Source organism: Malus domestica, chromosome 15 (genome assembly GCF_042453785.1).
Source record: "Malus domestica chromosome 15, GDT2T_hap1".
Classification (NCBI taxonomy): domain Eukaryota; kingdom Viridiplantae; phylum Streptophyta; class Magnoliopsida; order Rosales; family Rosaceae; genus Malus; species Malus domestica.
In genome coordinates, this window is record NC_091675.1 from 48,298,998 (window position 1) to 48,368,411 (window position 69,414).

The 69,414-nt window shown below is 38.0% G+C and overlaps 6 protein-coding genes across 16 annotated transcripts; 4 read left to right on the forward strand and 2 right to left on the reverse strand.

Moving 5' to 3' along the window:
• Positions 1-3,323: 3,323 nt before the first annotated feature.
• Positions 3,324-16,558, reverse strand: LOC103401987 (probable ubiquitin-like-specific protease 2B). Of its 7 annotated transcripts, none has more exons than XM_070813177.1 (17): positions 16,161-16,558; positions 14,553-14,887; positions 14,361-14,448; positions 14,204-14,253; positions 13,528-13,722; positions 13,365-13,440; positions 12,585-12,690; positions 11,252-11,308; positions 10,529-10,660; positions 9,041-9,241; positions 8,895-8,950; positions 8,723-8,816; positions 7,984-8,074; positions 7,071-7,190; positions 5,783-6,208; positions 4,190-5,059; positions 3,324-4,144 (listed from the first exon to the last, which is right to left on the reverse strand). In XM_070813177.1, exons 1-17 carry the CDS (start codon positions 16,300-16,302, stop codon positions 3,833-3,835), a joined length of 3,351 nt encoding a protein of 1,116 aa, XP_070669278.1. In that variant the 5' UTR covers positions 16,303-16,558; the 3' UTR covers positions 3,324-3,832. The 7 variants fall into 7 exon arrangements, with proteins under 7 accessions (XP_070669278.1, XP_070669280.1, XP_070669277.1 ...); XM_070813179.1 differs by having other exon boundaries at positions 14,553-14,773; positions 16,161-16,521; XM_070813176.1 differs by having other exon boundaries at positions 11,252-11,311; positions 16,161-16,521.
• Positions 16,559-17,161: 603 nt separating this feature from the next.
• On the forward strand, positions 17,162-21,499 carry LOC103431995 (O-fucosyltransferase 31-like). Its single transcript, XM_070813642.1, has 10 exons — positions 17,162-17,488; positions 17,595-17,657; positions 17,769-17,853; positions 17,935-18,005; positions 18,128-18,216; positions 18,313-18,516; positions 19,756-20,020; positions 20,220-20,447; positions 20,801-20,998; positions 21,203-21,499. The coding sequence occupies exons 1-10, from the start codon at positions 17,342-17,344 to the stop codon at positions 21,410-21,412; spliced, it is 1,560 nt and encodes a 519-aa protein (XP_070669743.1). The 5' UTR covers positions 17,162-17,341; the 3' UTR covers positions 21,413-21,499.
• Positions 21,500-24,541: 3,042 nt separating this feature from the next.
• On the reverse strand, positions 24,542-30,704 carry LOC103402050 (mechanosensitive ion channel protein 3, chloroplastic-like). Of its 2 annotated transcripts, none has more exons than XM_070813180.1 (14): positions 30,353-30,704; positions 29,463-29,685; positions 29,293-29,352; positions 28,845-29,002; positions 28,522-28,645; positions 28,335-28,432; positions 28,115-28,228; positions 27,643-27,694; positions 27,119-27,268; positions 26,835-26,945; positions 26,451-26,618; positions 26,238-26,351; positions 25,915-25,971; positions 24,542-25,592 (listed from the first exon to the last, which is right to left on the reverse strand). In XM_070813180.1, exons 2-14 carry the CDS (start codon positions 29,538-29,540, stop codon positions 24,759-24,761), a joined length of 2,118 nt encoding a protein of 705 aa, XP_070669281.1. In that variant the 5' UTR covers positions 29,541-29,685; positions 30,353-30,704; the 3' UTR covers positions 24,542-24,758. The 2 variants fall into 2 exon arrangements, with proteins under 2 accessions (XP_070669281.1, XP_070669282.1); XM_070813181.1 differs by having other exon boundaries at positions 28,845-28,996; positions 30,353-30,693.
• An 8,251-nt stretch (positions 30,705-38,955) lies between these two features.
• LOC103401988 (kinesin-like protein KIN-4C) lies at positions 38,956-49,150 on the forward strand. Of its 2 annotated transcripts, none has more exons than XM_008340724.4 (28): positions 38,956-39,152; positions 39,293-39,487; positions 39,692-39,838; positions 39,931-40,083; positions 40,511-40,761; positions 41,010-41,188; positions 41,437-41,561; positions 41,950-41,986; positions 42,083-42,174; positions 42,262-42,378; positions 42,475-42,588; positions 42,663-42,746; positions 42,921-43,128; positions 43,892-44,004; positions 44,375-44,473; positions 44,550-44,663; positions 44,737-44,853; positions 44,943-45,023; positions 45,539-45,610; positions 45,686-45,779; positions 45,856-45,887; positions 46,266-46,351; positions 46,603-46,674; positions 46,778-47,005; positions 47,174-47,306; positions 47,540-47,626; positions 47,783-48,346; positions 48,514-49,150. In XM_008340724.4, the coding sequence occupies exons 2-28, from the start codon at positions 39,377-39,379 to the stop codon at positions 48,841-48,843; spliced, it is 3,840 nt and encodes a 1,279-aa protein (XP_008338946.2). In that variant the 5' UTR covers positions 38,956-39,152; positions 39,293-39,376; the 3' UTR covers positions 48,844-49,150. The 2 variants fall into 2 exon arrangements, with proteins under 2 accessions (XP_008338946.2, XP_017178863.2); XM_017323374.3 differs by having other exon boundaries at positions 45,686-45,767.
• A 3,521-nt stretch (positions 49,151-52,671) lies between these two features.
• Positions 52,672-57,265, forward strand: LOC103401993 (kinesin-like protein KIN-4C). 3 transcript variants are annotated; one of them, XM_008340732.4, is made up of 13 exons: positions 52,677-52,943; positions 53,204-53,320; positions 53,401-53,517; positions 53,607-53,687; positions 53,911-53,982; positions 54,098-54,191; positions 54,285-54,316; positions 54,577-54,650; positions 55,615-55,677; positions 55,780-55,924; positions 56,136-56,585; positions 56,729-56,743; positions 56,871-57,265. In XM_008340732.4, exons 1-13 carry the CDS (start codon positions 52,839-52,841, stop codon positions 56,991-56,993), a joined length of 1,488 nt encoding a protein of 495 aa, XP_008338954.2. In that variant the 5' UTR covers positions 52,677-52,838; the 3' UTR covers positions 56,994-57,265. The 3 variants fall into 3 exon arrangements, with proteins under 3 accessions (XP_008338956.2, XP_008338954.2, XP_070669739.1); XM_070813638.1 differs by having other exon boundaries at positions 54,098-54,186; positions 54,283-54,316; XM_008340734.4 differs by lacking the exon at positions 56,729-56,743 and having other exon boundaries at positions 52,672-52,943.
• A 7,636-nt stretch (positions 57,266-64,901) lies between these two features.
• On the forward strand, positions 64,902-66,372 carry LOC139191976 (uncharacterized). The gene is made up of 2 exons (XM_070813017.1): positions 64,902-66,177; positions 66,254-66,372. Exons 1-2 carry the CDS (start codon positions 64,902-64,904, stop codon positions 66,370-66,372), a joined length of 1,395 nt encoding a protein of 464 aa, XP_070669118.1.
• The last annotated feature ends 3,042 nt before the right edge of the window (positions 66,373-69,414 follow it).

The window sequence follows — 69,414 nt, forward strand, 5'->3', positions numbered from 1 at the left end:
CAGATTATGGTAAGTTTAGACCTTAAACTATGCTTGTGGATTGTGATTTGGTTGGGGTCGTGGGTTTTAGGGATTATTGTATGTTTGGAGTTTATATGTATGAGTATTTTATTGTGCAATATGCTGTTTGAGAGTGCTTTTCAGGTTGTATTTGGGATCTCAGGATATAAAAGAAACTTGTGGTCTCTGTGTGCTTGTCCGTGTGCATTTGTTTGACTGTTTGTTGGGTTAAAGGGGTTTAGCGAGGTTAGTGAGGTAGGGTTCTATGTGTGGCTGTATGTAGCTTTTTGGAAGGTATATTTTCATTGTGAAGTAGAGACAAAGCAACACCCTTAAAAAACAGAGCTACCACACTACAAAGAGCAATTATAATAATCACATGTGGATTAAACTATAACTAAGCCTGATTAAATTATGTTGCATTGGGGGTTTATGCTAGTCTTGTATATATGTTAGTGAAATTGTTTGGGTTAATATTTGAACATTAGGCTGCCAATGTGAGGAAGCCCAGAGATGGCAATTAAAAGAAGACGTGCCCGAAGCTTGGCACCTGGCCTAGAGATAAATTGGCGCCTCCCCATTAATGCATAGATCATGTGTCTATGATTTAAATGTCAAGTGATGAAGACCAACTCACAATCAGCTAAAAAACACTTTTTAGTGGCAATACAAGTAAAAATATGATGAGTCACTACCCTCAAAATGCTTTCGGGCAAGAGCAAGGTCACAGCAGTCGGGCTAATTGGTCTATAAAAGGAGGAAGAGGCCCTAGAGATAAGGACATTCAACCAATCAAACAAACAAACATACAAACTCTGCTCTCAAGCCAGATTTGCACCCAAAAGCTATATCAGCCCAGATCTCAGATCTTTTTTTAGCAACAAGCTATCTCTTGTTTTTTTTAGTTACAAGCTATCTCTTGTTTAGATCTCCTTAGAAAGCCTATCTTTCCCTAGTTTAAAAGCTCTGCTACCTCCCTTAGTGGCGTAGTATCGATTCCCACGTGTAAACCTATTTACCATCCATCCCTTTCCAGCATACAAACCTCTGTAAACTCAAAGAGAAGTGGCTACAAAAGGTTCAACCTTGACAAACAAAGTGAAATCTTGCCCGACTTCCTTGTGTTTGTACTTACATTTGTTGATCTATTACGTAATGCATTCTCCAGTATGTATTCAAGTCATATTCACCTGTTTTCCTACTTTAAAAGTCTCATTTGCATCTAGATCTGGTTAGTTTAATGGATATGTTATCATTAAAATCAATCAAGAACCAAGCAAACGGCTAAATGGCTTAATGGTGATATGGACTCCCTTCAAGACTATGAACTAAAAGTCCTTTGTCACAATGCAAGAAAAAGAACTTAATGTGGACTTAACCCATCCACAACAATCCTTTAATAACAAGAAGTCCGAGTAACTTGGGGCGCAAGTAATCGACTAAAATACACTTGTTCTACATCGACTATACTGAGATAGCAGTGGCACGCCTAGCACTTACTTAGTTTTGATTGCGAGCTTCAAGGCCTACACCTAAGGCCTAACAAATGCACCTTTCAGAACTAACTTTATCCTCTTCTTGTAGCAAAGCAACAAGCAGGAGCCCGACTACACGTCCAAAGTGCCAATCCCTTGGGGAGCTGTGCTGAGTTGCCGAGGATCCTTCCCCATGGAAATCTTTGCATACCAATAGAAATCACACTAATCCATCTCTAATTTCTAATTTTCTATGCTACATTTTTAATTCCTATGTTGCATTTGATTGTGTGCTTTTGTAGATGATGTTGATATCTTCACTTTTAAGGTAGTGCATGGTGATGAACTAAGACAATTTGATAAAGATGGTCTCAAGTGGGAATATAGAGGTGGTGCATACAAATGGTTTGACTTTTGGTTGGACTGTCAACAGGCGTCTATTATTGAATTCAATTCACCCGACCCGATAGTACCCATTTTTGGAACGTCCATGAACGTCCATGAACGTACGAGAGGAAGATGAACATGCTCCAAGTAGGCTTTTTTCTACTTCTTATATCTTATAGTTATAATAGCTCCGTGGATCCGCCATTCGAGCGATGGTAAGGTCTATGTTATAGAGTATATAACTTCAATCATAAGGATCAATTTCTAATCGCATAGCTTCATAATAATCTTGTAAAGCTTCTGCATAATTTCCTTCGGATTGAGCTGACATCTGTTACGGTCGTTATTCGATTAAAAAAATCTATGTTTCAAATAATAAAGTCAGGTAAAGCTAACATAGGTGTAGTAGTCTCCCGCTTCACTTCGTTCAGCACCTCAAAAGCCAGGACCTCCCCTACAGTATCGTTACAGCAGTAAAGTTTAACCACCAAGTTCAAGATGGATTGGTGTGGGTCCTCTACGCCTAGTCGGCTCAAAGAGTCTATGTTCTATACTAAAAGACTACTTCGTGGAATTACATCGATCTTTGATTTGAAGAATAAGGCCTACGAGCTCTCTGTTGATGTTGTGTGAGTTTCTACAGGACCTAAATTATCAACCATTGGGGTGAGAAGCATATTTTATTTGGTCAAGAAGTACGAATACGAAGGCAACTTCAGGTCAAGAGAAACTTTAACTTTGAGCAGCCATGAGGTAGATCGGCCGCTACTCCTCCGATACAAAAATAATTATGCATCATTCTCATGCCGGTGGCAGCTTCGAATAGATCAGCTAGGCGGTACTCTGCCTTGTATTGACGTTGCTTGGAATAGGGAAGAAGGAAGGGCTTACACCAACCACGATGGGATTGGAAAAGGTTGGGCAACGGGTGTCGTTAACCAAACTTCAATCTGGAATTTGATTAGAGGCGGTAGTTTACCCTATGGCGGATGTCAACGGTTCGAGTCCGCTTATCTCCAACTCACAAATTTAACCGATACAAAGATATATGATAGCACATGTCAATGCTAGAATAAAGAAGTGAGAGAAAGTGGATTATGCCCTTTTTATGTGGTAAACTTCAAGACAAAAAATTGGTTGAGTCATTAGACGATGCAGTAGTGTTACAAGCTGTATATTCCCATCCACCTACAAGTCGTATAATTATATTGGTAAGTGTTATTAGCACTCCAAAAATCTCATTCTATACTTCTCACAAGTGTATTTTTCTTTCTAAATATAGAAAGTTTGGAGTGTAAAATGAAAAATTTAGAGTGCTAATAACAATTTCCATTATATTATAATTTACTATTTTACTAAACTCATCATCAAGTTCAGAGGTTGGAATTGGATACTTTTTTGAGTTATGAGTAGTGTATTTTGAGGTTGTGAGATCGTAAATTAAAATTATAAGATTAACAATTTGAAGTTGAATTTTCTTATAAATTGACGGGTTTAAAAACTATAGCATTTACAAACCATACCCCAACATTGGTTCTAAGCTGTTGCGGTTCAATTGTGGTTTGGAATTTAGGCAAAACCGCAGCGTGCGGCTTAGTACGCAATTTACATCCAAAACCAAACTAATCCAACCCACGCCTAGCCCTAGTTCAAGCGGAGCTAGAGAAAAAGAGGGAAGAGAATCCTACTCCTATAGAGTATGCACACAACCTCAAAAATCCAAGTAGGCCATGACTTCTCCATGTTTTTTTCTTACCCTTCGCTTCAGCATTCAGCAAGATTTTATCAAATCTCTTTTTTTGGGAGGAATTAAATTCACTAACATTTTAGATTATGCATCCTAGTATCTAACTATTCTTCTCTAAATACATCCCACATACCTCATGTGGCCAGATCAATCAAGTCAAACGCCTAGTGAAATGCCAAAAAGAGCATTGGTGGCCTCACAACTTTCAATCTTCAACAAGGCTTCATGTAACACATTTATCCCCTTCAACTGGAGGTGTAAGCCGCAGCCTTTTTGCAGCACGTTGCTCTAGCGATTCGGGCATCAGAACATCATCAGGCGGCGGACTATCAGCCATTTGAACATCATCACATGAGACAGTCCTGTTGTCTACCATATCGGAGTCTTGATCCATTTGTATGTCAGGATTTTCTTGGCACGAGGGAATTGGAGCTGCTTCCTGCACCATATCATGGTCTTGAGAAGCACCATTTTTGTTGCCATCCTGCACCTTATCATGGTTTTGAGAGCCTCCAGTTTCGTCAACATCCTGCACCTTTTCATGGTCTTGAGAGCCTCCATTTTCGTCACCATCCTGCACCTTATCATGGTCTTGAGAGCCTCCATTTTCGTCACCATCCTGCACCTTATCATGGCCTTGAGAGCCTCCATTTTCATTGACATCCTGCACCAGATCATGGTCTTGAGAACCTCCATTTTCGTAGCCATCATGCTCCTTATCATGGTCTCGAGAACCTCCATTTTCTTTGCCATCCTGCTCCTTATCATGGTCATGAGAGCCTCTACTTTTGCTGCCATCCTGCACCTTATCATGGTCTTGAGAAGCTTCATTTACATTGCCATCATGCACCTTATCATGGTCTTGAAAACCCATATTTTCATCGGCATCCTGCACTACATCATGGTCTTGAGAACCTCCACTTTTTCCATCAATCTTACCATGGTCTTCAGAACCTCCATTTTTGTTGCCATCATGCCCCTTATCATGTTCTTGACAGCTTTCGTTGCCATCAGGGCCTTGAGAATCTCCACTTTCATTCCCGTCATACACCTTATCATGATCTTGAGAACCTTCCAATTCTATAATGGAAGCGCCCTGCATCTTGCCCGGAGCAGAAACAAGGAAATCTGTTAAACGTGTGACGTTTTCCACTGATTGAGAATGGTTTACATCCATTTTTTCTTTCTGGCTCAGACCCAAACCTTCCCCAACTGGATAATCCTCAATGACCTCTATATCTTCAGCGTGGTCAGAGACACACATAGATAGTTTAGGGGATGAATCGGTGTTTTCATTTTCCGTTTGTGCCAAGTCAAAGGAAGTCTCAACGCCATAAGCTCTTGATGTATACGGAATGTCACAAGTTTGAGATGTAATTCCAGTTATTTGCTGAAAACCAGTCTCTCCTGTAGGCAAAAAAGCAAACTGCTCTCCAGTTTTGGTGTCTTCCTGTTATGAAACAAATGGTTAAGTGCAAGTATTGCAGTCTCTTAAATGAAATCATGTAAAACAGGTATCCCTTTATAATATGTTTTTCTTTTGTCCTATACAGTTCTTTGCCCATAACAGAACCCAAAAAAAAGTGTACCGGCCTGTATCACAGGTCTACATAAATCAAGGATTTCTGAATAATGACAGAAATGATTCTCAAAGCATTTATTGGTTAAAAGAAAATTAAAATAATAGATATATGGAGCATTGATCCTTGAATTGAAAATATGTGAGTAATGGTTTTTGAACTTGTCACAACTTGGACAAATGATCCTTTTGGGTAACTCCATTAGAACTTCCATCCCTTAACTCCTTATAAAATGTTTTACCCAAAAGGACCATTGCTACACGTTGTAACATGTTTCGGGACCAATACTAACAGGTTTTTAGTTTGGGGACCAAGGCTCCAATTGGGTGTCAGACTAATACTCCAATTTCTCATAAAAAAAAAAGGAAGATCATTTTAAAGTAATTTTTAAGCAAGAGATAAAAAGAAAACCTATAACATGGCCCTTCCAATACCTCTCTCTCCCAAACACACACATGCACTAAAAAGCAACACCCAAAAGAACTTCAAAACAGCCTCAAAAGTCAACACTAGTCATGCTCATGCTTTTCAATCCCAACTATCTCATAGTAAAACATATACTGTTCCAAACAGAACAAGATGAGTAATGTTACCTCCAACAGTGGTACAGCTCCATTAAGACGGCAAAAAGATGACTTTTGGTCAAATGATTGATATTCTCCAAATAGTGAATTTGGGGTGGCTCCTGGCTCAAAAAGTTCCTGGATAACAAAGCCTGCATCTTTAACGCACTCAGAACTCCTTAGAGAAGTTGAGGATAACAGAGTAATTTCAATCCCCTGGCCTGCTTGAGAACTTGACATATTTTCTTGACAAGCTATAGCAGGACCACATCTTCCTGAAAAAGATTGCACACCAGTTTCATGCTTGTTACATTCTGGAAACTTAGCCTGGTCTTCATCACTGGAAGCCGCTGAAGAGACTCCCCGACAACGATCTTCAAGGAGCTCAAAAATTAACCTTTGAATAAGAGTACGCTTCAGAGATGCCTCGGACGGAAGAAACCAATTTGCATTAAGCTGGCAACAGAAATTGTGATTATATATAACAAAAACTTGAAACATAAAGCATGCAATTAAATTACAGGAGGATCATATTTAAAAGGCAACAAGAAATAATGGGAAAAGGGTACATGAGTTTTAAGCACAGAAACCCCATTTAAAGTTCCAACATTTGCATGTAATATCTGTTTCGGTCCCAATTCATTATTAGGCAACAGAACCCAAAAGACTTTCTATTTGAGAAAAAGAAAATCCTACAATCTTCGGACGTGATGCATGCTAGAATCTGTAAAGCAACATACTAACACAGATATGTTTGCAGAAGCATTCAAACACTTGGCATTAAGGACTTTCAAGAATTCAAATATACACCAAGTAATTGTTGATATGTTTGACTTTTCATCCACCAATTAATAGGAATACATGCAAATGAAGGCTTAAAGTATGCTATCTTAGTTGGGTTTTCATCCAGCAGTTAATAGAAAGTAAGTGCTCTCAGTCATTTGTCTTTTAAACCATGAGATTTGCATCCAATGGCTTTGAATGTGCTTTGTTTCCTCTTAAATTGCTTAGTGATTGGACACTCCTCCATATGTATGCAACAAATTAATAATACAAACGAACAAGAGAACAATATTTGATTTTCCCCTCAGAATGGCTTCCAACAAGCATTCACAAGCATCACCCTAATTTGTAAAAAAAAACAACGTACGTACACAACCCGGTGGTGGGCGGAACAATTTTAAATATTAAACATTAGGGTTGAATATCAGATATATAAAATTCACATGCCACATCAAGAATTTCAACAAAGTAAACGGTAAAATTTAAAAGACTTGGTTAAATTAAGCAAAAACAAAAGACAAAGTAGACCACTTACAAAGTTGGAAAACTTGGTTATTTTGAAAGGGCTGAAATGAACAGGAGCATCTGCCAAAAAGAGCTCCAAATAGTGGAGTAAAAACAGGCCACAATCGAATGAATTTTCCTGTTGCGGTAGCTAATAAGAACATGAACCAGTGTCAGAAGCTAAGAGTAACATCAGGAAAAACTATTCAAAACTTCTTTATCTAAAACCACACCTAAAAATGAGGAAGCAAATGATAAAACTTTAAAGTGACAAAAATTATCTCACGAACAAAGAGAGCATATATCTATTGCAGCAACACAAAGACAGAATGATCACAAATGAAGATGCACACGTGCATCTTAGCAATTCCATACATCTGATATTTATTTATAAAAAATTAGACCAAAAGGAGAAGAACATTTTAGTAGGTTTTATTGTTAAAAAAATTATCAATTTACCATACTGTATCTAGAACCTAACCTATAATGGTTTAGTGCATATATTTAATACCAGGCAATCAAAATAATTCGGCCCCATAAAAATAAAAGACAATCTTAATATCCACAAATTTCTTTATATATGTTTCTTTGAAAAAAAAAAAGGTGGTTTCAAGATAGTAATGCCCTTCACTTAGAAAACAACCTACATGGAACGACTACACCGCCACTTGGCATCCCGTGCCAATGAAACAAGGACATTGGACAAAAAACTTACACAAGTAGTAGCACTTTTTAATAAGACAAGAACGGTAGCATTTATATATGATAAATCAAATTATCTCTACTTCAGTGTCCTATGAAATCATTCTTCCATGTGGCCTACTAAACCACAAGGGTAGTAAGCATACACAACAATATGATCATAAAACTCAAATATACCCAACTAATTCAGGTTCTTTATTGTTTTCCCTCTCTAAAACTGTTTCACTAGACTGGAGCAATACCTCAAGTGGGACAAACCGCAGGTTGTGAAACTTTGATGAGATTTCTTCAGATGTCTCCTTTTTCCTTTCTTTCCACTCTTCCCACAGATAACTATCATTTCAAGATCAAATTTTGAAGTCACAATTTAGAAACACACAAAATCAAACCATCAAACAGAAACACACAAAATCCAATATTATCCCATTAAAAAACTAGACAACCCATATCTACTGACTTGACAATTGTCCATCCTCCCAAAAAAATAACAAACTTCAACCTAACTTAACGCTTGTATTATTGATCCCATGGTTATCTATATCACAATAACCACACTATTTCTAATGTCATTAAGTTTTCATATAATTAATAACAAGAGTCAAGAGATTATGTGGTTAGAATAGTATTAAAAGGATATTGTGCGTGTCCAAGGTCAAACATTTCAATTGATTTAAAATTGTCATTATTCTACCAATCAAAGGGAAGTTACAAGTGAAATGACACTCTTTCTTATAGTTAATATTTTGTCCAAAGTAGATCCTGTCACATAAATTTCATATTTTGTTCTTTTTCCTCCTTTGGTATATTGGAAGCATCTAACCCAAATTCTCCAATATCTCACCCACTTTTACAGCTTCAACCAAAATCCCAACTGGCTATTCACTTCTTAAAAGTCAAACTTTGCATGAGAATACATGAATAGTTAGAGAAATCCGAAAAGGAAGAACTTCAATAAAATTAACTTTAATAGCAAATAGATACCTTTGAATTAGATTTTTCAGACCCGTATGACTTCCTTTGATAGAATCCATGTGTAAAATACAAGGTACTTTAAGTAAATTTCCTGAGTCTCCACCTGAACATAGCAAAAGTACATAAATGACAGGACGAATAATAGTTGAGATGCGCATTGCACAATCAAAGAAAAAGTTACCATTATGTTTAGGCACTTCACCAAGATGGCATATGACTATTAGGCTCCAGTGTAGACTGACATTAAAAAGCACAAAAGCCACGTATCAGCACTCCAGAAAATTGAGCATATTACAAAAGTCAAAAAGTTCGGTCAAAGGGTCATACTTGAAGTTTATAGGAATGAAGATGTAATCCTTTTCAAATAAATCCACTTTCCTCGTCCATTTACGAACTCGTTCAAAAGCAGCTCTGCCATCAGAAACACTGGATGGATCTTTGTCCAGGTCAGCCAGCTTCCGAAAGAAAAAACTATTGAAAAAGTGGTACCTAAGCCGTTTCTCAGGTTGAATCTGATTCTTCAGATACCTGTCAATAGAGTACATTTTAGCAGGTGAATTATGAAACAAATTCAAAACCTACAATCACATTATAATTCTAATTGCTAATAAAGGCAATAGCAATTAGCATTAGCTTTGTCGGGCCTTAGCATTGTCTTTTGGTAATAGCAATTATAATTTATTACATTTTCAAATGCTGTTTCAAACTTCAAAGTATTAGTATTTCAATGAACTTAAATCATTACATTATGGACTCTAATTATCTTGTCTTTAAATTCATTAACGGTTCATAAAATGCAGAAACATCAAAATTAAGAGTTTCTCAACGCTTTCATCTACGATTCCCATGACCTATATACCAATTTACCTGAAATATATTATTTATTTATATAGTCAGGCAAAAAACGTATAGCAATTTAAAAGTTCCTATAAAGCAAACCCAAGGGTTTTGTTGAGGATGGCGAGGATATTGATGGTAGAGAAGATTGATCCAGTGTGGGACTAACCAGATGAAAGAATTACAAAGTAAAGATAAATTTCTGAAAGTAAGGACTCGTTTGATACCCATGTCGTTTTCTAGTTTTAGGATTCATATTTTCTTCATAGAGGAAGAAATCTATATGGAGGAATAAGGAATGAAGAAGGGTGGAGGAAGGGAGGAGAGAGAAATGAAGATCAAAGTAGCAATAATTATAAAAGAAAACATACTACAATCGTTTTCAGTTTTTTGTTTTTGATTTTCACTGTGTACTTTGTTCCACTTTTTTCCGACCATCCTTCCTCTACCCTTGCTCATCCCATTTTTCATTGTCTTTCACCTATATTCCTAACAAAAAAGTGAAAACTAAGTTGCTCAACCTGAAAATAAAACGGTTATCAAACTGGCCAAGTTGCTTAACTTGCTTTATTTGCTGACCCCTAACAACGAAATGATTATTAGTATGTGATTATAGGCATTTGTTTATATTAAGGTATGCAAGAGTCACTTGAACACAAATAAATACTAAATTAGCTTTATTTATTAGTAAAATCATGAATTTAATAGTAGTTATATTTTCCTTTTGAATGATTAAGAACTATGCAATTAAAAAATATATATAGCTATACAAAACCATTTACCTTAACAAACACACAAAGTTCTCATATCTCATGTGTGAGAATTTTGACATTAAACTCTTATTAATAAAACTAACAAAACCAAGTCCCAGAAATAGATGTCGTCCATAATGGAACTAAATATTCAGAACCCCAAACATGCAAGTTTTTAATATCAAGAATATAAATTATGCATGTGACCGTATCCACGCAAGCTTACTTGATATAGAAGTCAATAATTGTATCATTAATAAATGTCTCTGGCTGTAAGAGATCAACATCTCTCTTGCTGATGGAAACAGCATCTGAGTCCCCTTTTGGATATACAACATCTTCAAAAGGCTCATCAAAACTGTATAACATTTGAAATATGTTTAGAATACATTAGAAAACAACACCAAGAAAGAAATAGGAACTGAACTGTAAAAACCAAATCAATTCTACCATTTGGTATATTACTAAGCAACATAAACGCAAACAGTTTCCACCAGAGTCCAACTCCATAAATACTTATAGTTCCACAGGTGGTAACAAGAAAAGGGACCACATAAAGTGATTTTCAGTCTCTTTAAATTGATCCTTCATCTGTTTGTTGTATGAGGCAAAACTGAATGATGGTATAGCTAATGATGGATTTTGGGCCACGGATATGAGCTAAAGTTAAAACAGCATACATCCACATTACGTGATACCGAGAAACAAAGAGTTCAATACTTTATCCAATACTCACCATATAAGTGAGAAAAGAAAAGAAAAAGAAAGACTAGAAAGCATAAGAACGGTAAACAATTAAAGAACTCAAAAGGACAAAACAAAGAATCTGAAAACAAAGAAAGGAAAAGGAGGGTTAAGGAAACATCATTTAACTAGTAATTATACAGAAAGCAATCTAGTTTGTATATCCATAGTTACATAGAAAGGAACTAGGATCATTTTAACTCACTTCGGAAAATGATGCCTCTGTCCAAGTGAATCCTCCTCATCTGTTTCCGTGTGCATGCTACTTGTATCAAAATGGGAAAAAAAGATGAATTTAAGATTGTGCAGTATTACTGAAGTAAAATAAACTAATTTAATACATAATACACAGAAGAACTAGTACATATTTTACAATTGTGGCAAATAATTCACCAAGGAAAAAATACAATCTGAATCCAGACAATTTACCTTGCATTTCTAAGCTAGATATATGTGGACAGAGAGAGAGAATATGCACAAACAAAAATTTCACCACAAATGTACTGTTGAACCATTCTAATTTGCAAACCACTAACAAGACACGCAACACTTATCACCACAGAAGTACACCATCCTTTTGAAGAGGAAAAACAACTGGACACTATGCCCAGCCCACAGCAGTACAGCAGCATGGTTGAACAGATACCGTATAAATTAAATGCATACAAACTCAGCACTAATGTAATAAAACATAGTTATAAACCAAGAGCCTTAAGATTTAATGTTTACTGAGTTTCTTTCAGCATAAATTCTTATAATAAAACCACAAGCTAGATGGTTCACTTCACACTATTACTTAGAAGTTCTAAATTCAAGAGTGGACATCAGATGGCTCTCACAGCAATCCATTTTGCTACTGAACTATGTATCCCCTTAAATCTTCCATTGTAATCCCCAAAATTGCCATTTAGTTCATTTCATCTTAACACTAACCCTTTGAAAACACAAAAAAGAAATTTATGATCTTGATGAGATTGAATTTCATTGTACTGACAAAGCGTAAATCTTAAATCATATTACATTGACCATATCTTGGATATTGTTTTAGAAAAGCTGTCTCCAATTTAAGTATGTTGGTGGCTATACTTTTGTCAATGTTGGTACAAACTGAGAGTAAAGAGAAATATGGAACTTTAAATCTAGTTAAGACTATAAAAAGCATATTGAACGTATTAAGGTACAGTAATCAAACATCTGTGCGGAACTGAAAGCCTGAAACTAAGACGACTAAACACATAATATCCTCGTCTATCTCAAGTAAAAATCAGCACAATATCCTGTTCCTTTTACAAAATTATCAAATATTGCCTTTCTATACAAAAGAGAAAAAGGAAACATGTTACCAAAAAGAAACATGCTGTCATTTCCACAGTTCAATTCAAATACAATTAGTCTTAACCGTGTAAGTAGAAGAAAAAAGAAACGGTATTATCAGAGTATACGCCATCAAATTACGTAGCTACTTGGCATAAAGATTAGAACATCAAGAAATATGAATTATATTATTGTATTAGCCAATGCAACATAAACAAACTTACTCATGCAAAACCCATGAATTGATATATTTCGCATTCAAAGACATTATCCTTTCCTGTTGCTTGATCCAGTTGGGTTCAACAATTGCAATCTTCAACTCTTCAATGCCTAGGAGAAGTTTTGATAGCAGATAATGTCAAAAAAAAGAGAGAAGCCACACTCAGCTTAAGAGTTTCAAGTCCCATAAAGAAAATAAAACTATTAAGACACAACACTAACGAGTTTGGACAGAATTTAAACCACACTGTTCAAAAACAAGACTAAAAATCAAGAACTTTATTTTCTTTTCTGAATTACAAAGAAGCACATTTTCCCATATGACACATACTACTTGCTAAAAGTAATCTGAAGTACTTGAAGGTGCATCATTAATACTTGGATTACAAAGTACTAGTTCATCTTACTTATAACACTTAAGTCACAAATATTTTTAAAGTCACATATAGTATGATTACATAGTGTCCTCGCCATAAGACTATATAATGTATACACAACATGTAACCCTAAACCCTCTCTATCAGTGTCCTCACTTCATAGCTTAAACATCATCGAATGAGATCTGAGAGCTTGTATAGAACCAGAGTGAAAATTGACCAAACTTTTTCAGAAGGATCACATTAGTTTCAACAAGTGAACAGCAAGTTAAATAATCTACACGTAAAAAATCTGGTAGAATTTCATGAAAGAGAAGTCCCCCAAAAATACACTTGCAGCACTAATCCCACTAAATGAATGCAAAAACCAACAAAGAGAAAAAAGCTTGTTCGTAAAAGTGCACTGACCAGAAGTATTGGGTGCACTATCATCTTCAGTGGCATCCTTTGCTACAACACGAAGTTTTATCATGACAAATTCAACCTGAATGTAGTACAATAAACTGTACATATTCAATACAAAGTATAAATAGTAAATGGTGACATCCAATAGGAGAGTTTCAGGACTCACTTTTTGAAACCACTGACACTCTACATCAATGAGATCGTCAACTTCCCATTCAGAACTAAAGGTTCCAGGGCATTCAGATGTTGAACCACTGACTTTGAAGCAACTGGGAGAAAAGGTCAACCGAGGTTCTGTACAATAACTATCCCGATATATAACATAATCAGGATAAAGAACAACCGTCATATTTGTATTATCCTGCAAATTATGCAACAGTATAAAAGTCACAACTAAGAAAACCTTCTAATAGTGGATAAACAAAGTATTAAAAAATCTGCACCAAAAATAAAATTGGTATAGAACACTTATTTAGAAGGCAAGTAACATTGTGCACATGAAGAAGATATTTTTTTTCTTCTTTATTTTGTTGCATACACTTATTCAAAGCATAGATAGTGTCACCGAAACATGTTTTGATGGTGCATACTTCAGTCTTACTTCTGTGTTACCTCACAAAATTATTCTTTGTATTTGTGACATGAAAATAAAAAGTACCCATTACACTATTTAGAAAATCACACAGACAACCCCACTTTCTTTCTTGACAGTTATTTTGTTTAAACATCAACAAAAATAAAATACTTCTTTATTTTTCTGTTTTTACAACCCCAAATATGTAGTTTATGTAAGAAGCAATCTCACATGTATTGGACCGCTAATAAAAGAGAAAAGAGATTACCATTTCCAAATCACCAGAGCAATGATATGATTTATAAGAACCCAAAGAATCTGAAAGTGAACAACAAATGATGGTAAGAACACCTTGGTGCATGACAGAAATACCCAAGGAAGGCACAAACTAAGGATTAGCAATCCTCCAATTAACAAGGAAATACCGTCATCCTCTTCAATTTCAGAAGCAGGACTTGATGGAGAGTCACTTGTGCTTTCATCAGCATCTAAAATCATATCAGTTGGCTCATTCTGAGAAAAAAAAGAACACAACAACAAAATTTAGAAAGCATAATTTTGATTGTTAATCTCTCCTTTAAGGATATACTTCAGCAGATAAATGACAGTTGACATACACTGGACAGAGACACTGCAAGGGCAAAGTGTAACTGGCTTTCCCAAGACGATGATGACGTAGCATTTGAACCTCTTCTCTCTGGCTCAGAAACAAAACTTCTGGATCCATGACTATCTAATTTGGAATCAGATTGTTGTTCATGACTCAAACATTTGAATTGTGGTGCAGCATCCAATTCCATATACTCTTTCTTGGTAGCCAGGCTCTCTTCAATTGTTCCTATGGGGGAATGTGAAATAGCATTATCACAACAATGATCACGGTCAACTGAATCAACATTTACGCAAGGGATGCTGCTGATATCTTTTGTTTGAAGTTTGGCTCCCTGGGCAACTAGAAAAATATTTAGATGAATTAGCATAGTTTATACAAAGACACTGATGATATAGATCAACCATCTTTAGTTTTCAGCTGACAGAGAAAAAGAAAAATAAACGCTGACAACCACTTTGTTCGTTAAAGGGTGCTTTAGGGAGATACAAATGTGCAGTACAATCCAACTGATGACCAGTTGCAGACATTTTGTTCAAAAGGGGTTCATAGTCCCGTATTTTCTAAATACTCTTCCAATCTCAAACTGGGATTCCCCAGTTGAGATTGAGGGGGAGTGTTGACAGATGTCAGAAGATTAGTGGCTTGATTATTACATCAAGCAAAACTGGAAGAATCAACACATAAATCAGCATTTACAAAAAGGTGAGAAACCGTTGTAAACAAGGGACTGGAATGCAGATTTGACATACAGACAGACCTGACAACAATGTTACTTATTTACCACATTATGCAAATACACAACTGTAAGTAGCCTACTGCATGCAAACTGATTACTAAGCTAGTTTGGGGTTGCTGTGCTGTGAAATAGAACGCTGTTTTCAGAAGCAGGGGTAGAGCTGCTTCTGCTTTCTGCTGTTTTGGACCCATGATTTTGACAAAAAGCACTCTTTTTTCATTTACCAAACACAATTTTAGCCCCAGCTTTTTTAAAAAGCTGCTTTTAAAATAATTTCAGCAATGCCAAGCCAGCCCTAACTGTCAAACGTTACCATATATGATACTAGGATTATAGGGAGATCCATCTGTAATTACCTAGTTCTTTCAAACATATATCCAACTTCGCCAAACAATCTCCACCCCTTTCTACGATATGATCAACCTTAACTTACAGATTAAACAATGCGGTAACTCAGAAATCAACCACCATATTATCAAAATTTTCAACATTCATATGAAGATGATTTTAAGTATGAGATAGTAAATTGTATACATATCCCAACATTTTAGCACAAATAAACCTGTGAGAATAATTAACCAGAAACTCAAAAAAAAACTTCTTAATCCTACAAAACTATTAGCTTATCGACAAAGATCGAATCCAAACAGGCCAAATTTCCATCGTGGCTCAAACCTTACTAAGTAACAATTTCCAAACGATGAATTATCATAGCAGCAAGTTCCAAAGTTGTAATTCGAAGCATTAACATAAAAATTCCGACAAAATTATTGAACTTTCATTCATTTCACACCAGATTATTTTCCCACGGATTCTCGGGAACCAGACACAGAAATGTAGCTTACTAATTTCAGACATTACAGAAAGCAAACGTACCATTCTGGAGAAAATCGCACTTGAAAATCCGATTGGTATCGAGGCTAGGGTTTTTGAACCTCCCCAAATACTTCCCCTGGACCGATTCCGAGTGCTCGTCCTCCTCGCTGAAGTCGAAGACTTCGAGGCCGCTAGTCTTCATCGCGAAGGTAACGGGTTTGGAGTGGAAACTCGGGCGAGTCAAATTGACTCAGCGAGTGAGCATAGACGGGGTTGTGAAGCTGGGTCAAATCGGAGAGAGAAAGCAGAGTGTGTGAGAGCCGAAGACGAGGGGAGGGGGTTTTTTTCCACGATGAAGCGTGTTGCTTTAAATTTGTAGTTCACCCAATCAGGGACAATTTCCTTCTCTTTTCCTTTTTCTTTTTTGATTTTCGGGTTTGCTCAAGATTTTTTTATGAAAAATCATTTCTTATCAATAAAGAATAAGAAAGTCAATAAATACTTAATTATTAAATTAATCATTACCAACATCATTTAATTTGTAAAATTTATTTTAAAATTTTAGTTTCCTATCATTACCCAAAGTTAAAATAAATGAATATTTTTTACTCATCACTATCTACTATGTTAAATGAGTTTAATTTTTGAGATTTATACAGTGGATAGACATAAATCCCAAAAATAATTTATTCCATTTTGGTTGCATGCACTTTTAATTAAGTAGTTTGGTAGGCGATTGTGAACATTGGTGGTATGAACATAAGCTTAACGTTTTGCTTCGTATGAATTTATGAGATTATGAACTTTGATATGAAATTAGAAACAAAAGTAAAATATTTCACACGCACTTAATCCCAACAGGATCCTTTTGGTGAGAATTATGGAATCCGTAAATTTTATCCGCTTATCCGCTTATTTACATCGTGCGATCAATTTGTATCAAATACTGTATGTTTAATTTTAATTAAAAATATTTAAAATAATTTCTCACCGCATGATATTAAAATGAGCGGACAAAATTGATGGTGCCCGAGAACCTCACAAAGAGGATCCGGATTCCACTTAATCAAACCGTAAGCCTTAATACACCTTCCCTTATCAGTTTTCTCGCGTTAAAATTAGATCCGATTCACAGTCCTCGTTGACGACGGTGAGCTTCTCCACCGCCCTCCCTTCCCCCTCAACCAAAACCCGCAATCAATGGTGAAACTTTAGGTCTTCGATCAAAATCAAACCAACCCATGAAGCTTCACAAAGACTACTATGGCTACTACTACCCCAACCAGTCTCAGAGAGCCGCTTTAGCCGGCCTTTTGGTGGTCCTCTTTCCGGCCTTCCTGCCAAACCTCTTTGGCCCATTGGGCCACGCCTCTCCTTCCATCTTCTCGGTAAGTTCCTTCCCAGCAAACCACTCCCACAGGTTTGAAGTTTTTGTTAATGGAAATGCGTAATTTTGTTGAATAATTATTAAACTGAAATGGGTTTTTTCTGCAGGAGTGGAATGCCCCGCAACCCCGGCATTCGCGCCTTCTAAGTCCGGCTTTACTTCTTCAATCTGTCAGTTCCTTTTCCTTCTTTTTTTTTTTTTTTGTGCCTTTGATTTGATGTTTGCTTATGAACAATTGATCTGATTACATGTATTTGCATGTTGGTTTTGAATTTGTGTAGTCTGTGGATCAACAGAGCAAGCTTTGGGCTCCGTTGCCCGACCAAGGATGGAAGCATTGTCCTGAAGAGCCTAGAAGTTTATCATGTGAGTATTAAAGATAAGGCCATATTATATGTTACATTGTATTGATTGTTATCTGATGTACTACCGTTCATTTTCTTGCAGCGTCGCCAAAAGAATCTACTGGGTATATTCAGGTGTTCCTTGATGGAGGCTTGAACCAGCAGAAAATGGGGGTGAGTTTTAATAAGTTTATGAGGAAAGTCTTGCTATTACATGTAATTCTATAGTCAGATGGGTGTACAAAATGAGATTATCTAATTTAATTTATTTGGTCTTTTTTTTTTTCATAAAAAAGATTTGTGATGCAGTTGCTGTTGCTAAAATTTTGAATGCCACCTTGGTTATTCCACACCTTGAAGTTAATCCTGTGTGGCAAGATTCGAGGTATATAGTGGGTATGCTAACCTGGAACCATCCCTAGAAATTATTATTTTTATCCAAAGGGGAGCCATTGATGTGAAACTCCTTGTGCTTTTGCAGTTCCTTTGAGGACATTTTTGATGTGGGTCACTTTATTGAAGCCCTACAGGGTGAAGTTTCTATAGTTAAAGCCCTTCCTATTGAATTTTCTTGGAGCACTAGGGAGTATTATGCTACTGGCATACGGATTACAAGAATAAAAACAGCACCTGTTCATGCTTCTTCTGATTGGTATCTGGAAAACGTCCTGCCCATATTGCAGAGGTCAGTAAATGCTTTGACCCTTTATTGAGAGCTAAGTTGTATCGTATACCATTGCCCGTATCATATATGTTGTAGGTCCTAAAGTTTAGATTCCATCTTGTATTGGATCATGCTGTGTACGTTTCTTAAATTTTTTATTGTGATAGCTTCTGTTATAAACTTGGACATAAGTTGTCATCTCTTTACTGGGGTAAATAGCAGAAAGAAGCTGTCATAACAAGGAAAGTTTTGGCATAGTAATATTATGATGTTAGGGACATAACTTTGGGAAATTGGTTGTTTGGCTAATGTGTATCGTATATATTTATAGCTTAGTAGTGCACCACAGAAATACTTCTGTCTCTGCACGTCAAGGCATTGGGTTTTCAAGCTTTATTATGTCTTGGGATTTCAATAAATAACCTTGGAGGGATCGAGCCAATGTTTTAAAAATTTCAATACCATAAGCGGAATTCACTTCTATTCATTATATACCAGCCGATGAGCACACACTTTGTGTGTGAACAATTTCATTTTATTTTTTGTTTTTTTTATTAAGGAGTGTGATTAGTTTTTAAAATTTTAAAAAAAAGTATGAAAAAATGATGGTGGGACAATTTCTCTTAATAAGTGCATATTTTATCTTAATATTACATAATTACTGTTTTGTCCTCCTTATATAAATATTGTGTATAAAAAATAAGGGTAAAATAGGAAAAATAGGGATATGATTGTCATTTTCTCAAAAGATACAAAATTACTATTTTGCCCTCCTTGTAAGTATTGTGTATCAAAAGTGAGGGCAAAATAGGCAAAAAGGGGCAAAAGATACAAAATTACTATTTTGCCCTCCTTATGTAAGTATTGTGTATCAAAAGTGAGGGCAAAATAGGAAAAAAAGTTGACAAGGAAGGTTCTCTTAATAATAGTATAGATGTTTGCACCTTCAGAAGGGATCTCGAAGGGAAGGTATATTAAATTACAGAAATTGATTACCGTGTACTTCTTGCTGCTCCAAGGCAAGAAAGATGAAGGAACTACTTCAAGACAGTCATTTGTGGACGGAAAGAGCACGGTTTTCTAGGTCTAACTGTAAGCCAGAAATATCCTTTGGTATTATGTTAGAGTGTCTTTTCTGGGCACAACTTGAGCTACCAATCTGAAGCACATGCATATGATTCACTACAATAGGTTGCTTTTTGGGACCTAAATTTTAACCAAATATCTTTTCATGACTTAAAAGGTGTTTCACTGCCACAGATATGGAGTTGCTGCTATCTCCCCATTTTCTCATCGTTTGGCTTTTGAAAACTTGCCTCCAAGCATACAGCACCTACGTTGTAAAGTCAACTTTGAAGCTTTAGCCTTTGTTCCTCATATCAGGAAATTGGGAGAAACCCTTGTTAATCGTCTCCGCTATCCGAATAGAAACCAAAAGGCAGGTACTGGCTCGCAGGACAAAGCAAATGAAATTGAGAAACAGGGAGCTGGGAAATATGTTGTTTTGCATCTACGCTTCGATAAAGTATGTTCTTAATTAGCTTTATATCCTTGGCATGTTTGATTATGTAATCGTTTCGGAGTCTTTGAGCTGATTTAAGTGTTTTGAAATATATGTTGCCCAAAATAATTTTTGGAGAATCTTAAAGCTTGTCCTAAGAATCTTAATTACATCTGTAGGATTAGTATTTCCTAATATCTTCTTTGCATGCACATACACACAGGATATGGCTGCCCATTCAGCCTGTGATTTTGGTGGTGGTAAAGCTGAGAAACTTGCCCTTGCAAAATATCGGCAAGTAATCTGGCAGGGTAGGGTCCTAAAATCTCAGTTCACAGACGAGGAGTTAAGAAATCAGGGGCGTTGCCCATTGACTCCTGAAGAGATTGGATTGCTGCTGGCCGCTTTGGGCTTCAACAATACGACCCGACTCTATCTTGCTTCTCACAAGGTTTGTCTTAAAGCAGAATGTCTATGCTGTTATTTAGGGGCTAATGGCAAGGGGATCGTTTGTTGATTTGTTTTTATTTAAAAAAATAAAATAAAATAACTCTATAAAGATAAAAAAAAAACCATAGAATGGTTACAAAATAATACTCAGAAAAGTTTTGTTTAGATATTCTCCTTCTCTTCGCCTCAGTCATTTTCATTTCCCTCTCTCTTCAATAGAAACAAATTGAAAATGTTGACAAACGAGCCCCAAGCATCTCATGCGATTCCTTAGGTTCCTTCTCACTAAATGTTGACATCATGTCTTCATGATGGTTTGAAATTGGAGAAACAATTTTACGTTCCTTTTTTTAGGTTTACGGTGGAGAAGCAAGGATCTCGACTTTGAGAAGATTATTTCCAGATATGGATGATAAGAAGGGCCTTGCCTCTGCAGAGGAAAGGGCCAAAGTTGAAGGCAAGGCTTCTTTGTTGGCCGCTGTTGACTATTACGTGAGCATGCAAAGCGACATCTTCATTTCTGCTTCTCCCGGAAATATGCACAATGCACTGGTAAGCATATCGAGTTCAGTACTTGGTAAATATTTGTCTTCTTTAAGATGGCGGGGGAATAGTTCCGATTATCACGTCATCAATTTTGCCGTTGTAAATAGCATGTTTTTGCCCTGTTATAAAATCAGTGTCACTAGAGAAGAATTGTTTCCTTAAAAATATATATGAAATTCTGAGCTGACAGGATTAAACTTGTATCGTCAGGTGGGTCACCGGGCTTATATGAACTTGAAGACTATTAGACCAAACATGGCATTGTTGGGCAAGCTTTTCGTGAATAAGAGCATGGAATGGTCTGATTTCCAACGCGCGGTTTCGGATGGACACAAAACCAGACAGGGGCAGATGAGGCTGAGGAAGGAGAAGCAGTCGATCTATACATACCCTGCTCCTGATTGCATGTGTCAATCTTAATTGAAATCAATTAATGTGTTGGAGTTATCCAATCCCATTTTTGTATAGGCTTCATTGACCTAATTATATTGTACATTCTGCTTCTTATGTGTCGATGGGCAACCATTGTTTCTCACCAGCAGAAAGAGAGATCCAGCGACGAAATCGCCTTGCGTACCACGACTCCGACAGACTGTTCCATTTCAATACAGTGAATTTTTTGGCTTAGAGTAATTTAGAACTAGCCTTTCTACACACGCTCCCACGCTTGCTAAATGGAGCTGTATGCGTAATGTATGAAGGTGTACTTTAATCAAAGGGCGCTACATGTGTTTTACGTATTTTTATTTCAACGAGATCAGGAAAACGATAACTAACAGTTAATTATACGAAATTGATCTTAACAATAACAAATTGTGTCAAATATTCCTTACAATACCATTTCTTTCTGTTTATGTTGTGAGTTTAGAGGACAAAAGAATGTAAACTGAAATTGTAACGTATAAAAATAAATGGCACCAAAGCCAGGCATGTTCATCTTGTGCAATACTGAAGAAAAAGAAACAACACTAAAACATGTTTGTAAATCTTCATCATCAAATCCTTTGAGGAACAACGAACCTAACAGTGCGACGCCAATCATTTCTTTGCTTCCCTAAAATGTAGAATGTCCAGGCATTCATATGAACCAAACAGACGGACAACTGGAGAAGATGCAAGCACTAACAGTATGTTGAAGTTAAAAAACTAACTTCATCAATAAAACCAATCAGAAAAGCCTTAGCAGGCAACACATATCACCTTATCAGTTATGGTAGAGCACGTTTACGTTACATATTTATTCGCACATGTGCAGAAACTACATATTGGACACTGAAACAAAATACTCACTTGGGATGATGGGGACTGATTACTCGTGGCAGGTGGTGGTCTAAGGGAGGATTGGGGACTGGTCTCTGTGGATGGTGTGCAGGAACCCCTGCTGGCTGTACACTCCTTGCATTGATGGTCTCACCTATATATCCCAAAAACAACTGTCATTAAATATTCCTGCATGTAAACCACACAAAGCAGCATCAATCTACAAAGAGAAATCCAACCCTCTATCTAAACAAAATAGAAACACAGTAAAATTACAAACTTTAAGTCCGAATTGGTCACCCAACATATACCAACATATTTATCAAGCAAATATGATACAAATTTAAAATTATGACTCGCACTCCTTTAGAACTTCAAAATTAAACAAAAATCATATAAACAGTAAACTGAAAATAACACAACCAAGGATGTTAGCTAAGAAGGAAACCTTGCTGTATGCCAAGTTTATGCAAAATAATTAAAAGAGTTACAACACTTGAGTAAGTCCAAAGGTAAAGACAACCTTTTTCGCCGGATGTCCTTCCCTTTCAAGCCTCCTAGCTCTATTTAGAAACCAACCCCCCCCCCCCCCCCCCCACTCCTCTTCCTCCTCAAATCAACTCACACATACAGAGACCAAGCAAGCAGTATACATGAACTCGACAAAACCTTGAAATAAAGAATGATGAGCAAATTTTAGAAACACGAACACGCACACAACAATGCCGCAAAGGGGCAAAGAAAAACCGGAAGCCTAGTGACAAGTATACATACCAAATCAAAGAACAGCACCTGGACAATATATGTGTATATGCGTGTGTGTGTGACTAAACCAATAAGAAAACCATATCAAACCATGTGATGGAAATTGATGCTAACCATATGTATTCAACCTTTTCCTCCAAGAAACTTTTAATTAAACAAAAGACATAACGATTTTTACATTTTGGTCCCTCTCCGCCTTCTGTGCAAAAGGGGTTCTCTTGAACCTCTCAACTTCTTCCCTGACATCGTTTACAGAAAAAAATGTCAAGAACAAGACTCTTATTACTCGCCACCGACTCCCTGACAATGTTATGCACATTTCTTAGAAATTCCGACTAAGGATCGGCGGCCGGAAAATTAGGTTCCATTGCAAAATTCACAAATTAGGGCAAAATTCAGAGATTAGGGCAAAATTCAGAGGTTAGGGAAAACTCTGACAGATTAAACAAACTGAAAAAATAAAAAAATTCAACAAATCGAACTACTGAACAAAATATTCCATCAAGAAATAGAGAGAACAAGGAGAAAGAGATATTTACCTCCACAAACGACAAACGAGGAGGAGGCTGCTCGGCTGATAACGGCCACAGCGACGGCCTCCGCCAAAGTCACTCAAGCACCGTCGTTATCAAACTGTAGCGATCGAGAGAGAGATGATGGAGGAGAGCAAATAGAGGGCGGGACTGAATTCACAGAGAGAGAGAGCGAGCGCGAGCGCGAGCGCGCGAAGAGAGAGAGAGTTGAGTTTGGTTGGGCTTGTGGTTGTACAACGGCTATAAATTAAATTGGGTCAGGACTCAAGTTAAATTAAATTGGGCACTGGTATGTAAAATGGGCCCACGAACCGGGCCTTCTCGGACTCAGGGCCAAGTCCAGCCAATTTTTTTTATTTTCCAAATGTTTTTCATTTTTTTCCAAACTATGTTAAAGTTGTCAACAAAATTAAAGAAAATTAATTAAAATAAAAGTAATGGGAAATATAATAAATTAAACACAAAATAATTTTACTATTTCTTTTCAAAGCCTTACAGTCAAATAACCACTATTTTCTCTTTCACGTTTTTCTCCCAAATAAAATAAATTTTCAGTGATGAAATAGTTATCTAGAAATAGTCGCTAAATATATGAATAGCCTCTTCAATGATGAAAAATCATTGAAGGCCGTCACCAAGAAGTTTTAGCCACCATTTTATTTTCTCTCTTTGTGAATTTTATTTTTCAAATTTTTAATAAGCACTTGCATAGCATGTGTACAATTGCTAGTAAAAATTAATAAAAGGGAGAATTATCTTATCTGACTGAAATAGTCAGTACAGTCCGAGCTGCCAAATTATCTAAACCTAAACTAGTCAGTACGCTCGACTAAATAGTCAGTACTATCCGATGACAAATTATCTTATTTGACTGAAATAGTCAGTACAGTCCGAGCTGTCAAACGAGGCCTAAGAGTTGGTTCACTTACTAAACAAGATTTTAGTTTTCATTTTAAGAAAACGTTAAAACAAAAAATTGAAAACAAAATAATTGACAAACCCCAAGTGTTTATTAATTACCTTTTTTCTTCATTACTTTGAGCTATTCATTACAGTGATGGGAGAAACGACCAGTTTCTCCCATGTAATGCCACCTTCAAAAACTCAGCGGCATACAATTTTTTACTTACAATAACTGCTTTAGAATATGACATCGTAGCCTTCTCGGTTCTGCTATTCATTGCCATGGCTCTGGAAACCACAACCATTCAACCATCCTTCGCATCCGTGCCAACGGAAGGAGACCCGTTACCATTACGACTGGCACTGAACTCTTTTGATCCTGCAGTGGGAGATGGATTCGTATCTTCCTCAATTGGAAGCGTTCGCTTTGAACCCTCCAAAGCAACACCAAGGATAATATTCTCTTCTAACGGAGGCCTAGCTGCTGATGGTGCTGCGACAGGTTTCTCGCCATCTTGCTTTGTCTGCGTAGTGGTCAAAGGAATATCTGCTTTTTCGCTACCAGTCTCGGGTGAAGCAACAGAGGGCTTCTTAGACGTCACCTTTTGTGGAGATGCCTCCTTGGAATGAACTCCTGTTGTATCCTTCCCTGCATGTTTTGTACTCTCGTTCTTGGACCGCACCATCTCAGAGTTATTTTGAACTGAACCATCAGATGCGGAATTCCTTGTTTGGGGTTCAGATGGCGGCATTTCGGAGGCCTTAGAGGTTGTGCTTGAGTTGGAACTTGAAGTCACTACAGCCTTGTCGTCAGTTTGTGCATGAGTTACTGCTGGCCCAGCTTTAGTATTTGATCCCTTGGAGTCAGATGTTGAGGCCGCTTCAGCCTGTTTTTCTCCATTTGTATGCGTTGTGTGAGTTGAAGCCTTGCCCTTGTCGTCACTACTGATTTTGTAAGATGGTTCAATAAGTAGATGCGGACGATTAGTGGATGCCCTAGAACGAGTGAAAACGGTGTCAGCGAATGGCACATTTTCCAAGTCGGCCTCACTGTAATATTTCTGGACTGTGCGGATGGGTGTGGCAAGCCGGGCACGGTGATGGCTAATAACTCTAAGAAGATCCATAAGTATTGCCTCCTGTATTATTTCATCAATATAGTCCATGAGACAGACATTCAAGGTTTCCTCACAGCCTATAATTAACAATGAAAGATTTAAAGGCATTGCGATATCCATAAACAACAACTGCAAAGTACAGGCAGACCACAGGCACTCAGAAACCAGAATTAGCAAACAACACGAATTATACAAAAATTTGTAACGACGTCCATTTCAAAGTTGATCAAGATTTATACTATTTCTGATTCTATTGTATAATTTTGCTTTTCAGACATCATTACTTTATATAGTTTGAATCGACGTCCATTCCTAAAGCTTCTACCAATAAAAAAAGTATTACCTTCACGCAGAGATACTCCTCGAAACGAGATGTTTTAACAAAGCAAGACACCAAAATCTGTAACAAAATTGTACGCTTATGAGACATAAACTTGAGATAAGAACAATTATTAAATAAATAAGTTGATAAAAACAAAAACAAAAGAGAGGAGCGTATTATATAGAGATTGAAGATCCACTGGAAAATCAAATGAGTTTTCCCATTTACTCTATGAAGACCTTGGGAATGAAAGTGAAGAATTGGAAGACCAAAAGTTTCCGTCATGTATTTTTAAAGTTGAAAAAATTCGTAACTTCAAAAGAATGACAGCATAAAAGTCTTACCATAAGAGCCTGGTTTTCCGGATTAATATCGTCCAGAAAAACTCTTCTATGCAACCTTTGCTGCTCTACTTGAGGATTTTTTGCCAGAACCTTACGCATATCAGCTACTATAGTCTGTAGACAGCAATGCCACCGAGGTTACCGTATGACATGATAGAAGAAACAATATTCCAGAGAACAAGTAACAAACCAGTGAACAAAATGAATGCTCACATGAATTTTATTTACATCCAAGTGACTGACTGCGAGGTGGGTCTTGATTCGCCAATGAGTTTTCTGGCTAAGATTCCGGACAACAGTTACAGTGAACTTGTGATTTGGAATGTGAACTGCTTCACGATCATCGCCCCTTATAATTGTTGGGGACCACCAACCCACATGCTGGTAAAACAAAACAAATTCATCAAAAAATAAATAAAAAGGGCCAAATTGCAGATAAGAAATTCACTTCCAAATATTTGTTTTGCAGAAAGAACTAAATTGTTGAACCCCACTTATGTTTAAGGTGGAAGCAATCAAAGATATTATGCACATACATTATGTTTTTCCTCCTCCCTGTTGTTCTCATATGATGGATTAACAAAGATATATACAAACCTCAACAGTACCAGAAACTTCGTAACCTTGAATCTTAGTCTGAATCCATTCATTAGCAACAAATGGGCGTGTGGCATGAATCATTACACTTGAAAGGAAGTTTGTGAATATCTGAGTCAAAAAATAAATATTAACGTCAACGCGATCAGAAAAACCTTGAAAGAAACTATAAATTTTAATAGTATTTGAACAAAAGTATACACATAGATAATCAAGAATTTGTAGTTATGATCAATGAACTGCAGCTATTTCAGTTTACAATGTCAGGGGAAGAAGATCACTACCTCACGACCAGCAAGGGTGAGCAATACTGTGCCAAGACCCCCAGCCGTTACCCATCTCTGGGTTGAGAATCCCAGCAATTCCATGAACAATGATACCGCAGCAACCCAAACTGCAGAATAAACAGCCTTTCCAGCGAAACTGAAGCCCATCTGCCCAAGCAAGAGACAATTTTTGTAAAGAAAAATGATATTACGCGATATAAGTGCCACCAAGATAGTTATATTACTATATTATTTATTACAAAATCACACAATAACAGAAATTTGACAGGAAAAGAAAAACTATGCTACATATATTACAAAAAGGTAAAAAGAAGGTAATGTATATGATAGCGAGGAACATTTTGTTATCATTTGCAGAGGTACTAATGACATTGTCCTTTTCAGTGCTGCAAATTGAAAAGGAAAGTTAATTTTTGCCAAAACAAAGTATGAATGCAAACGAATGCATACGACCTAATGAAAACATAACATTAAAACAAGTAAATACAGGAGTTGCCTACTGAGAAAGTAAGAAAACATACATTTCTTGTGTCATTTGTCTCCGTAAAGAACTTTTGTGCTTGTTGAATTAAGCTGTAAACAAAAAGTATCGCTGTTGAAAATCAAACTTTAAACCGCAGAACCAGAGCCATCACAATCAACGAGCACAGTGATTACAGGACCAGTGTGGACAAAAGAAAAAGACCAGTGCGGTAAAAATAAAAATAACACTCACACAGACACATCTGCGTATAGAGCATAGCAGCAAAATAAAAAACTATGCCAACAAATGAAATTACTACATCGTGGCAGAAGAACTAAACTTATTGAACGAGGCCCTTTGGCCATTCTCAATGTTCAAATTACTTTTAACTAATATAAGAAGTTGCTTCACTACTTCTGGAAGAAACAAATATCAAAATGCAATTCATCGGAGACCAATCTATTAGTTGACCGATGGAATCATGAAATAAATATTTTTGAGACACAATAAGAGCAGAGAACTGTACTCACCTTGACAAACAATAGGCAAATGCCAGCACTGTTGATAACGATTGTGTAAAATTTATAAGACGTTGCTTGACAGCCTGGCTTGCTTCTGAAGGTAGGACTACAGGATCCAATGCTCTGAAATGAACATCGCGGCAGGAAACAAAACAAGCGAATAGGTTACATCATTTTTCGTTCCCTGAAGTGTAATTTGAAACTAACTACTTCTACTGTAGAAGTGAACCTGCACAAAAGTATCACTCCAGTCCAGAGAAGCAAGGGCCGAAGGTAAGAAGTCATGACATAGTGGGACCTACTTTTCTTCCAAGTATTATCATTCCGCTGCAGAAACTCACCATGGAAGAATTAATCAGCTCAATAACATAATCAAACAATGTCTACAGGCAAGGTGCGATGCAAGAATAACATACTCGAAGAAAAATAACCCTGCCGAGACGCAATAGTGGCCCAATACCCCAAACAGCAAAAGCAATGATAGCCGCTGCTGGGATCAATTTAAGCAAAGCAGGGCTTCCACGTAAAGCATCATAGGACCTGCATAATATGTCAACATGTATATTTCTTTAGACACCAAACATTTCCATACTAATGCGAGAGAAAACATGGTGAGGCATTGCTTCCAATTAAACAGAATGGAATACCCAAAATTTAGAACCTTGTACGCTGTTGTGTGCAGTTGTCGAATCAAAACAAAAAAGGGATTGAGAATTCAATTGGGAACGTGTCCACATACCTTGTTAAGACAAGAGTAGCAGATTTCACAACAGGAACTCCATTTCGTCCACCTGGACCTAAAACAGATCTGCACAAGAAAACATTGCATCTGGAAGAAACTGGACCTATTGGGACGCGTACACTGCTTAAAAGATGGAGACTGCAGGCACCCTGTCGCTGACAATCAAACGTAACAAAAGAAAATGAATTTCCGTGGCCTCAAACTCTATTCAGGAAAAACCCCTTAAACTCACACACGCAGACCAAGCAAGCACTACACTAGAATCAATCATCCACTCAACAAAACCTTGAAACAATGAATGATGAGTAAATTTCACACGAGCATGCACACCACAGTTCCACGAAGGGAAAAAAGAAAACCAGAACTCTAATGATAATTATGCATGCCAAATCACCGAACAGCAACTGAAAAGATAAAAATAACTGCACCAATGAGAAAACCATACCAAACCATGCGACGGAAGATTGATGCCAACCATATGTACTCGACCCTTTCCTACAAGACACTTTTAATCAAAGAAAAATTACAAAACTCCATTAGTACTCCATAAAAAAGTAAACTCTTAAGCGCGAAGATAGCACGAAGCAATGAAGACTACAAAGAAATCTCACATACAGCATCAGGATTACGGCATCCACGATTACTGTGGCTTCTCCAATCATGCAAAAACCGCGTAGCAGCCGCATGAGGCATGGCCGATTCTCAACCAGTAGAGGTGTAACTTTGAGCACAAATAAGATAATGTCGTCGAAAATCAGATTACTCCTTTCACCCTAATCATACTATGTCTTCAAATTATGGGGCTCAGTCTCACATTAGCAAATATGAACACCAACACCTGCGAAACTCAAAATTCAACTTCTCACTTTATGTTCAAATCCTAAACAATAACCCAGAATTATACAGATTATAAAGTTACACCATGTTTGGATGAGAGAAATAAACTTGGAATTTGGGTAAAAGTCAGAATTTATAAATTGACATGCACCAATTCCTTCGTTTGAATTCATAAACATAGAAATTTAAAATTTCCACGTAAAAAAACTTGGAATTTGGGACCTTCAATTCCTAAGTTTAAATTCCATGTAAATAGGTGTCATTTCCCAATTTCTATTATTGAGAGTTTAAAAATAACAAATTTCATATTCAATTCCATTTTTCTTTTAGCTTAACCAAACAAGAAAATTCACGAATTCTAGAAAAGAAAATCTCGTCATTTTAAAATTCCTTAGTAATCTTAAATTTCTTCTTCTAGTGTGAAAAATTTGCAATTTAAAGCAGGCCAGTGAATTTTACGTTTAACTTTTTCTTGGTTTCTTAAAATCTTACAACAAATTACACAGATAAAATCCTTACAAAAATTAGTGAAAAGACAATGAAATAATAAACCAAAATTCAGAACTAAAACAGAGATTAATGGTTAAAAAAAGACTAGAAATTCTATTTTCTAAGGAAGGAAAAGCAATAGCTGGAAAATTCACAAGGAAATAAGTAAGTAGAATTACCAAATGCAGCGAAGCAGAGGATAACTTCCCGACTTCTCTCGCAGAAGCTTTCTTGTAGTGGAAACTGGTTTAGAGAGAGAGAGAGAGAGAGAGAGAGAAGGTACAAGGTAACCGTGGGGAAGGGGTAACGTGCGCCGGGAGGTACAAGGTAACAGGGCTTCCGCGTCCGCGGTGGACAGCGTGGTCAAATGGAAGTGCAGCGTTTTGGATTTTGAGTGAGGCTGCGTGGACCCGCGAAGTTACTCTGTTCATCTGTGAGGGGATGTCGTTTACGTAGCGCATGGAGCGTTAACTTGCGCGCTGTGCGTATTTGACATGAGTTGTTTCCTCCTGCATTGTTTAGTTGATTACTCTATGACCATACATTTTGAGGGGGAATTATCTTTTGTCCATTCCCCTAGTCACTATCATTTTCCAACATGTTTTTATGGTGTGTTGATGCTGTTTGCGTATTATTTTGGAATTCATCCTATATTGATGGGTCGGTTTGTGAAAAAATTAAAAAAATCTTAATTGATTTTTAGTTTGTATGAGCCATCAAGATTGCGTGGTCAGGAGGCTCCGCATGGTTGGATCTGGAAAGGATCCTAGCCCTTCGGGGAGGATCCTAGTCCTAAGAAACGGTTAACCTCATCCTCTTTTATGTTCTTTTTTCGTTTAGGTGGCACCAATGAGATCTAGTTAAAGAATAGGATTTTCTCACTTCTTATTTTTGTCCTCTTTCTTTCTATTCTTTCACACTTTATTTTTTATCTTATTATCTCTACTAATTAATGAAACCTTATTTGTCAACCAAAAGATGGTGAAAAAACAATTTTGTTTTCTATCATCCAAAAAAAATGATGGGCAATAATGTAATTTCACAAGACCAAATTTGATTATTTTTTATTGAAGTCTCACCTACAGGTGATGTTAAAATATCTCTAATATTGAAATTTAAAAAAAAATTAAAAAAAAAACCAAAAACAAAAACATCTCACTCCCCCACGTTCTCTCTCTCCCTTTCTCCTTCTCATTTTCTAAAAAAATGTATTCATACACACAAAGTGTGTACGTAAATGCTAGTCTCTATTAAAAAATTAATATAAGATATTGACGTGGTTTAACGGTAACCGTTCAAGTAAGAGAGGAGAGAATGAGAGATAAATTAGGAGGGGAGAGAATCCTCCTCCGTTTTCTAAAGGTCAGATTGCACCATGTAGCGCAAGTAGATTTTCTTCAATTTTTTTGTCTCATTTAGAAAACTTGGGAATTTTACTAGTAGTGTTTTTTTAACAAATATTAATAGTGTTAAAAATATTAATTTTACTAATACCTCATGAGGTTTATCATAGTTTTATAAAAAAACACTCGAATTTTTGAAATTATACTAACATCCCTTCATATTTTAATCCACTTTCACATCACTCATAAATGAAGAATTTGCCCTTATAATTAATTTCAAATATAAAAGGCCGTGGTAACTAGATAGAAAAACCAAACAAATTAAAAATTGTTATAAAATAATTGTAGTTAAATGAAGAATTTGCCCTTATAATTAATTTCAAATATAAAAGGCCGTAGTAACTAGATAGAAAAACCAAACAAATTACAAATTGTTATAAAATAATTGCGTTAAATGAAGAATTTGCCCTTCTAATTAATTTCAAATTAAAAATTGTAATAAAATAATTGTAGAGAGAGTAGGGAGGGACGACAGAGAGAAAAAGCACTCGAAATATGTGCGTTATCTCTTGTGTCTAGTGCCTTTATTTGTACTGTTTAAGGGAGATAATTACTTGATTCCTAAGTAATACAAATCTTACAAGAAAATGATCTTTTAGATCCTATAACCAACTTCTAATTTACATAATTACATTCCTATACAACACTTTTTTCTTAAGTATGTATAACTTCAGAAGTAGTCACATCAAGTCTTCATGCAAATGAGGAAGTAGATGATAAAGTCGTCTTGTTTGGTAAAAGCAACGCATATGTGAGTCTCTAAGTGGGAATACATACAGGAGCATAATCTCACCAAAACCTTGTTCTGGTAAACTCGGTACGACAAACCGTGGTCTACAAAGAAAAATGTTAATTAATGGAATATGTCGATATTTGACATCTTTAGGATGCAAGCAAGTTGTAGAACGACATGTGCAATAGTATGACCAGCTCAATGTGGGTGCTTAATCAAAACCTTGACAGGTAGCAAAAATCCAATGAGAAAATGCTACTAATCTAATGGAAAAAGAACAAGTTAGATCAACTTAGTATACTTCAGGATACACTCCATTAGTTCGATAAAACTTTTCCTCAGAACTATTAGTGTTGCAAAAGAGAGAGTTAACACAATTCAATACCTTAGTAAGCTTTTGGAAGGTAGATATCAACACCGACATTGTGTAGAGATCGGCGATGTTGTCTTGAAAACGGATATGCTTTATTTCAATATTTCGTTGCTTTGCTGGCAAGTAAAGAAGAACTTTTGGGACACAATGATGGATGAAAATCCGTATGTGCTTCGATATCCTTAACAATGTGTGACTTGTGTAAAGCAATGAGCTTGCCATGATTCTAAAACATTGCAGCTATGGTCCATTAAATAGAACACCAAGATATTGCGGTATCCATAATAGTAAAGACATAACCGTTTGAAAATGTGCTTTATGCAAGTTTGATAAGTAGTCAACTTCATCATAACAAACAAGACAAGCATCATTCAAGGATTAGGGAGCTAAATTTGCTCAAGGATGCATAGTGATAAAATAAGCATGGGGTTCTTCATGATTATAATAACATAGAAAGTATCTGAATAGGCAATTGAAAAAAAAAATAACCAAATTTTTTTATTCAGATGCTAGCAAATTTTTATGGGAAATGCTAAGAAGACTCTCAAAAGTGAAGCTCTTTATGAACTTTCCATCACCTCATGTGTTTGGCACAATTCCCATCATAACATTATGAAACCTTGCGCCAAAAAACATTAGATGGCGAAGCGTCCATAAAGAGTCTCACTTTCAGAGAGTCTCCTTAGCATTTCTCAAATTTTATTCAAATGATGAAAATTGGCAACATTTCATGTGATTGCTTATCAATTATCATTACTCATTGTTTTGGTGGAGGTGGCTACTTTACATTTTCATGTCTAGGTTTTTTCGTTTGTTTGCTGCTATGGGCTGCTCACTTTGGGCCTATTTTATTATAATTTTCTGTTATGGAATTGGGGTTTTGCTTGGCCTTGGACTCTCTTTTGGAGTTGTCCTTACCTTGTAATAACTTTCTCTTTCTATGGTAAGGTTACACCCCATAAGTTTGACAAAACTCTTCCTCATAACTATTAGCGTTGCAACAGAGAGAGTTTACACAATCCAATACCTTAGTAAGCTTTTGGAAGGTAGATATCGACATCGGCGATGTTGTGTTGAAAATGGATTTGCTTTATTTCAATCTTTTGATGCTTTGCTGGCAAGTGAAGAAGAACTTTTGGGACACAATGATGGATGAAAATTCGTATGTACTTCGATATCCTTAACAATGTGTGACTTATGTAAAGCAATGAGCTTGGCATGATTCTAAAACATTGCAAGTAAGGTCTATTAAGTATAACACCAAGATATTGCGGTATCCATAATAGTAAAGACATAACCGTCTGAAAATGTGCCTTATGTAGGCTTGATAAGTAACCAACTCCAGCATAACAAACAAGACAAACATCATTTCAAGGATTAGGGAGCTAAATTTGCTCAAGTATGCATAGGGATAAAATAAGCACCAAAATTTTGATTTTGACAAACTTCTTTGTGTTTGTCTCTCGGAAGTTTGTATGAATAAAGTTGAGTTAATTACACTAACACCCCTGAGGTTTATCGAGTTTTTACAAAACTCCTTCAAGTTTGAGACATTACACTAACACCCCATCAGGTTTTGATTCACTTTCACATAACTCCCTTCAGTTAAAATTTTGGCAATGAAATGACAAGTTTGCCTTATAACTAATTTCTTAAACAATAAAAAATTCTATTAGAAAAAGTAAATATCACAAAAAAAATAAACATTAGAACAAGGGTTGGTGGAGCAGCCACCCTGATCTCGTGCCCATTTCAACACCTGCTTCTTCGTGGTGCAGCTCGACCTTGGACTGCCAATTTCCACCGTCTACTGCAACTCTCAGAAGAAGCCAGCAAACAGGATGCGCTAAGCGTTGCCATATAAGCTAGCGAGAGTGGATGGTGTGGTGGTGTTTCTCCAAGGAATAAGATGGAATTAGCCATCAACTGATGCACCCCATAAGATGGAAGTCAGATCTTGAAGGCAAAAGATGGAATTATCATTAATTGGCTTCATCTTTTGCCTTCAAGATCTGACTTCTAGTCAAGATTATGGGGAACTGGGGATTCCCGATTTGAAGAACAATTCATAATTTCATATTTTAATTTGGGATTCCCGATTTGTCCCGAAATCTTGAAAATATTTTGAGATTCTTGAAATTTGGGATTCCCGAAAATTTGGTTTGGGATTGGTCTTCAAATTTTCGTCTTAAAAAATATCAGTTTGGGATTCGGGATACTAGTTTCTGTTCGATATCCCATACTGAACTAGCCCTAATCTTCTCTATAAGACAAAACTTAGATCAATGTTATGGACTATAGTGCATGGTTTATATAGCTAATTATAATATAATGTAGCTAATTATATATATTATGTTAATACTTTACATTATGAGTTAAATAACCTAAGAGTAGTTCCACCGGAGGTGGAATAGCCCAGCACTCAGTAAAAAAACTAGGCTGACACCTTGTCAATTCACTCCAGCCCAGCAACTTGCCTGGCACCCAGCCCAAGCTGGTATCTGGGTTAGCCCAAAATTGACTGACCAAGGAGCTGGGCTATTTGCCCGGCGCGTGCAGCTCACTCACGAGTGGGTGCGAGTAGGGGACAAGGGTGCAGGCGGCGGGGCCCGCTGTCAGCCCACTTGTGCTTCACTCGGAAGGAGGCGACGTGGCCCTCTCAATGCCGTTGGATTTCCAACGGCTAGTTTTTGTAGACTGTTGGATTTCCATCGGTAAAAAAATTTAAAGTTGACTTTTAAAATGGATCGTCCGATCACAGATCAACGGTCCTTTTTTTTTCACAAAAAATAAAAATAAAAAAGATAAAAAAGGCCCAACGGTCAGAATTATGACCGTTGGCCACGTGGCAGCGCCTTGACTCTTAGATTTGAATATTTTTCAAATTCAACAGTCCAGAATAATTAACTATATTAAATTTTATTAAAAATTATGAAAAAATACAGAAAAATTATGAAAAAATACATAATTTTTTTTTTAAAATATAGAAAATTTTTAAAAAAGTTATTTTTTTCTATAAATACCTAACCCTCATCTTCCACCTTACACCACATTTCAATATTTTCTACACTTTCTAACAAAGCTTTCATATACTTTTTGTTTGAAAAAAATTACCAAAAAGCTCATCCTTAATTTGTTTGTCCATATAAACCATACATTCCTACATCCATCTTCATCGTTTTCAAATCTTGAGTTTTCTTTTACAATGTCTTCTTCAAGGAGAGTGCATAAACAATTTGTGGAGCAATAGAAAAGATTGTTGGCACAACAAGAAGAATTGATCAATCTCGAGGAAGGTGGAGGTGGAGATGAGGCTTTTGCAATGGAGGAGGAATCGGATGATGGCCATAGAAGGCAGAGGGCCTCACATTCCCACCGTGTCATGGAAGTTGTAGGTCAAATAGCCAAACCCAGACGTGCCGCAAACTTCGATAGAAAAAGGGAAAGACGAGGTAAAGATCTCTTGGAAGATTATTTTATTCCCAACAACGTATTCCTTGATCATGTTTTTAGAGATCGTTTTAGAATGCAATGAAGTTTGTTCAACAAAGTCATGAGTGCTATTTGCAACCATGATCCATATTTTGTGCAAAAAGATGATACTTTTCGTGTTCTAGGTCTTCTTCCAGAGCAAAAAATTACGGCTGCCTTGTGAATGCTTGTATATGGAGTATCTGCAGATCAAGTGGATAAGATCGTGAGGATGGGAAAAACAACTGTTCTAGAGTCTCTGATGCGGTTTTGCTTTGCAATTGAAGCCCTGTACACCAATGAGTACCTCCGGACACCCACGCCAAGAGACATGCGAAGGCTTCTAAGGAAGGGTGAGATGCGAGGCTTCCTTGGCATGATTGGAATCATCGATTGCATGCACTGGACTTGGAAAAATTGTCCAAGTGCATGGCAAGAAGCTCATGGCGACAGAAAATAAGCCAAAAGTATCATTTTGGAAACGGTGACTTCATTTGATACATGGATTTGACATGCTTTTTTTGGTGTTCCAGGAGCTCATAATGACCTAAATGTCCTTGCTCAATCTCCAGTGTTCGAGGATCTGCTGCAAGGAAAATCATCGAAATGCACATATTGGGTTAATGACACTAAATACGACGGACCATACTACCTTGCAGATGGTATTTAACCAAGGTGGGCTACGTTTGTCAAAACAGTGTCACATCCACGGACTGAAAAAGAAAAACACTTCGCAAAATGTCAAGAGGGGTGTAGGAAGGATGTGGAATGTTGTTTTGGCATCCTGCAAGCTCGTTGGGCAATTGTCAGGGCTGCAGCTAGAATGTTTGATGTCGAGGCTTTTCGATCCATCATGATGATGTGTATTATTCTCCACAACATGATTGTGGAAGATGAATATGATTTATGATGCCGTCGATGAATATGAGCCGGATCTGATGAACAACTCAAGAACACGTATTTACTGTGCTTATGATCGGACCGAAGATCCCGTGCAACACGAGCCGTTGGAACGGGATGGACATTACAATGAATTGATTGTTCAGCGGTACACTGATGTGCAAGAGCCATATTGGCATGTAACCAGCCAGAATGACTTGATTGAGCACCAGTGGGGATTGCAAGAAGGTGAAGATAATTAAAATAAGCTTGTGGTTGAAGAATAAAGTGTATTTGAAGAGTTTATGTAATTTTATTTTAGTGTGTGTGTTTTTTTTTAGTTTATTTGATGAGTTTATGTAATTTTATTTTAGTGTGTTTTTTTTTTAAGTTTATTTGATGAGTATGTAATTTTATTTTAGTGTGTTTTTTTTAAGTTTATTTGAAATTTTATCCGAAATTGGTCAAAAATCTTATTTGAAAATAAAAATATTTATTTATTTATTATTTTTAAAAAAATATAAAATATTTTAAATGGGCTGGGTGCTAGCGCATTTTGTAGGGATGAAGATCTTTTGTGCCAACGAATTTTTAGACTGGGTGCCAACGCATATTTTTAGGGGTGGAGATGCTTTGGTTTATTACTGTTCACTGAAATATATTACTGTTCACTTGAGTGGATAAATCGTTGGGTGCTGGCGCAAAGTCTTTAGGGTGGAATTGCTTTAAGAATACTGTCTTCTAAACAGTTTTCGTAACCCAAGAATACTAAACAAATATTATATTACCTTTATTGGTAACAGTTAAAAATATCGTCCATAAACTATTATTTCAATTATTGGAATGGTATAATGACTTAAAAAAATTAAAATACGAAAATGTATGATGAATGTACCTATAATGGTGTTTAATTGTCAAAAAAAATGAAAATTATAATTTTTTTTTAATTTTCAAGTTGTTAAAAAACATGTAGATGGGTGAAAGGTGTAATGGTAAAAAAAAAAAAGATAAATGGGTTGAAAAGGGTAAATGGGTAAACGGTTATTAAACGGTTACGGTTAAATGAGTATGCGGTTATGGATATGGTTAGCCATTTATAAACAGTTATGGGTATGAGTATAATAGTTTAGGTAATTACCCAACGGGTAAATGGTTATACGGGTATGAACATAAACGGTTATGAGTAAATAACCGCGGTTACCCATCTGCCATAACCGTTACCCATCCCCAAATGAAGGTGGGTGTGGAGGAAGTTCTCAATATTATAATTATTTTTAATGTTTAATTTATTCTTTTATTGTTTAAAGTTATTTTTAATGAATTTATTCTTTTAGTGTTTAATTTATTTTTTAAAATATTTTCTTTTTCTAATATTTTGTTGTTGTTGTTTAAATAATTAGTTATAAAGATAAAGTTGTCAATTTATTAGCAGAATTTTGACTAAGGGGTTATATGTAAGTAAATTGAAATTAAAGAAAGTATTAGTGTAAAATCTCAAACGTAAGAGAATTTTGTAATGTTAATTACCCGAATAAAATTGCAAAATTGACGTGAAAATAGTGTAGGCCGTTCAGATAGATAGACAGGCAACCGAATGCTTTTTCACAGCAAACACAGCCGTGTGATTCAAATTCAAATAGATACAACTGTTTGATTTAATCTGAAATACTCCAGATTAAAAATTAAACTAATTGTTGGGGTGTCCATCAAAACTCAAAAGTTGACTTGAAGCAAAGAAGAGCGGTTGGCCCAACTCAAACCCGCACACACCCTTTCCCCCGCCACCACCCGTTACAGTGGGCCAGCCTGTCCCGGATCACTTCCATTTAAACCCCGCTAATGATAATAGTTACCGTTCGCTACCTCACGCGCTGGTCACGTGACCCCCGATAGTTTTTGAATTCCTACTTGTCCGCCTTCTCTAAAACCCGCTTTAATTCAACCCCAATCGCCCGCTTTCAAAATTTCCTCTCTCTCTCTCTCTCTCTCTCTCTCTCTCTCTCTCTCTCTCTCTCTCTCTCTCTCTCCCCTCCCACCGCACAACGCATTCAAAAACCAAAAACGAACGAGATTGGAAGGCAGGAAGGAAGCAAATCCCACTTTTCGTCCGCCTCCTTCAGGTAAAGCTACTCCCAGATCCGTTTTCATCTCCCCTTCCTCTTTTCTATTGCTATCAATCTCAATTCGTATCGGATTTTTTTTATCTTCTGTTGATTTTTGTTTGATGATTTTTAATGCGGTGGTGTTTGATTGTGATTAGGGATTCGATTTTTCAATCTGGAGGCGTGGCGGAGGATTTAGGATATTTTGATTTGGGATCGAGGGGTTTTCGCATTAGGTCGAGATGGATAGTTCGGAATGTGTTCAAGTGGCTGTCAATGTGAGGCCCTTGATTACCTCCGAGCTTCTGGTAGGCTGCACAGATTGCATTTCCGTCGTTCCCGGTGAACCCCAGGTAATTTCTTCTCAATTTTTTAGGTTAAACTTTTGGTTCTTGGTTTTTCGAATGTCAAATGTGTCTATTTAGCTGCTTACTGTTACTTTTACTTGATTTTTGAAGTGTAAGATAATATATGTGTAATGCATGTTCAATTTTTTTTGATAATTGAAATATGAATGTGTTTGTAACGAATGATTTATGATTGGGATATGTGAACAGGTGCAAATTGGGACACATTCATTCACATATGATTATGTGTATGGTAGCTCCGGACTTCCTTCCAATGCGGTGTATGACGATTGTGTTGCTCCGCTTGTTGATGCCCTTTTCCATGGATACAATGCGACTGTACTCGCTTATGGACAGGTATAATGTTTATGAAAACTGTTGTTGGGTTTGTTTTACTTCATGTTTGAGTTAAAACAAAGTAGCCACATTGAATTCGTTTAATATTGCAGACGGGTTCCGGTAAGACATATACAATGGGGACTAACTATACTGGAGAAGGAAGTAATGGTGGAATAGTACCCAAAGTGATGGAAAGTATATTTAAGAAAGTGGAGACAACGAAAGATAACACGGAGTTTTTGATCAGGGTATCATTTATTGAGGTATGAAGATTCCCATTAGTTGATGAAGAGTAGGATGTTTAGCCAAAATAGTCCCTAAGATTTGCACAACTCCTCACTTTGGTCCCTAAGATTTGAAATCAATAAAATAGTCCATGAGTTTGTCCACCAGCAATCGTTTTGGTCATTCCATGAAAATTTCCATTAAATAAGGCTAAAATGACAAAAATACCCTCAATTTTTGTCAAATCATTTGGCCCATTGTTTATTAAATTGAGGGCATTTTTGTTATTTTGATCCTTATTTAGTATAATTTTTCATGGAAGGACTAAAATGATTGCTGGTGACAAACTTAGGGACCACTTCTATTGATTTCAAATTTCAAGGACCATTTTGCCTAAAAAGCCTTAATAGTATATCTCTTTAAATTATTAAGTTATATGTTGATATTGAATGTGTATTATGGCAGATATTTAAGGAGGAAGTATTTGATTTGCTTGACCCAAATTCATCATCACTCCACAAAAACGAAGGGGCAGCACCTGCAAAGCCTGTCCCAGCAAGAGTGCCTATACAAATTAGAGAAACAGTGAATGGAGGGATAACTCTTGCTGGTGTCACTGAGGCAGAGGTTAGAACAAAAGAAGAGATGGCATCATATCTCACTCGTGGATCATTATCTCGTGCTACTGGGAGCACCAATATGAACAGCCAGTCAAGGTGCGATGCCTGCGCTTTCTATTAGTTGGGATTAGATGGTTTTATAGTAAGTAATATGTGTAATTTTTTTTTTCTGAATAAAGATACTTTCTTTTCAGGGTGTTTTGAACTCTATATCTGTTTTAGTTATGATTTGATTTTGTAGTAGCATAATTATATTACAATTTAGTTGTTCTTACTTTAAGGCTGAATTCATACCGGATGAACTAACATATTATCCTTTATATTTTCTTCTTCTCACATTGCAGCCGTTCACATGCAATATTTACAATAACTATGGAGCAGAAGAGGATAGCTCACTCTCTGAATGGAGCAAATAATGATGATATTGGTGATGATATCTTATGCGCCAAGCTCCATTTAGTGGATTTAGCAGGGTCTGAGCGGGCAAAACGGACAGGTGCTGACGGAATGCGGTTGAAAGAAGGTAATTACGATGTACTTTATATGGAATCTTTCTCATAGGGTTGTATGAAAATAACATTTTTATTTATTGCTTTAACTGCATTAGCCTTACGTCACTGTCCTCAAATAAAAAAAAAAGGTCGTACCCAGTGCACAAGGCTCCCGCTTTACGCACTGTCCTCAAATAAATGAGATACAAATTATCCTTTGATTGTTTTTTTCCCATTTAGTTTGAATTGGCTACTACTTATATATTTTACCTTGTATTAGGCATTCATATCAACAAGGGTTTACTTGCTCTTGGCAATGTGATAAGTGCCTTGGGAGATGAAAAGAAGCGGAAAGAAGGCGGCCATGTTCCATATCGTGATAGCAAATTAACACGTTTGTTACAGGCATGCAAATCACTTAATTTCCTTTGAATTCTTTTGATACATGTTATGACAGCTTGTAAATTAGAGACATATTTTCTGTCTTCAATACATTTATGTTCAGATGTATTTATCATCATGTTTAATTTAGATAAGGAGAAAAAAGTAGCAACGCAAAGAAGACTGAAGAATTTTAATTCCCTTTGACCACGTAATTTATTTAGCATAATTTATCTAGCATTTGACTCCTGATCTCTTGATGTGTTAATGTACATAATAATATAATTTAATTTGATTTAAAAAAAATATAATTGGTTATTTTCCAAATCGAAGTCTTCACTCATTGTAAATAAATAAAAGGAAAGATGCCATAGTTCTGTTTCTGACTAATCTTCACAATGTGCATTTTTAGGATTCACTCGGAGGAAATAGTAAGACAGTGATGATTGGTATGCTGATTTTTCTTGTTAGAGTAAAGCTTCATTTAAGATAGTCATTTCAAATTATCCAATACTAATTTTGCTAAAATTATTGTCTTTACCTAGCTTGTGTTAGTCCAGCTGACACAAATGCTGAAGAGACGTTGAATACTTTGAAATATGCTAATCGTGCTCGCAACATCCAGAATAAGGCAGTTGTAAGTTTTTGTGCAATAATATGATTTAGTTAAGGTTTTTTGCTTTTTGTCTTCTACTGATCTTCTCTTTTGTTCTTGATTGTGTAGGTCAATCGTGATCCCATGGCAGCTCAGTTGCAAACAATGAGAAGCCAGATTGAACAGTTACAGACTGAACTTTTATTTTATCGTGGCGATGCTAGTGCACCATATGAGGAACTTCAGGTATACGATTGACAAGTGGCAATAACAATCGCTCTTTCTCAGTGAGATTATGTGTTTATTGCTTTCAAACTTTTCATTGACCTTCAACTTTTTTAGATCCTGAAGCACAAAGTATCGTTACTCGAAGAAAGCAATGTGGAATTGCGTCACGAGCTTCAAGAACGTCGAGTTTCATGTGAACATCTAAAGCAACGTGCTTTTGAGGCTCAGGTTTCTATAAATAGTTATAAAGTTATGTCATTGTTCAATCTCGTATGGGGTTTCACTAATATTCAATATTTTAGGTTGAAAAAGATAAACTGGCCATGATAATTGAATCAGCACGAAGTGGTAAACCTTGGGATGAGATTGACTCGAATTCAGTTCAGGTTGGTATATAGTGATTTTTTTTGTTTTTTGAATTTTATCTTTCATTACTTGGTAGTATGCATTTGTTTTTTCTTTTTGTATAGGCATTCGTTTTCTTTTTCATGTTGCACAATTTTTTTTCTCCTCAATAATCAAGAATCGGAACTCTGACATGGCTTTTAAACTCTTTGCAGGATTATGACTTGCTAAAAGGTTATGTGTCAAAAATTCAGGAGTTAGAAGGGGAATTATTGTGCTTGAAAAAATCAAACAACTCAAAGCACAAGAGACTTGTTGAGTGTGCTGAGTCAGATGATGACAGCTTTCGCTCTAAGAATATATTATTCCCCTCTATCAATGAATATTCATCTGATTATGATACTAAAGCTGGGGATATTTCAGGTAGAAAAAAAATCTTTATCTTTTGCCTTTTTATTTTTGATTATCATGGCAAGTGCCTTCGCCCATAAGCGGTAGGTCTCGGGTTCGAGACTTGGGAGCAGCCTCTCCATAAATGGGGGTAAGGTTAGCCGACATTCACCTCTCCCAGACCCTGCTTAAAGCGGGAGCCTTGTGCACTGGGTACGACCTTTTTTTATACTTGTTTGATTTGGTTGTACATTCTAAGTTCATCTAACACCAAGCTTTGTTCATGAGTACTGTTTCATTTACAACTATTTGTCAGTTTTTCATTTTTTATTCGTATGTTTTTTTTGTTCTCAGTGTATAAAGAAAAAATTTGTCTTCTTTGCTGGCATGTATTTCAAGCTGTGGATTGCTTGTGGGTTGGATGGACAAATAATTTTGGGTTCCTGTAATTGAAACTAGTAATGTCTATGTAATGTGAGACAATTTATACCAAGTAAGAGGATTTTTGAGGATTCTATGGGGAAGGAAACAAAGGGCTTGTGGGATTGAGTTTCATACATGGCATCATTGTGTGCTTCGATTTTCTTGATATCCCCTTGTTTCTCATTCATGCCAATTGTAAGCTTCTTTTAATGTTTCATGTTATATAGCTGTGTTGTATTGTTATATTTTTGTTATGTTTGGCTTTTTGTTATGTTTTAGCAGCTGGTAGGTTAGCTGTTGTTTTAGTGTTCTCTATACTTGTTCCATTGTTATTATCCTAATAAAATTTTTATGTTTCCATATAATTTACTAGTTGACGAGATTGAAGATCACGAAAAGGAGCAAAAGGAGCAAGAATTTTCTTCTCTTCAAGAAAAATTTGACAGGGAGCTCAAAGAATTGGACAAAGCTCTTGAACAGAAGGAGGTAAGGTTTCTTAAGTTTTGATTAAAGTGTTAGAATTATCTTTGTTGCGCTATTTCAGTTGGATAACTTCAATCATTTGAGATGTTAAAGCGATTTATTGTTGAGCTTCCATCCTTTCCTTTTGGATTACTTCTTTGAAATAGATTTTTGAGGATCCATAAAGTTGAAGAAACCTTTCACTCAATATTATTTTGAATGACATGCTAACTGTTGCCAACTGTTTTTTCTTAAAGAAGTCTACTTAACTTTCAAGAGTATTTCTTTACATCCTACTATTGTCTAAGTTATGCTTGTTTGTTTTCTATTGGTGTGGGTGTTTCATCATTTTGCTTTATTTTATTCTAATTGGGTTACTTTTGACTTGTTCAAGGCTGAAATGAAGCGGTTTACTACTTCTGATACCTCGGTTCTTAAACTACATTATGAGAAGAAAGTTCAGGAGTTAGAGCATGAAAAGAAAACACTGCAGGTTTGTTTTCTTTCTGCAATACTTGTGGTCTGTTCAAAGGTCTGGCTTATAAATTCTGCCTATTCTGGTTCTGCAGAAAGAGATTGAGGAGTTGAGACACAATCTTTCAAATATATCATCTACTTCTGATGATGGTGCTCAAAAGTTGAAAGAAGATTATCTACACAAGTTGAATGTCCTTGAAGGGCAGGTGAGTTCAAATGCCTTAACCTTTTGATGGAAATTTCATGTCTTGGGCAGCCGGGCTGAATTTTGCTTTGCAGGTTTCTGAGCTCAAAAAGAAGCAAGATGCTCAAGCTCAACTCTTGAGACAAAAACAAAAAAGTGATGAGGCTGCAAAGCGACTTCAGGATGAAATACAGAGAATAAAGACTCAAAAGGTGCTATTTGCTAAGAATGTGCCTATTGATGCAAAAAGATACTAGTAACGTTTTGTTTTCAATATTAAATGCAATCTTTTATTTCTTAGGTTCAACTGCAACACAAGATCAAACAAGAGTCTGAGCAGTTTAGATTATGGAAAACATCACGAGAAAAAGAAGTTCTTCAGGTATATAAAATTTTTAAATAGCTTGCATCTATCTGACTTCTGGTGGTGTATAGCCAAATCATGCTGGTCATATGCTCATCATGTGAATGATCTTGGAATCTGCAAGTGTGTCAGTGATGGTGCTTTGTAGAATACTGTTTACAGATCATGATATGGAAAACACATTTTATTATTATTTGATTTTCGAAGGCAACCGTGATCTAGAAATCACATTTTAGATAAATTTATAAATTATCTAAAGTTCATTTTATCTTTTGAAGTGTTATTTATTCATTTTCATATATTTTGGGTTGGCAGAAATCTACCCTTTCTGATGAATAACATGAATTCTCTTTTTTCGGACCAAAAAAAAAAAACATGTGTTCCTTTTTTGTGTTAACAATTATAAGATGCTATGTATAGTCTTTAGTGTAGTTTACTGCATGACTATGACGTCTTCTGTTTTATCTTCACCATCTATTTTTGAAACTGGAGAGTTAACGAAATCTTCCTTTTTGTTTCTTGCCAATTATCAGCTTAAGAAAGAGGGGAGGAGGAATGAGTATGAAATGCATAAACTATTAGCTTTGAATCAGAGGCAAAAAATGGTAAGAAAATGCTTGCTAGGATGTGCTTCCTTCATTTATAGAAAGATATTCACTCTTTTCTACACGTAATGTCAGGTTTTGCAACGGAAGACAGAAGAAGCTTCTATGGCCACAAAAAGGCTAAAAGAGCTTTTAGAATCGCGAAAGACTTCTTCACGTGAAACTTTTGGTCATGCAATGTACCTTATTTGTTTCTATTTTCTTGTCATTATAATGTATTAACAATTTATTACAACTCTATGCAGGAGCTGGCAGTGGACATGGTCCTGGAGTTCAGGTACTTGTCACTCTATTAAGTATCTAATGAGAAAGAAAAGAGTCATTTATCAGAAGGATTTTTTTGTTTGCATGATATGGAGATGGATAATGTTGTAGATCTGTACACAAATTGATAGTGTCACATCATCTATGCCATATTGGACGAGGCCCATGTGTTTCATGTCGCTTGATAATGAAACTTCAGCTTCAGTTGCTTTGAAATTTTTACTATGCTATTTAGAGAAGAATTTTCCTGTGTTCTTATAATGTGGAAACTGCAAGGCTTGTGAGAGGGTTAAAATTTGCTTTTCAGTCCATTTCACAGCTTGTAACTTCTTAGTTTATCTGTTTATGTACTGGTATGTATTTATCCTGTATGTAATTTTTCTGTATACAGGCTTTGATGCAGGCAATTGAACATGAGCTTGAAGTCACAGTTCGGGTGCATGAAGTACGTTCTGAGTATGAGCGTCAAATGGAAGAGTAAGTCTTTCCATTCTAGTAGACTACTTTATAAATCTACTTATATGGTCTATGAGATTCATAGAGTTGACTAACTTGAAAAGGATGCCATGCCTAATATTAAGTTGAAATGTTGTATTTAGTTGTGCCAAGAATCATATGCTGGCTGTTTTTTCCCTTGAATTCTTTTGTACCTGTTTGTTAGATTGTGTAGAGATTCTATCTCAGTCACAATTCTGCAGAATCAGTTTCACTAACTCTTGGAATTTCAGGCGGGCTAGGATGGCCAAGGAGGTTGCAAAGCTAAAAGAAGAAGCAGAAATGTTAAAACGAACTAATTTCAGGTGAGCTTTTTTTGCAGATGAATATTCTATTTGAACAAATTTTCTTTATTTTTTTGTGCTAACTTGACATACATAACTCTCTTTTGAATTGTGCCAATTGTAGCGATTACCCTGAATCTATGTCTCCTGGTGCAAGAAATTCGAGGATTTATGCACTTGAAAACATGCTTGCTACTTCATCTAGCACCCTGGTTTCTATGGCATCACAATTATCAGAAGCAGAAGAGCGCGAGCGGGGTTTTACTGGGAGGGCACGCTGGAACCAAGTTCGGTCTCTTGCTGATGCAAAAAATGTGATGAATCATTTGTTCAATTTAGCTTCTTCCTCCAGGTAATAGGTTATACTCAGGTCAAAGATTTTCCTGGAATAGAAATATTTCTTCTAATTTATGTTTGAAAGAAAAACCTCTAGTGTGTGCATGTCAGCGTAATTGATTTTACCTTCAATAGTTACTTTGGAATGCCGCTGAAAAAAAGAAATGTTTCCTTGACTTTCAAGGTGCTTGTTGCGAGATAAAGAAGTTGCATACAGAGAGAGGGATTTGGAAATAAGAGATTTGAAGGAAAAAGTTGTAAGCTTGAGTCGTTTCCTTAGAAAATCAGAGATGCAGAGGTCTGAACTTGTTCATCAGGTAAAGTCTTAGATTAGATTATGTTGTTGCCAGTGTGAAACCATGATATTCTATCTTCCTGTCGTTATTCGACTGACTCCTGGTATTCATCCTTGAGTAGTGGTCTCCTTTCTTTCTAATTTCTTAAATTTTATGGACAGATTTGCTTTACTGAATAATGTTTCTGATTTCTAGCTTTTAGAGTCTTCATTTTTCTTTTATATTTTAATCTGATTATTCTTTGCTTGCAACAGAATGCAGCCTTGAAGAAATTTGCCATGAACTGTTCCAAGGATGCGGACCTAAACAATGGTGGACACAAGTATGATTTGCGCAAACTGGTAAGTGAGGGTGACATTCTCTTTTGCAAGTTCCTCATGCTGGTTGATACTATGTTTTCTTTATTGTTTTGTTTTAAAATACTTGTTGCTATTTCCTGATTACAATTGACTTATAATTGTTAATCTTTATATGACTGATGTGTTTTGTGAATCAAGGAAAACCGGGCATCGTTTATCTGGGAGGATATGGATACGTCTGATTCAGAAAAATCTGAAGCGGAGGATGGCGACTGGGTGATGTCAGGAAAACGACCATCTAAAAAGAGAAAATCCAAAAGTGGAAGTTCAAGTGGGGGAGGATATAATGAGTCAGAAATTAAGAATGTTGGAGGCTTCAAATTAGATGCTTCAGGTGAGGGGATTGTGTCTGTGAAGAAAAGTGAATCAGGCGTATGCTGCTCTTGCAGCAAAAGCTCCTCATGCAAAACTAGCAAATGCGAATGCCGGTCTTCCAGAGGCACTTGTGGGTCATCATGTGGCTGCGCGGCTGCAAAGTGTTCAAATAGAGAATCAGCTTCACTTGTGGCGCAAGAATCTGCACACGCGGAGGTGTCTGAAGTGATTAGAAACGAGATAGGGACTGATGAAGAAGAGAAGAATCAGATTCTTGTTACTCATGGTGCAAGGTTGCTTCAGAATGCATTAGCTGATAACTCTAGCGAGACAACTGATGATGGTGAACTAAGAAGGAAGGCTCTTTCCGAAATTGGAAATACGTTGGTATACTTTAGTCTCGCCTGATAGACTTATTTAGAGGGATTGTCTAATCGAATTGCTTTTCACTCTTCCCTTATCATCTGTGCAAAGTCTTTAGGGGTTAGAATTTAATTATTTCACAATTCTCAGACTTATTTTGGCTTACATTTTGATGGTTTTATCAACTGAAGGTCAAATCCAACGCACCAAAGCCTAACCAGAGAAAGAAGTGGCGAAAATCCACAATTCAACTTGTTACAAATGCTCCGCCTCCCCCGCAGCCAGAAGTTGCTGAAGCACCTCGAAGGCCAGATAACAAAGGACATGAGGCAAGCATCCCTATGAAGCTACCAAGGGCCATGCGATCAGTTGCTGCATCAAACGTTGGCAACCCATTTAGAGAAAGGAATGCCGAAAAACCTGAACAATCGGGCGCCAACAAGGAAGCTGGAATTCCTGCGGCACCAACAAGTCCTCTCCGGCAGAAGAGAACAACAGATGAGAAGGAAAACCACCTTTGAACTTGGTTGCCTCTCTCTCATTGGCATTGTCTTATACCAGAAGTTTGAAGCAGGTCGTCGTAGCGATGTAGGATTTGAGGTGGCCGCCCATGAGGATTTATCGATCTGGAGCCCTGATTTGTGTTTGATTGTTGAAGATAGAAGAGAGAGATGTAGGTGGTTTGGCCTTTGTTGGCTCTGTTGCTTAGACGGTGTTGCTCAGGACTCAGGAGTGTTGATATTGTTAGTTCTCTATCCACCATTTTTAATGGCATTTTGTAGATACACTCAGAGCACACCAATGAGATTAACATGGTTTTCCATTAAATCAGGCACGGAACTGTGCAGAGGACTAATCATCTGGGGGAAGTAATTAATGAAAACATATACGGCTGATTTGGAAGTGCTTTTAAAATGATTGAAAGTGCTTTTACTGAAAATGATTTTGGTTTCCAAAAGGACTTTAAGTGTTTTTTTTGAAAGAAGCACTATATATATATGTGTGTTTATTGTAGGAAACATTAAGTACTTTTTCCAGGATCTTGGATTTTAAAAGATTGGTTTAAAAAACATTTCCGCAAAAAGCGTTTTTACTTATTTTACAAACTCTTCCAAACAAGCTCATAATATAGCACCCAAAAATGCAATATTCAAATAATAGAAGTTTTTGCTATTCAGTACTACGGTCTGGTGGTATTCTCCTTCACTTGTGAGTGAGAGGTCTTAGGTTTGCGTATCGTGGATGATGAATTTGGTACTAAATTAGGTTGTCTATAATATGGCATAACTGAACTACCCCTTCCCCTTAGTATAAAATATATCGTTGTACTAAAAAAAAAATAATGAAAGTTTTTTTAATGGTGTGAGCATCAAAATTGCAAGCGGGAGAACATACTGCTCTAATCTCTAGACAATCATTCTCTATAACTCTTGCTTGTTTTACATTAATGTTGAAAATAAAAAGTTTCTAATGAAATTATACACCACTTTTCCTTAATTATTTTAATTAAAATAATGAAAAAGAAAAGGGAATTGTTATGAGCACTCCAAAAATCTCATTCCATACTCCAAACTTTTTATATTAGGAAAGAAAAATAAACTTGTAAGAAGTATAGAATGAGATTTTTGGAGTGTCAATAATACTCCTCAAAGAAAATCATGGGTTTCATGAAGTTTATAGTTTTCTCCCGGACAACATAATTCAAATTACATTTATCTAACTTTCGAGAGAAATTTCAACTTGGTGTAGAAGAGGGAGGACATTACTCTCACAAATTTTGTCGATTTACCAAAAAAAAATAAAAAATTAGGGTGGTTTTTTTTTTTTTTTTTTTTGGAAATCAGGAGATTCACTACCCGGGCAAAGATGCCAGAAAGATACAAGAAAGCCTACAAAGAGGCAAACAAACACAATTAATTCTACACAGAAGAGTGGTGCGAAAAGGTAGGCAGGAACCATGACGCCGCTACTAAAGCTAGAGCGTCCCTTCACACACAACCAAAACCACAAATCAAGGGGGACAAGGAAGCCCATCATTACACAGAACATGAATCAGAGAAGATGGGGGTCTGTCAACCCAAACGAAGTCACATTCTTTCCTACACTTCCGCGACGCCAAAAGGTCCGCAGCCAAGTTGGCCAGTCTTGGGATCCAAGACCAGCGGCAATCTTGGAAACCTGATTCCATTCTAGAGCATTTCCTTAGAATGGGAAAAGCCTCCCAACTGCCCTTCCTTGCCAGATCTCTAAGGCAGGAAATTGATTCAAGAGAGTCAGATTCCACCATAATAGAATCCCAGCCCTTAGTAGCTCCTAGCTCACACCCATGTAAAATTGCCAAAGCCTCAGCCATAGCAACACTATTAGCCCTTATGCGATACCTGCAAGCCGCCATGAAACCACCCTCGCTGTTTCTTGCCACCACCCCAGTGTAACCTATCCCCGAACTTGCTACCCAACTTGCATCAACGTTGATTTTTATAGTACCCGGGTTCGGCGGCGCCCAGCGGACTTCCACTTCCCCAATTCTTGGACTGGGCAGCGTCCCATTCCCGTTTCTTGAACTGTGCACCAGATTTGTCCCCGTTGTAGGAATTGAGTCTTTATAAACTGATACAGAGAGAGAGATAGCATCCAAAACCCGCCTTGGGTTAAGATTCAGATTATTGAACAGAAATTCGCATCTGGCTTTCCAAATATGCCAACAAGTAAAGGCAATATAAGATAAAAGCATAATCCGAACCTCCCTTAACCCATTAGCCGACTCCATCATCAGGAGAAGCCAATTTGCCCAGTTTGAGGCCTGCTGCCTATGTGCTCTGATACTCAGCATACCCCCGAACCAGATCCCTTCCACCCAAGGACATTTAAGAAGCATGTGCTCAACTGATTCATCATATGCTTTACAAATGGGGCACAGAGGAGAAGGAGAAGAACGACGTTGGTATAAATTCGCCATTGTGGCAATTGCCCCGTGCATAGTTCTCCACAAGAAATTTCGGATTTTCGGTGGTGTCTCCAGCTTCCATATGATTTTCCATAGCGTTTTGGGGCAGTTTGTGGCTAAACTGGGCGGAGGGATCCTCCCCCTGCTCCGGGTCAAGCACCAATAGTAACCCGATTTTACTGAATAGGAGCCCCTTCTCTCATAGGGCCAAATCAGCCTATCCTTCAGCAACGGGTCTCCCGGTATAGTCTCCAATATCGCCGCTAACTCCACATCCACAAGGAAAGGCTTCAGAAAATCAATGTCCCATTCCCCACTCTCCTGGCAAATTAAAGATTTGACTTTCAAGTTTTTAGAAACCTGCACCGGACCCAGAGGGATAGGTCTCCCTAAGGGAAGAGATGGGAGCCACCAATCCACCCATACCCGAGTATCATTACCATTCATAATTTGCCAGTGAGCACCATTGCGAAGGATCTCCCTTCCAGCAAGTAGACTAGACCAAATCCACGATGCTCTACCACCCCGCTTAGCCTCAAGGAAAGAGCAATTCGGGAAGTACCTGGCCTTAAGCACTGACGCCCACAGGGAGTTTGGCTCCACAATCAGCCTCCAGCACTGCTTAGCTAATAGGGCATCATTGAACATTGTAAAGCTTCTCAGCCCAATACCAAAATTAGGGTGGTTTGGTAACACAAATTAGCAATCTTTTAAAGTTTGACTTGCATGAATTGAAAACTTTATTTACTTTTTGGATAAGATACTAGTTTAGGGCTGGACATTCTAAAAATTAACAACTGTACACACGTTATGCATGTACTTATTAAAATTTTGAAAATAGAATTTACAAAGAGAGATATAAAATGGTTGCTAAAGATTTTGGTAACGATCTTCAAACGATTTTTCGTAACTGAATAGGTTGTTCACAACTTCATATCTTTAGCAACTGTTTTTGAATAACTATTTCGTCACTAAAGTTTATTTTATTTGGGTGAAAAATGTGAAAGAGAAAATGGAGGCAAGTGATATAGTTAACTGGCCTTGAGCATTTGAAAAAAAAAGGTAAATTTTGTTTGTTACATTGCCCATAACTTTTGTCTTGATTATTTTTCTTTAGTTTTATTGACAAAATTAATTCAATTTTTTTACGTTTTTTTAATTTTCAGAATATATATATATATATATATTTTAACAAAAGAATATTTTGTTAATGGTAAGTTTAAATTAAAAAAATGACACGACACGACTTGCTCACGAATTAACATATCGCATTTCAATTTTTTTTTTAATTTGAATTTTTGAGTTTAAAAAAAAATAATGATGAGTCAACGTTCACTTAACTCACACGTGGCAGATTTGAATGAGAGGTTTCCCTCTTTTATTTTTTTAATTATTACAGGGTATATTGGTGGGTCCTCGTCCGTCCCTCCTCTTCTTCTTCAGCGCACATTAACACTTTTACTCCACTGCTGCCTTCGGATCCGATCCTTACCCACACTCGGACTCGCCGATTAGGGTTTCAAATTTCCCAATTTTCCGGCAAATTGATCGGATAGTTGAAGCCATAAGATGAAGAAAGGCAACCGCCGCGCAAAGCAAACCGTCGACGCATCCACCACCGATGATTACGAGAAGAAATTTCAACAATTGGAGCTTGAAAATCAAGCGTATCAGGTCGCTCCTTCACTCTATTTTTGTTTCCTATATTTGTTTTGTTGTGATTTTAAGGGAGCCTGCTTGGTTGCCGAGAAATGTTTGTGAAAAGAAAAGAAAATTGGAATCCTAGATTTGAGTTTGTTCGTTTGAATTGCATTTTGCAAAGTGAATATATGTAATTGAATCGATCTGGCAACCAATTTTTGTTTAGATTCTGATTTGTTCAGTTTATAATGTACGAAAATCTATTAATTTTGATTTCTGGTTTCGATTGGCAGAAGGAGGTTGAGGAGCTGAGATTCAAGCTTGCAAATGGTTCATCCACTTCTTGTGAGAGCAGTGCTCAGAAGCTCAGAGGGGAATACATTCAAAAGCTGACTTTCCTTGAGGATCAGGTGGATTTTATGCTCGGAGTTGTGACGAGGTGTTCAATAATGGTTTTGCATGTTCTATATCTATAATTTCATTTTCGCAGGTTGCGGTGTTGACGAAGAAGCTAGATGCTCAATCTCAACTCTCTGTCCTAAGAAGAAGGGGTGATGAGCCCACAAAACAGTTGCATTTCGAGATTCAGAGGTTGAAGGCTCAGAAGGTGACATTTTGTTAGTTACTACGAGGCTTTATTGCATGAATTTTGTTAAATTTTGTGTTTTCAATATTAGCGAATTTTGTGCTGTTTAGGTTCAACTGCAATGTAAAATGAAGTTAGAGTCTGTGCAGTTCAGATTGCAAAAGGCTTCACTGGAAAAAGAAGTTCTTCAGGTACATGTTTCTCCCTAACGTATTAACTTAGCACATTTGAGATAAAACATTTTTGGCACTATATCTTTTGATCTATATATGTGTGTGTGTGTGTGTGTGTGTGTGTGTGTATCTACTAGCTAAGTCTGCTTAGTATGTGTGGAAAAGTGTTGAATAGTTTATCCGGAACTTATATTATATCAAGGTATTTGAAATCCTTTTGGATATCGTTATGCATCAACAGCTCAAAAAAGAGAGTAGGAAGAATAAACATGGGATGCTTAAGCTATTGGACTCCAACCAAAGACTAAAGACGGTAAATTTGTATTTGTTTTATATAAGATCCTATAGATGAACAGCTTGATGGAACCTATCCAGTAGTTACAAATTGTGTAGAATCAATTCTCTTAGTGTTGGTCTTTCTGCTTCAGGTTTTGCATCGGAAGAATATGGAAGCATTCATGGCCACTAAACGGCTCAGACAACTGTTAGAATCTCGCAAGGCTTTGTCACACAAAAAAGATGGTCAGAACAGAAACCTTGAGAGTTGGCTTACATTTATGTTGAATTTGTATAGTAGTTAGCTTTCCCCCTCATTTTGGTTTACAAATCATGTAGGTGCTAGAAATGGGAAGATTGCAGCAATTCAGGTATTTCATAACCAAACAATGAATTGTTGAATATGTGCTTGTCTGTGCATGTGTGTGTTTTTGGTGGGTTTGCTCCTTCATGTATACTTGTAAACTGATTCATTAGTTTAATTGCTGTATATTTGTATCACGTGTACTCTGAATTGGAAATGGCATTCCCTTCATTTCATCTTCAAAGATGAAAAGTATCTTAGGACTTCATTCTAACACAATCATATCAGTACTCTTGAGTCTTGACACAATTTACACAACTTGTGCAGGGTATTGAGCATGAGTTTGAAGAAACGGCAGAATTACACGAACTATGTGCTCAGTATGAACGTCAAATAGAGGAGTGAGTCCCAAAGATTTGTTGAAACCTCTGTCTTCGGATTGCAATCATTTGTCCATTTATTCTATAATCTCTTTAAATATGAAAACTGCTGCTAGAAACTGTATACTTATGTATGCATATCGCATACAGTATTTTGCTCACTTATATTTTCAAGGTACGCTTGTAGAGAGCTTAGGCACAAAAGATTTAACAATATTTTGTAGAACTATATATCATGTTTTGATGCAATCATTAGCTTGCAGAGAATCTCTCTAGTCTTCAGGAATCTAACTAAAAGAACATGATTGGCATTTCATTCTAGACTCACAGGACAATAAATCTTTCCATTGAAATTGTTGATCCAAATTTCTCTTATCTGGTATAAGTGGGTTAGACTGGTGGATCCTTTTAAATTCTGCTACATCTAATCAAGTGTCAAACACCGAGTAAATCCATCTGGCATACTACTTGATTGAATTTTGCCACTGCAATGAAAGATAAAACTTACTGAGTACTACATTCTTGAGGGACTGATACCTTACCAATGGTCAAAACTATTTTCTTTATGCAAAACTCTAGAAATAAATCGATAATAAGTTAAGAAATTTAAATATATTAGATGAGAAGTACATATATCCGGGATAACATCATGGATGAAAGTAATCCCAAGTTAATATAGGGGAACAAACTTTCTCAAACCAGAGTTGAGAATAACTCAGATAACAATTGGAGTTCAATAATCCATCACTAAAATGACGTTTTTGAAAACTAAATTTTGCATTCCTTTGTTAAATTTTTCTTCAAACCTCTTAAGGTGTACTACGTGTTCCATGATATAGTATGCATGACTGATTTACGTAATTGTTGTGTTTTATTCTAATACTTGTTGGAATTTATTTGAATGATTTGCTTAAGAGTTCTCACGGGACAAAATTTCCAAAACAATGAAATTATGAAAGTCATCTTTCTCATTTTGGATTTGTAGGATGGCTGAGGAAGCTGCAAACCTTAAGGATGAAGCAGAAGCACATCAGCAAGAAAAGTCGAGGTCAGAAGTTTTGCTTCTGAACTCTGTTCCTGCAAGGTTGTTGTAAACTATTCCTATGTATTTTGCTTCTGAAACGTGCCCCTTTGCCCCTGCCATCTTAAGGTGCACATGCCAGGAGCAAGAGGTTGACTACTTGGAGAAGGATTTAGGTATAACAGATCTGAAGGAACAATTCGTTAGTCTCAGTAGTTTGGTTGGACAACTAAGACTGAACAAGGCTGAGCTTGATATTGGAAATAAGTCACAGGTTAGTGCACTTAAATGCGGATCCATGTTTCGTGTTGTTGATTTTTGAACTAAAGTTCATCTTCGTTCTGGAGCTTGAATCATGTAGTGGTTTGAGGAAAACTGAATTAGTTGCATTGTTCTTAATGAAATACAACTATATGACCCGATTAGAAATACAAACCATGATTTCCTGTATTCTCACACCTTCAGTTATGATATCTGATAATCAGGGGACTGTGAGTCAACATTCCATTTCTGTTGGGAGTAACAGTTACAAGTTAGTGGACGACAACACCTCCTCTCCATCAGAAAACTTGAATGTTGCAAAAGTTAAAACTGCATCAACATTGTGCTGCTCATGCAGTAAGAGTTCTTTGTGCAAGACGATGAAATGCAGATGTCGATCCACGGGTGGCAGCTGTGGCGTATCATGTGGCTGTGTAGCCTCTAAGTGCAGCAATAGAGAACTAACAGTCCAAATCAAGTTGGATGAGTCGCCACAATCAGAGACAGCTGATGGCATTTGGAATGGTTCAGATGCAACGGAAGCGGAGAAGGATAGCACAGTGGCTTCCCAGGGTGCAATGCTGCTCCAGAATGCTCTAGTTCAGAAGCCTGCAGAGTTGAATGATGATCTTGGGCCAAGAAAGAAACCATTATCTGATATTGGGAACCTACTGGTATGCTTCATTATCATTTTTGAACCCCGCTTTATTTTTCTTAAAGAACTATAATGTTTTGCGAGTACTTTGTTCTCCGCGCTCTAATAAATTTTCTTACCCTTATATGGGACCGTCTGCGTTTCTATTTGACAAACTTTCAGAAATGTGTTTTTAAGGTACCTCTGACTCCTCCTAATTGCCATTGGCATTCAAAATATACTCTATTGCTTGCAGGGATTTATCCCTTGCATCATTTTATTACGTCTTCCCTTGATCTCTGACTGCTAATTTTAAACCCTATAGGCGAATGCAGACGCTGCAAAACCCGCGCCAAAGAAAAAGGGACGAAAGCCAGCGATACGACTTGTTACTGTAAACGCCGAAGGCAAAAAAGCAGCAGATGATGCAATGCAAGAAGAAGGTTGACATAGAGAAAAGTTTTAGTTGGAGCGAGATGAATTTTTCGTGATGAAAGAGAAGTGCTGCAGTGAGACACTTATGGAGAAAGAAAGCCACTGTAGTGTGAGGCATTGGTTAAGAAACAGAATCACTGTGTTTTACTTGATAAACAATTTCCCGATCCATGATAAGATTTGGAGACGCATATAATTGATAGAAAATCGGATTCTACGATACAAAATGGAGCTGTATTTTATTTGGATTTCGAATTGAAATCTAGTTAATTTTCTATTTGATTATCCTTGTAGCATAAATTTATGCAAATTTCATCGTTGTACGCGTGATTTACCAAGCGAGAACCAAAACGGGTACAAAAATTTGTTGCATTTGGAATTTGGAACTGGTGGATTCAGTGAGTACGAAAAATGCAAATATCTCTCTTAAAGCGTACAATTTTTGCAATATGTCAAGATCCCGAGGATCAGATTGCAAAAATTGTGAAAATTAATATAAGAGCAAGTACTACAGTCTAGTGATATTCCTCTTCATTTGTAAGTGAGAGGTCTTAGGTTTGATTCTTGCCAAATATGAATTTGAACCATAGTATTGCTAGCCCATTGTGAGGATAAGCTCACTCCCCTCTCCTTAATGTCGATAATATCGTTTGTTAAATAAAAAAGTACAAATTTTGGGAGAAATGAAGGATGACAAGGAGATGCACGCTAGTATGGGTGGTTCGGTATGAGATACTAAACTGAAACTAGTATCCCGAATCCCAAACCGAAATTTGTCGGGACGGGAATTTGAAGACCAATCCCAAACCAAATTTTCGGGAATCCCAAAATATTTTAGGGATTTCGGGACAAATCAAGAATCCCAAATTAAAATATGAAATTATGAATTATTCTTCAAATAATTCAAGAACACATTCATGAACTAGGGATGTCATTTCATTCACACTACCATTTAATCGAACACTGGCATACCTGACTATTTTTATCAGAGTCAAAATTCAAATTAATTAAACCCTTTTGGCAATCTGTTGAGAGACAAAAGAATCAAGCCTTCTGAAATCATCAGCCATGACAGCAGCAATAATAAAATCCAAATGAATATCAAACAGAACATGAAAAATATGCAAGGTGTAGGACATTCCAGGTTGTAGAGCATGAATTAGAAACTACTAGCATCAATTATAAAAGAATAATATATAGGGAACTATTATTAACATTTCAAAAATCTCATTCTACACTCTTCACAAATATATTTTTCTTTCTAATTATAGAAAGTTTAAAGTGCCAAATGAGATTTTTGAAGTGCTAAGAACAATTCCCTAATATATATATATAATGTATATGTATAAATATATATATATAATAATTAATAATATATATTTTTGGTTCGGTATGAGATTCCCAAAATATCGAGAAGCCAATCCCAAATCCCGTGCCAAAATTTCAGGATTGGTTCAGGATAGCATCTCGAAAATTTTGAGAATTTCGGTTTGGGAAATTTTTGGTTTGGGATCGAGATTTTTTCGAATCAGTTCAGGATTTTCGGGATGTTTTTTCCACCCCTACACGCTAGAGAGAGAAATGTACAAAGAAAATGCATGCAAATACCAAAACAACAAATTATATTAAGTTGTTGTCACTTTCAAGTTTTAACGGGTAAGCTGGCAAATTTCATCCTGAATATCACTTTATGTAGGAAGCCAAACCAATAAAACTGTTATGAAGCGAAACAAACGAGTTATATTCTAGGAATCCAACTAAGGATTCCACAAAGAACACAAGAAGATCAAGTTAGGTCCTGGTCCCGCTTTGTCCCGTCATCAATTAATTATTGACCATACAATAAACTTAAAAAATGTAAAATTTAGTCGAATTTGAAAATATTGTGGTAGATTCGAACGGACGGAAACTTTATGGCACATCAATCTGACTGGATTATTGTCTGATTGAACGTAAAGAAGCTGATCGTAAGAGGGTCATATCCTGAGATCGGATCCTTTCCTTTCCGTTCTCGGTGACACGTCGGTTTCAGATTGTTCTGGAAGACAGCTTTGGATCCCATTCAGATTCAAGTTGTGGGGGTCTTAAGGATTCTCACATCCTAATCGTTTTGAATTTATTTATTCAAAATTAAATATAAATAATACCTAACGAAAACTTATTATACAATATACGATGAATAACCGTAATGTAAAATTCCCTAGGAAGACTAGGATTCCTACAAAAAGAATCTCTAAGATCTCTGAAAAAATGATTCAGAGAGAATCCTCATCCTTAGAAGACCGATGGAGAGAAGACTCTAGGGCTTTGCAGGTTTTGTGGCCAAAGTACAAACGCATCCATTTATCCTTATCTTTCTTCTTTGGAAGTGGGCGATGAAAGCCAAAATTAGCCGCAATTATATATATTATATGCATGAGATTGGTTGGCATAGAAAATATCTTAGTTGGCGGGAATATAATATAATCATGGACTGTTTTAATATTTTATTTTTTTGTCCATTAAAGCAATGAAACAGGTAGGTTGATATGCATGCATGCTAAGGTCAGGGCGGACGCATTAAGTGGCAAATGGGATCGTGAATAATTGTAATTTGTATAGGTTTTTTTTGTTCTATAAGTTATAAATAATTAATAGAATTATGATTAATTTTTAAAGTTATTTATGTCTAAGAAATATTTTATACTTTTATGTGTGACCTTCTGAATAATTTTTTTTTAGATTCATCATTGGCATAGACCATACGATCATCCCATGGTAGCAGGGATAGCTGGCCCTCGTTTGCTATTTTTGGTTGGAAGTGTAGTATTACTGTTTGAATTGAGTTTATTAACTAGTCAATTAATATTCTTTGTTAGATGATAAAAGCGATATCCTTTTGTTTTGATACAACAATTGGAGATAAATATTCTACTCTAAGGGTGTGTTTGTATGACCGGATTAGGGGGGACTGGACTGGACTAGACTAATTGCTAGTCTAGTCCCTTTTTTGGTCTGGACAAGGATTAGGTTCAATGAGCTTAGGTCGGACTCGCTCAGATTATATACCTTGCTAGGTGTTCTTAATGAAGATCCCTAATTTTGGCCAGACCCGTATGCCCTTCTGATAGAGAGAAAAGCGCGAGAGAGTCGCTCGTCCAAGAACCTCAACATCGCTCGTCCTGCTCGTCGCACATTGCTCCCTCCTTGCCCTGCTCCCTCATCGTCTTCCTCCTCACCCTCATCTTTTCGTCCTTCCTCATCTGCATTTGCTCGCCCTCATCTGCTCCTAGTTGTTTGGTAAACTTCGAATCTTCGATTTATTTCGTCGATTTGTTTTGCAGATCGTGATATTACTGAGTTTTATTTGATTTTGTTGTTTTTGGGTCTGAGAAATTTTCAATCATAGACCTCTGCACTTGAACAAATTAGGGTTTTGAATTTTAGGTCAAATTGAGATTAGAATTTGGGGTTTTCATATTTCAACTTTTCTTTCAAATCCGAACTCAGAAACCATGCTTGGCCATAAAATCGACAAGTTTCTTTTGCAGAAGGGACACATACTTCCATCTCTGTTATGTTAGCATAAATCTGTGTGGTTTTTTGTTTTTATGTTCTTGGTTCACGAATCGATGACTGGATTGAGAATGACAAGGATTATTATGAAAGTTAAGCGCTTACCTTGATTTCCTTTTGGTAATTCTCTTTTCGATGTTTATTTGATTTCGTTTTTACACTTCTTATCACATACTGCGTCACAAATCGAAGACAAAAGTACAACGATTCATCGTAATTCAAGGTCCAACTTACTCTAGAACTATTGTACGGAGATTCCAAATCCAAAGACCTCTTGCAACCAATATCATGTTAGAAAACCATCGGAATTTCAACTCATTTTTATGTCGTCTGTTCAGAAATTTGAAGTGGAGATGAGTAGTTAAAGGTGATGGCTTTCTTTTACTATGGAGCAGCCAGACCGCCTTGTTTGAATGGCATTGGAGATCAGGAAGCAATTCCATATGTCTCGTCAATGCCCAACCATGATATTACAATGTTTTGTACCGTGTGGGGTTGATGTTGTTGGTAAAGTCTTCCTTGTTGTACTGTGTGGGGTTGATGCTGAACTACAATATTCTGTGGTTGTTGGTAAAGTCTTTCTTGTTGAGTATCCCACATCGGTGAGGGAAATAAATGTTGAGAATTAAGCTGCAAACTAGGTTAAATCCAATAGACTAGGTTAAATCCAACCTGCAAGATTATGTATAGTAATCTAACTGGAATATTTATGTATACCTGAGAATCTAAAATGCTTTCAAGTTGTGGATTTATTTATTTAATTAGTTTTTTTTCCCGTTGTCTTGTAATTGCCAATTGGTGGCTTTGTTTCATCCAGTTTTGTTCTCTTGAAACTTTTTTGTGGTACAGATCCCATTATTGGTTGCGGAGAAGAGGAGCATAAATAGAAGTGGCCAGTGCTCAGAACCCAAGGGAAAGCAAGTAACAAACGACTCAAAACTCTCGAGTCTAGAAGAAGGTATAATTCCTAAACCCATAGATAAATTTTCAACATGGATCTATTGAATGTAGTTATTGGATGTGTGAAAGTCTGCGTTGCATCTCTGTGAATATGACTTCTGTGATATTATAGAAAAACCAAACTGTTTAGGCAATGTAAAAATTCAATTCTACAAAGTTTTGTCTATTTGAACTAAATAACCTTCTTGCTTGAAAATTCAACAGAAATTTTGACAAAATTTCATATAGATATAGTCATTTTCTGGCTGGGCCCTTCAACATGTATGGGCACAGTCTAACATAGATTTCTAGGGGTGAGTGTTACATTTTCAAATTTGGAGACTAATGCATAGTGGGCTAAGATTTTGGGACATTGGTGAAATTTACTTTGAACTACATAAAAGAGAAATTGCGATACAGGTAATGAAGATATTGTCATATGAAAAGTAAGCGTCATGAAAATCAAATATATGTTTCCAATTTGATTGGTTAACTTTTGTTTTTTATTTGCCTACACTTTTTCAACTTAACCTTGTGACATGGCTGGTTATTTTTGGTAGAATGAGATGTTGATGCAATTAGTTGTTTTAGAATTCTTTGTATACCGTTTCTTTTTATCTAGTTCATTTGATATCATAATCACTTCATTTCCATCACCCTTAATAACAGTAAATATTACATATATAATGTCCTCATTTTTTTCCTTTTTTTTTTGTTTGGATAGATATGGATCGAAGGAAGTTTTTATTGATCTTATTGTTAGAGATGTCTCATTTAGAGACAATTTGCATTTGTACAATTCTTGTGTTGCTGAGTGCCAAACAGAGACATGTTGAGCGACGCACTTTGAGTAACCGTTCACTTGTTAGACAAGAGATTAGTTTGTGTTTTCTGAATGGTATAATAGGGAATACTGATATTGAATGTGTCAACGAATTGAGAATGGATAGAAGGACTTTTGGCATATTATGTGACTTACTTCGTCAAGATGGGAGGGTAAAAACAGATGGTTTGGTGTTTGTAGAGGAGCAGGTGTGTATGACTTTACAAATACTAGTACATCATACTAAGAATCGTAGTGTTGGTGGTAGATTTTATAGGTCGGGAGAGACTATAAGTAGGTATTTCAATGGTGTATTGCAAGGAATTTTGCGATTACAAGGTATCCTACTAAAAGTCCCTCAGCCTGTCCCTATTGATTCTACAGATCTTAGGTGGCGATGTTTTAAGGTATGTTGATATTTTTTTTCATTTTCCCTAAGCTTTAACTAGAGATTCCCTTTGTATAAATTAACAAAAGCTTATTTTTTGTTTAGAATTGCTTGGGAGCATTAGATGGAACACACATTGATGTGCATGTACTTGAAATTGATAAACCAAGATACCGAACAAGAAAGGGTCGAGTCGCAACTAATGTGTTAGGTGTGTGTTCAGGAGATATGCAGTTCATATATGTGTTTCCAAGGTGGGAGGGTTCCGCATCAGACTCTAGAGTTCTACATGATGCAATTACTAGGCCTAATGGTTTAAAAGTACTAGCTGATAAGACTAGTAGTTAGTCTCAACTTTGTAAGTTAGGTCTAGTTTTGTTTGTGAACTTGTTGCCCCTAGAAACTACAGAGCCTACGTGGCGCGCAGGCCGAGTATTTTCTAAGCTAACTACGTCCTTCGGTGATTGCGGGGCGTGCCAACTCGTCGGCCGAGCTCGGCCGAGGAGTAAATTTGTTGATGTTGCGTTGAGCGCGCTGTTGACTTCTATGTCTTGCGATTGCGGCCGAGGAAGGAACAATTCTCGGCTTCTTGGGTTCTAGAGCCTGAAGACAAGGCTGCTAATTTGCGAAGTTCAATATCAAATTCGGCTGTCAATGTGCCGAACACAATAACCTGGTAACACCTCACTTCGCCGAGAAGGCTGATGAGATGACCTCGACCAATAAGGATTCAGAAATCCTTCTCGACCGAGACTTGGATAGGTAATCAATCGTTCTCGCCGCAGTGCTGTTGATGCCAACGGAAGATACTGCAAGACCGACTGACTCTACGGTGACAGAGCTATCTATGCCGACTTAAGATATCACCGGTTGCTTATACAGTGCTGTTGATGCCAACGGAAGATGTGTCAGCGAAAAAAAAGAAAAAGAAAAGATCTCAAGTTGTGAGAGTTTGTGCAGGGCAATTTTGTATTGATTTTGTAGGGCTTTTCCTGATGCACAGTGTCCCCTATTTATAGTACTGAACCTTGAGTCCGAGTTTACATCCTACTCGGACTAGGTTTCCATCTCCGGATCACCTCGACCAATCCTACACCTACTAGGACTATGAACCTAGTCCTTAGCTAAGCTGGATTAGTTTCCTGGATATCCGATCCCGTCGAGACTCCCCATTGCACTAGGATTCGTCCTAACCGCCCTAGGTTTGGACTCCCACGGGTTGACCGATCCATGGTCCTTTTGCCGCCCGGCCTCCTGGGCCGATAGTGATCCTACCCTCGGCCCAAACTATTATTTTGGGCCCAAACATTGCCCCCTCGCTTCTGAGGTCCTCGGCCTGAAACCTTCGGCCGAGTTTCGGCCTTGAAGAAGCGAATCTACCACTCAGGATCCTAATACTCGAGTTCCAAGGCGCATTTATTGAGCACGATCGCACGATCTTGAACCTGCTAACCCACTCGCCACGTGGCGTCTTCTAACATGGCCAATCCCCCATAATGACGTCTAAGGCGTGCGGCAGCCTGAACCGTCTTGCCATCATGACCACTATCTCAATCCGCGAGCCACTACCTCAGTCCGTGAGCCCACTTGTCATCGTGCGGGCGTCGAACCGTCTTTCGTCATTAATTTCGCCGTCGCACGCAATCCTGCGCCCCCAAAACCCTGACCTTCGGTCTTCTCAACCGCATTTCCCAAATGTTCATCATGATCAACAATTCCTTCGGTCGATTTTGCCCTTTGTTTTGAATTTCGAACGATTGCTCTTCCCCCTATAACTCTATAAATACCGAAATTCCCTCATTTGTACCTTTACGCTCTCAAACCTCCTGAAATCCTCTGCCGTTGATTTCTAGTGCATTTCTCCTATTCCAAGTCTTCGTCTTTAAGTCCCTAACCCAGACAACCCTTTTACTCCGTGCTTCTTTCTCACAATGGCGTCCTTCATCTCCAAGCTTTCCAGGGAATGTGACCAACATCAGAAGATTTTTGATCGGAGCTCGATCAAGACCATCCGGTTTGAAAACGACATGAGCACCCAGTACCAAATCCTGGGTCCTCTCTTCAAGGCTACAATTCCGCCGACTATCATCGGCCTTCTACAGGAGCACTGCCTAACACCCTTGCTTCAAGGGTTTGAATGGTCGCGATGGGATGCGGCTAAGCCCCAGGGCTCCTGGCCCTCGACGACCACATCCTGGGCAGCCTGGGTCGTTCGAATGGAACGACTTTTCGGCGAGCAATGGAAGGCCCTTGGCATCTACGACGCCATCCTCCTTTCGTCTATGGAAATTGTCCCAGACAAGGAGCTTCTCCAAGCCGCTCTGTGCTTCTGGTGCTCGGCCACCAACACAATGGTCCTTCCTCTGGGTCCCATTGGTCCCACCATCCTGGATATCACTGCCATTCTGGGGACTTCGGCGACCGGGATCCCTGTCGACGCGACCCTCTCTGGGCATCCGTCGAATATCGACCTGAAAACGCTCTTCGACCGTCGGGCCTCCGAGACCTTGAACCGTGACGGTCATATCCCGTCGAAGGAAGATATTCAGAAGCTCCACAAGAACTTCTGTAATTACAACACCCTCTATCTCCACTTCGCCGACCGAGGAGAAGAGGACCTGCGAGAGGGAGAGCATGAAGCCTTCCTCTTCTACTGGTACAACAAATACATTTGTTGTACCAAGTCAAACAAGTGTTTGGTCGAGAACATGCCGGTAGCCGAAGCCCTGGCTAGTGGTCACGTCTTGGCACTGAGTTCCAACATTCTTGCCCAACTTTTTCGCTGCCTGGCCGAGGCGACCCTCCACAAGGTCGACCCACACCAGAATGGTCCTCTCTGGGTCTTCCAACTCTGGTTGCAGGTATACTTTGCCTCCATTCGGCCGGCCATAGCTGAATTCTCACCAACAGAGGCGCTTGGGCCTCAACTGGCCTCTCGACCGACACCTCCCCATCAAGCCGAAGAGGTATTTCGGTACCTCTTCGCTCTTGACGACTTCTCCAACGACGAGTTCCTAATATGTCGTCGTCGAGACTACCCTTCCTCCATCAGGCTGCCTACCTCCCCATGGAGCGCAGAGGAAGACGCCGATCTTCGTCAGACCTGGGGGTCGTTTGTGCTTGCCCGCGACCTCCCTTTCGGCTGTGATGGGAAACGGTCAGGTTGGGAAGTATATCATCCGAACTTCCTTGCCCGACAGCTCGGCTACCTTCAGGGCTGCCCTATCCCCCTTCTCTCCTCCCGAACGGTCCTAAGCCGTGGACGCGAACCTCGTTCCTCTGAGAAGGAGTGTAGAACCGCCGTGAGGGAGTTCCAAGAGCGCTGCCAAAAATTTCGCCTTCGACCAGCCACCCCGGAAACCCATTGCACCGACACCTTTGGTGAGTGGTGGGAGAAATACACCCAGGAATTCTTTGGTGCGCCGGTCGGAGAGGTGCTTAGCAGACTCTTCGGTGACCGGCCTAAGAAGGCCTCGGCCCCTCATCCTCAAGGTACCTGTTCCACTTTCCTCCTTTCCATCAACCTTGCATATTGATTTGCCTTACTGAATTGTCTTTATCTTTTTAGGTAGTCGACCTTTGAGAAAGACGGAGGCAGTTGCCGCTGCCACGGCCGGGAAAAAATCGGTCGTGGCCCAAAAGGACAAACCCGCTGGTAGGGCCGTGCTGATCAAACGACCTCGCTAAGAGGCCGAGCCGGCTGTCGAGCCTTCCCCGCCTGCTAAGCGGGTTAAACAAATGGTGAAGAAAGGTGCACGGGAGATCCACGTTATCTCCAGTCACACGACGACTCCCAGTGCTTTCCCTTCTCCCGCCGCCGGTCATTCTGGGGTCGAGAAACAGCCGGCTTTGGCCGCAGAGACGGCCCCAGCGCGGCCTGCCTCTGTGGCCGGCGCATCAATTGTCCCTCCCTCTATCGAGAAGGCACCTGTCTCACAACAGGCGGTTTCTACAACCGAGGGAACCTCTCCCAAGAATCCAACGCCCTCGGTCTTCGTGTTGGAAGAGAGTGAGGGGAGCGACGAGGTCCCGCTGGCGCATCGTCCTCATACTCGTCGACAACCTCCTCCAGTATCCGAGATGGCGGTTCAAACCGGCCCCTCCTCGGCTAATCGTGGCAAGCGCGTGGTCGAGGAACCGACCCCGGTGGCCGAACCTCTCGTTCCTTCTCAGGACCAGGACGTCCCTGCCTCCTCTGAAGCAGCTGCGCCAGTCGGCCCATCGGCAGCCGACCGTGGCAAACGGCTGCTCGAGGAACCCGAGGCCACGGCGGAATCGCCGGTCCATCCTCAAGACCAAGGCTTCCACATTCCTCCACAAGAGGTTACCTCGGCTTTTGTAAGTACCTTCAATTGTCTCATCCTGATTGCTTTTCTGCTTTAGAATTCTAAACAAGGAAAATACTAAATGTCAGGTGCCTGTACATTCTTTTCACCGTCAATTCTATGCGCCGAATGGCGTTATCTATATTTCCTGGCCGCCTCAGTGGCCATCAAACGTAGATAACTTCCATAGGCCGCGTGAAGTGAGAAGCAATCTGAGACACTGGGCTCGGCCATTGAGTTCTTTAGGTTCGAGCAACGATCCTGGGGACATGGCCGAGGTCTCCTCTCGGCAGGTTAAAAAAAATGACACCTTCTTGCTATTCTTGTCATGACTTCCTCTAAGCTTAACCTTGTCTATTCGTGCAGGCTTCATGGGAGGTTGAATTCAAAGCCCTCCTTTCCAGCACGACTGCAGAGTCCGGCCCTTCGGCCGCTCCGACTGAGGCTGCCGATCCAAGCGCCTTAACCCAGTTGCGGGAAGTCTTGTCGCTCTCATCTTCGCAAGTACTTGAACGCAACGGTCTTGATCTGCTCGGCGTGTGTCTGAACGACCTTGGAGCCGACGGTCGCCTGAGCGGAGATGCCATTGTTCGGGCATCGTCTGCCTTGGAGCGCGTTCGGGAGACATTTAGTATCTTCCAGACTGCGCTGAAGGCCGAACAAGACCTGCAAGCCGCCACGACCGTTCAAGACACCCTTCGTCCGAAGATTGACGATCTACGGGCAAAAGGAGAAGCGTTAGCCGAGCTCGACCGTCAGATGGCCGAACTAGCAAAACGCCGGTCGGCCATTGCTTCTGAGCTTGCGAGGGACTTCGAGTCAGGTGGGAAGGATCGCCTAACTGAGTATGCGGCGGCCAAAAAACGGGTCGAGCGGTTGAAGCTGGACAAAAAGAATCGGCAAGCCGAAGTCATCATGGCCGACGTGCGGTGGTTGGAATTGAAGGCTCTGCTCAGCACTCTTCTTCCCTCGTCTCCTTGAATGTATTCGACCTAATCATTTTTGTAATACCTATCAATCTTAATGGAATGATTTTTTTTCTACTGGTACAACAATTTTTTATTCACGCATTTCCCATGTGACCGGATAGTATTTCTTCAAGAACTTCCCATTAATCGGTAATTTGTGAACTACTCCAGTCCGGTCTTTAAGATGATACGCCCCTTTGCCGTATACTTTATGCACAATGAACGGCCCTTCCCAATTCGGCGACCACTTGCCGAACCTAGGATCTTTTAATCCTATGGGCAACACCGTTTGCCACACCAATTCACCCTCGCCGAACGTTTTCTGTCGCACCTTCTGATTATAGGCTCGTTCGGCAATCTGTTTTTGTACCACCAGTAAGTTATAAGCATCAAGTCGTGCCTCTTCCAAATCTTCCAGTCCCTGTCTCATGGACTGATTATATTCGGCGCTAAACAAACTACTTTGTTCAATTAATCGCAACGAATTTATGCTCAACTCGACTGGTAGCACCGCATCGTGTCCGTAGGTTAATGCGTATGGGGTTGTTGCAGTCGCCGATCGGGGCGACGTTCGGTATGCCCATAATGCCTCGTTTAACTTCAAATGCCACATGCCAGGCCTTTCTTTTATTATTTTTTCGAGGATGCCGATCAACACTTTATTACTTGCCTCGGCCTGCCCATTCGCCTGTGGATAATACGGTGTGGACTGTTCCAGCCGAATTTTTAAATTGGCCGTGTATTCTTTGAACCTTTCGGCTGTGAAGATTGTTCCATTGTCAGTTATGATCGTTTCTGGAACACCGAATCGGGTCACAATGTGTTCCTCCACGAAATCGCAAACTTCCTTAGATGTTAACTCGGCATATGATTTTGCTTCGACCCACTTAGTGAAGTAATCAGTTGCGACCATTATCCATGCATGCTTAGCAGCTCCGGAAGTCGGCATGATTTTGCCGATTACATCCATGGCCCATCCTCTAAACGGCCACGGCTTAATGACCGAATGTAGTGATTCGGCCGGGACCCTTTGTATAGGCCCGTGGATTTGGCACTGCACGCATCCTCGTGCAAACTCGATACAATCTTTCAGTATTCTCGGCCAAAAATAACCGTGTCGTCGGAGTAGCCATCGCATTTTTCGTCCAGACTGGTGAGCTCCGCATACCCCTTCATGAACCTCTGCGATCGCTCGAGCACTCTCTTGGGGGCCGAGGCATAGCAATAACAAACCATCTTCGCCCTTTCGGTACAACTCGTTCTGGTACGTGACATAATTCGTGGCGTGAACCCGTGTCCTGCGACTATGTTTTCCGTTAGGATTGTCAAGGTACTGCATAATGGGCTTTCTCCAATCATCTGGTACTGCCTCGGCCGCGCAAATTTCTATAGAGTCCTGCCGATCTAACAACGAAGGCAGGGACATGACCCTGGTG

Bases quoted from the DNA above. Each gene is read 5' to 3' on its own strand.
- LOC103401987 (XM_029094915.2), bottom strand. From the start codon at position 16,302: ATGAAGACTAGCGGCCTCGAAGTCTTCGACTTCAGCGAGGAGGACGAG. The intron at 14,449-14,552 runs GTATGTCAACTG...TTTTTTTCTCAG, and splicing joins TTGCAGTGTCTCTGTCCAGT to AATGAGCCAACTGATATGAT. The intron at 14,254-14,360 runs GTATTTCCTTGT...GTTCACTTTCAG, and splicing joins TGAAATTGAAGAGGATGACG to ATTCTTTGGGTTCTTATAAA.
- LOC103431995 (XM_070813642.1), top strand. From the start codon at position 17,342: ATGAAGCTTCACAAAGACTACTATGGCTACTACTACCCCAACCAGTCT. The intron at 17,658-17,768 runs GTCAGTTCCTTT...GAATTTGTGTAG, and splicing joins CGGCTTTACTTCTTCAATCT to TCTGTGGATCAACAGAGCAA. The intron at 20,021-20,219 runs GTATGTTCTTAA...ACATACACACAG, and splicing joins TGCATCTACGCTTCGATAAA to GATATGGCTGCCCATTCAGC.
- LOC103402050 (XM_070813180.1), bottom strand. From the start codon at position 29,540: ATGCCTCATGCGGCTGCTACGCGGTTTTTGCATGATTGGAGAAGCCAC. The intron at 28,433-28,521 runs GTATGTTATTCT...GAGTTTCTGCAG, and splicing joins GCAGGGTTATTTTTCTTCGA to CGGAATGATAATACTTGGAA. The intron at 27,269-27,642 runs GTATGTTTTCTT...TTGCTTGGGCAG, and splicing joins AGACAAATGACACAAGAAAT to ATGGGCTTCAGTTTCGCTGG.
- LOC103401988 (XM_008340724.4), top strand. From the start codon at position 39,377: ATGGATAGTTCGGAATGTGTTCAAGTGGCTGTCAATGTGAGGCCCTTG. The intron at 39,488-39,691 runs GTAATTTCTTCT...ATATGTGAACAG, and splicing joins TCGTTCCCGGTGAACCCCAG to GTGCAAATTGGGACACATTC. The intron at 44,474-44,549 runs GTTTGTTTTCTT...CTGGTTCTGCAG, and splicing joins ATGAAAAGAAAACACTGCAG to AAAGAGATTGAGGAGTTGAG.
- LOC103401993 (XM_008340732.4), top strand. From the start codon at position 52,839: ATGAAGAAAGGCAACCGCCGCGCAAAGCAAACCGTCGACGCATCCACC. The intron at 53,321-53,400 runs GTGGATTTTATG...TCATTTTCGCAG, and splicing joins TGACTTTCCTTGAGGATCAG to GTTGCGGTGTTGACGAAGAA. The intron at 53,688-53,910 runs GTACATGTTTCT...ATGCATCAACAG, and splicing joins TGGAAAAAGAAGTTCTTCAG to CTCAAAAAAGAGAGTAGGAA.
- LOC139191976 (XM_070813017.1), top strand. From the start codon at position 64,902: ATGGAACGACTTTTCGGCGAGCAATGGAAGGCCCTTGGCATCTACGAC. The intron at 66,178-66,253 runs GTACCTGTTCCA...TTATCTTTTTAG, and splicing joins CTCGGCCCCTCATCCTCAAG to GTAGTCGACCTTTGAGAAAG.